This window comes from Crassostrea angulata, chromosome 4 (genome assembly GCF_025612915.1).
Source record: "Crassostrea angulata isolate pt1a10 chromosome 4, ASM2561291v2, whole genome shotgun sequence".
Lineage (NCBI taxonomy): Eukaryota > Metazoa > Mollusca > Bivalvia > Ostreida > Ostreidae > Magallana > Magallana angulata.
The window spans coordinates 46,137,224-46,209,312 of NC_069114.1; the positions used below are offsets into that span (position 1 = coordinate 46,137,224).

The 72,089-nt window shown below is 32.4% G+C and overlaps 6 protein-coding genes across 6 annotated transcripts in view; all 6 read right to left on the minus strand.

The window, feature by feature from the left end:
• Positions 1 to 3,727: 3,727 nt before the first annotated feature.
• Positions 3,728 to 6,888, minus strand: LOC128179332 (protein O-mannose kinase-like). Its single transcript, XM_052846730.1, has 2 exons — positions 6,580 to 6,888; positions 3,728 to 4,510 (listed from the first exon to the last, which is right to left on the minus strand). The coding sequence occupies exons 1-2, from the start codon at positions 6,886 to 6,888 to the stop codon at positions 3,728 to 3,730; spliced, it is 1,092 nt and encodes a 363-aa protein (XP_052702690.1).
• Positions 6,889 to 14,419: 7,531 nt separating this feature from the next.
• Positions 14,420 to 19,159, minus strand: LOC128182065 (protein O-mannose kinase-like). Its single transcript, XM_052850687.1, has 2 exons — positions 18,851 to 19,159; positions 14,420 to 15,533 (listed from the first exon to the last, which is right to left on the minus strand). The coding sequence occupies exons 1-2, from the start codon at positions 19,157 to 19,159 to the stop codon at positions 14,751 to 14,753; spliced, it is 1,092 nt and encodes a 363-aa protein (XP_052706647.1). The 3' UTR covers positions 14,420 to 14,750.
• Positions 19,160 to 25,650: 6,491 nt separating this feature from the next.
• On the minus strand, positions 25,651 to 30,241 carry LOC128182407 (protein O-mannose kinase-like). The gene is made up of 2 exons (XM_052851022.1): positions 29,933 to 30,241; positions 25,651 to 26,947 (listed from the first exon to the last, which is right to left on the minus strand). The coding sequence occupies exons 1-2, from the start codon at positions 30,239 to 30,241 to the stop codon at positions 26,165 to 26,167; spliced, it is 1,092 nt and encodes a 363-aa protein (XP_052706982.1). The 3' UTR covers positions 25,651 to 26,164.
• A 6,789-nt stretch (positions 30,242 to 37,030) lies between these two features.
• On the minus strand, positions 37,031 to 40,097 carry LOC128182451 (protein O-mannose kinase-like). The gene is made up of 2 exons (XM_052851078.1): positions 39,789 to 40,097; positions 37,031 to 37,864 (listed from the first exon to the last, which is right to left on the minus strand). Exons 1-2 carry the CDS (start codon positions 40,095 to 40,097, stop codon positions 37,082 to 37,084), a joined length of 1,092 nt encoding a protein of 363 aa, XP_052707038.1. The 3' UTR covers positions 37,031 to 37,081.
• A 7,388-nt stretch (positions 40,098 to 47,485) lies between these two features.
• Positions 47,486 to 51,072, minus strand: LOC128182425 (protein O-mannose kinase-like). The gene is made up of 2 exons (XM_052851043.1): positions 50,773 to 51,072; positions 47,486 to 48,704 (listed from the first exon to the last, which is right to left on the minus strand). The coding sequence occupies exons 1-2, from the start codon at positions 51,070 to 51,072 to the stop codon at positions 47,922 to 47,924; spliced, it is 1,083 nt and encodes a 360-aa protein (XP_052707003.1). The 3' UTR covers positions 47,486 to 47,921.
• Positions 51,073 to 71,639: 20,567 nt separating this feature from the next.
• Positions 71,640 to 72,089, minus strand: part of LOC128182372 (protein O-mannose kinase-like) — a 3,819-nt gene continuing 3,369 nt past the window's right edge. Inside the window, exon 2 of the mRNA XM_052850974.1 lies at positions 71,640 to 72,089. This exon is cut by the window's right edge and continues 991 nt beyond it. The gene's annotated coding sequence lies outside the window, so the exon portion shown is untranslated.

Here is a 72,089-nt window from a genome sequence, read left to right on the forward strand (position 1 = left end):
ATTTTATTTCATTTAAATTTTCCAGTGCTTTTGCCTATGCAATAAAACTTCGTCAAGTTTTGATTTTGATTTTTCAATCATTTCATCAATGTCTTAAATAGGCAATGCAGTTGCTTTGCATTGCATTGTTAACACTGTGTAGCGGCACACAGTGGGTTTGCACGATCACAATATAGTGTCAAAATATCAGTAATTCTAATAATTGTACAACCAATATATAATTTTGAAATGATGCAAATATAAGCAACTCTCGTGTGGTTTGAAAACTCACTCAGCGAATGGTTCATAAATCATCGACGGAATCACCCAAAGATAGGGTTTTTTATATTTTTGGAAGTTTAAACGTTAGTTCGTGAACCCCGTGCATTTATGACGTCATTAAAACTACAGTTTCGACCGATCACGTAATAGAAATAATTTTTGCACAGAAAGCAGAACTATGTAACATAGCATAACATAACTTAGTGTTAATATTCGAAAAAAATGTTGTTACTTTTTGAACCAAACATAAAAAATGTTGTGATAAATTTTATTGCATTTTTTGGTATATTTTCATATTTTCCATAAAAAATGTCTTTTATGTCCGTTTATTGGCAAAAAATTGGCTAGAAACGTGTAATGAAAGATGGGTATACGTATGGAGTATATTTTGAAACACACACACAAAGACCCCAAGTACATAAAACATGACTTTTTGAATTTTTTAATTACATTGAGTGTCAAACCTATAATTTAAAGCTTTACACGCTATAATTTACGTCAATTTTGAATGACAGTGAAAACACATTTGTTTGTCTACTTATAAAAGTTATCCTTAATCTGTATATTACAATGATGAATTCCATCTCGTTACAAAGATACAGATTTTTAATTGTTTATTTTCCTTCCTGGAAAATATACCTTTTCATGAATATTGATGAAGGAAGAGCAAACCGACCTCATTGCGCATGTCCGCGGAGAACTAGGTGGTCGTTATTGTTTGCCTAATTAAATATCCACTTGATTTTTAATATGCTTAACAGTTGTTAATTTGAAATACATACATGTACAATGAGTAAAATACGTTTTTCATTCACGATACCCTTACTTCTGTATTAACACTTATAGGATCTATAAATAGCACATAGGTGAAAAACACAGGTCTACGTCATTTTTTTAAAGGAAGTATTCATATCTACTTACAGGCTTGTATTTTTTCTTTTGTTTGTACTCGTATATCGGACAAATTTATCCTTTACTGAAAATATCCTTTCCTTTGTGAAACTATCACAATTGTGAAGATGTTGACCCTTCACCAGTTTTGGTATGATAGACTAAATTTAGCTGTCGATATCACGTGATAGATTGATATTCACGAGGAGGCATTACTTTTCTGGCAGGAAAATAAATATTTTTTATTGTTTAATATTTGATATATTTGTTACGTGATCGAATTGAGCATTATAATTAATAGCATAAAGGTAACTTTTATTAGTAATCAAACACATACATTTTCCCCTTTATTCACAATTGACGCAAATTATAGCGTGTATAGCTTTAAATCAAAAAAAATATTTAAATCAAACATTTGCTGAGAAGGGACTTATCTTGATAGATCTTGATTCAGCTTTGTCTGTAGAAAATGAAAACAACCAGAATGTTAATGGGAAAAGGAAGATGTGAAAAATTGACAAATCGTTACTATCAGTGCGTGATCTATTTAGGTAAGAGATACTTTCTTATAAGTTAATTTGCAAAGAATGTTTGGCGACAGCAAAATGATTGATTCGAATAAAAAAAACCAATTTTTAGAGTTGCTACAGAGAGAGAGAGAGAGAGAGAGAGAGAGAGAGAGAGAGAGAGAGAGAGAGAGAGAGAGAGAGAGAGAGAGAGAGAGAGAGAGAGTGTGTTATTTGCATCCAAATCCATTATTCAATTTTTGGGGGAAAATATCCCAAAAAGCAAGTAAACCAGTAAGAACTTATATCCGACTTTGAATTTCAATTGCTATGGAAAACAATTCAATCAATAAATTATATTAACTTTAATTGTTCGTCATATTTTATACTACATACATGGTTAATCTCTTTAATGAATTCAATTTATCAAAAATATTAAACAGAAATTAGTATCGATACATTCTGATTATATCTACATTGTGACTGCTTTCGAGATGGGATGGATGTATGGTTGATTGATAAAAAAAATATTAACATTTTCGTGTCTTTGCTTGTAATAACACTACGTATCGACTTCGTACTATATAATCCATAACTTCAAATGACGCCAAATTGAGGCGCCAGCGGGGTTCGTTTATTCATATTTAATTATTTAATCGTACGATGGCTTTAACTATACACATGTAAATATAAGTAATAAGAAATCATTCTTTAAATATTATGAGGTGATATTTTCGGTCGGGGCGTGATCAAATCTATTATAAAGCCCTTCGGGCTTTATTGGATTTGATCATGCCCCGACCAAAATTATCACCTCATAGTACTAAAAAAAATGATTCCTTATTCCTCAAAAAAAATGAAAACGATTGCCAGATACAAAAAAAAATACTGTTTGATAAAAATTGAGGAGGAAGGGAAAGCTTGTCTTTATCACAATGCATTGAATAACAGGTACAATATATTTAAATGATTTCGAGTTCTGCGCCAAATTTTACAAAAATATATAAAAATATGATGCTTTTATTATTAATGTTCATTCAAAAATATTTACATTTTCCAGTGTCTTCGTAAGTGATAACACTACGAGCCAAATTTGTACCATATTCCTGAATTTAATTCGGGCAGTACAATTAACATTGATATTTACAATTACAAAATAAAGGTCTAAAAAGTCTAGAGCGGGCAGTTAAACCCATGCATGATCTAGTGTTCAGTAGTTCATTGTAGAAAGATATGCAATCAAATTAAAATTAGATGTTAGATCCGCTCGCTTACTCGCTGTGTTTTAATTAGATTGAAAGATACGTTCCCTGTAATAATTTCAATTTAGTTATAAATATTACTGGGTCTTTTGATTAATTGTTTATAGCACATGAACTTTAATATTAATTTTATCTTACTGGCCTTTGGGATACCTATCACAAGTTTATTTTCTACTTACTAAATGTATTATCAAAATATCAGTGTGACAGGGTGTTTTTAACAAAATAATAGATTACTAAGTACATACATACGTAATAACATAAACAGGCTTATCTTTCTAAGATTGCCAGTAATGCGACTGAATAAGTAATTTTCATATCGATAAATCAACTGAATCACCCTCCCTTTCCACACACCCCCAAACAACAAAATGAGTATCTTGACTGCTCATCTTGCACAGTCAACTTAAAAGCTAATTGATTTGCAAGCAAAGCGTATTTAGTTTATATTTTGACGATTTTGCATTTATTTTTGAATTATTTATTATGGCAGTTGCAACACTACAAAGGCTGTTATAAATCAGGAGGGATCCAGATTTAGATTATTGATTTAGATCGACTTCATATATTTGAATACGGGTTACATTGAGCAAAACACTCCCACATTAGAACTAGGAAAGATAAGTCAACTAAAATGTATATCAAATATACATAACAGTATTACTAATGACGAAACATCAGAACTTGAAACATTTATATCTAGTATGATCTTGAAGAATTATGAAGACTGTCTTATTGTTTTGAAGAATATATGTACAAAATGCAAATAACCGTTTATCATGTAACATTCATAGTTTATATACAATTTTACACTCTTTCCTTGAAGCCAGAAAAGTTACTTTCAATCATATCTTTATAAATTGTCTGGTATGTCTTATACACTTGTTCAGCGGTTGGTCGTTTCCTTGGGTTGCGGTTCTTGCACTGTTTGTGGATGTCCTTAAGAGAACGTTTAAGTTGACGTGTAGAAACATCATCACCTAGAAAGTACAAACACACGTCTGGAATCTTCCAGATCTCGATTTTTTCGTCGTATAGCGGCAATTTGGAAGCATCATATCTCTCTTTGTAAGGCCACAATTCTTCGGGGGCAGGAAATCTTCCTGTAACTTCACCCCAGACAGTGCATTTAATTAACCTCTTATTCGTCCCGTTCACCAAAATGGTTTCCATGGAGTCGACGTCACTAAGAACTAATCGGAAATCCTCAGTAAAAAGAAATTGTCCTGCTAATTTTTGGATATGGTTTGCGTCACACTGGACGTATATTTTTCCATCGTGTCCAGAATGCAGGGTTCTTAGTATATCTACATAGCTCACACATAACTGCATCCTGGTTTGTAAAGTGTTATAGAGGGGATATTCCTTAAATCGAATCTCCAAATCCCTTGCATCAAGCAGTCTGTGAACCTCTGTGACAATGGTATCATTGCAATGGCCCACAAGCTGTAGTAGGACAGAGGGCCTATAGAAGTTTTTCATCAGATTTATTCCCTGGAGATAACCAGGGCCTGCAATTTTTCCCGCCCTATCAAATTTCCTTAATTTCTTTACTACAACCGGAAACTTCTGCCAATAAGAATGCCACACCTTAAAACAGGATGAAAGATATTGTTTGAACAATTCATTATAAAAAAAACTTTTAAAAAAAAATATATATATAATTTTTTTAATCAAAAGATAAACTTGTAGGTAGGAAAAATATTTATTTATTTGTCTTTGCTACCAACATGGCTACTTAAGGTGGACTGACGCCAATCATGCGTGACCTCTTTGAGTGATTGTGTAATTGGTGATAATTTGACCTAAATCAAAAACCCTCAGTTAAAGTTACGATAAGTTCGCGGGGTTGTGGAATACGGATAGCATAGGATCCGGAAAGGGCCATGTAGTTCATTATCGCATCATTGCACCATCGACGTAGTGCGATAAATCAATAATGATATAACGATTGTGTGATGACGATGAAGAGTTTGTGCATTTGCGCGATAAAGATGATGCGATGGCGCGACAATGCAAGGGCGATATAGTGCGATAGCGATAAAGTGATGTTCTATCGTGTCTTCGCTACTTCACTATATGCTTTGTTAAGGTGTGTTATACAAAGCAATTGTTATCTTTATACATTAAACTATGGTTTAGCTCTTCTAAATCTGTCTGGCAAGAAGGACTAATATGTAATACCTTATTGGTCAAGAGAGTAAAGTCGATTTCTTATATAAAAGCGTTCATTTATTCACTGTCTGACGCCATTTCTTTTTCAATGACGCATGTGCAAAACAGTCGATAGTGCGATTATCGCATCATCGCTATCGTTCTATCGCGTAATCGCGCTATCGGTTCTTTTTGCCATCGCACCATCGTCATTACATTGTCGCGCCATCGCATCATAATTTCATCGTCATCGCTTCATTGTTATCGTTATGTGATATGGCCCTATTCGGATTCCATACGGGATCATTTCGTGAATCAATTTGCATAATGTTTCTTCTTTAAGAGACTGAGTCCAAATAAAAACAAAAGGAATGACAGAAAAACTTGATAATATACTCCGAAACTCTGCTTTGTTAAGGTGTGTTATACAAAGCAATGTGATGAGACCAAAGCATGTTTTTATTGATGAAAATTTATTTTCGGTCTGACCTTTTGAAAAATATATGATGATCTTATATAATGAATTTTACATTTCCACACGTCCATTGTTATAAGAACAATAAATAAAACTCGTCATCATCAGTAAAATTTTCTTTAAAATCCTCAGAAGCTTTACAAAAGATGTAGCTCTAAAGCTCCTAAGATTTTTCTTTCATTTCAATCTTGTGAGGAGAGTGGAATATTTGCTGGTGATTTTGGCGGCTTTCATTGAGTGTTTGTTTCTTTGTCTGATATCCTATTAAATGAATATAATCTTTTCGCATTTATCGAAAGAATAAAAACCATCCAAAAGTAAGACATCTACATTTCAATTCATTCAAAAAGAAATCATGTTTTAAAAAGTTTATTGTTCTTGTCTATTTGTTATGGGTTTGATTATTCTTAATTGGATTGGATTATAGATGGTATAATTTGCGACAACAGAAATACAGTAGACTATGGTTCGGCAAAAAATGACTTAGTTTCGTAAAACCGATTTATAACCTAAGAGTTAGGGTTAAGTTAACAAATTTTCCAAATGATTGTAATGGTATCAAATACTTAAGTATAATCCCTATAAAAATAATTATTTTAACAGTTATATAATTTATTACAATTTGCAATGATGGTTTAAGGTCAAAGGTGTAATTTTAAAAAATTGCACTATCAGTTCACACTTTTTGCAACCACCATTTAACGTGATTTGGAATTCATATGTAATACACAGGTTTTATAATGGACCTCTGAAAATGAACCTCATAGCTTCACGATAGTTCAAACAAATTTTGAATTGAGACATTTATTTCTCAGAAAACATTTTATTTTATTTTTCTTTCGGGAAAACGAAGTTACGACTGCTGGTTAAATCCAATATAAGTACAAATATTATATATACCGGGTAATACAATACGTACCAACATGGTGTCAATCTATCGGAATAGTGTGTTCTTTTATTTACATACTACTAAACAAAATGAAATTATAAAACTAAATTATTAATTGTATGTATACAGTTTAATTCTTGCCTCTTTCACATATCCTGAGTTTCCTATGTTCCCTTCTAATTTGAGTTGTTTAATATCCGCACAAGTGAGTAAGGGGTGACATTTTTCCATTCCATAAAGTCCAAAGAAGCCATGATTACACACCGGTTTACATATTTCGCGGTTTTCCACGACACTCCAGATGCAAGTGAAGTTTTGTTCAGGAGAAATAGTGTGCTTTTTCTGTGTCCCAAATATATTTTCTGGTAAGAGATGATCTTTTAATATACATAACAAGGAGAGATACATAAATATGCAAACGAGTAGACTTCGCCTCCATTTTGATTTCATGTTATTTCTCTTTTTTGGCCACTGGGTTAACACATCCCTAACTTTTAATGACACGCACCATGACAAGAAAAATATATCGTACAACTAAAAATGAAATTATATAGATTACAATCTTTGTTTTGATTTTTTGCATTAAATGCATATTTGTTCCTAATGGTACATTCAGATTTTTTTAACGAGACAGATTGCATCTATTGCTCTGTCAATTTTAAATACATGCATTATCGATCCGTTCACTCAAATATTTAATGTCTGTTCGGAGAGAAATTATTCTTCTGAAAAAGCAAAGTTTCAGTCATGAGTTGCAGTTACTTAAACAATTAAATGCTTTCTTTGGTGATTCATGCGGGATATGCAGTTAGCGATATTGCAGAAAAAATACTTTGCCTGCATTATCGCGTTTTGTAATTTTTTTCTGCAATGATTGCTACCTTTATTACCCACAAGAACCAACAAAGAAAGCATTTAATTGTTCATATTATTACATCTTTTTTTTAAAAAAAAATGATTGTTAAAAGTAAATAAAATTAACTAAATTACTGTTAAGGTACATCAGTAGAGCTAAAAGAAACAGCCAAATAATCTCCTATGGAAATCTGAGTATGACATCATCATATTTTTTTAAGCTTTCTCAGGTAGTGCAGATTTAAAGTTGTGAAAATCATGACCCCGGGGACAGGGTAAGGACACAGTTTACATAGAGGGAGAGGGTGGGGCCATAATCGGGGTCGAATTTACATTAGAATACTTAGAGAAAAATCTTTTAAATTCTTCCTCTGAAAAACCAATTCGCCAGAGAAGCTGTAGCTCGTGTGGAAGAATCCTTAGATAGTGTAGATTCAAGTTTGTACAAATCATGATCCCTGGGGGTTGGCTCTAACGCAAGAACCAAAGGTTTAACTTTCCTTCAGAGCGTGTATCTCCTGTCTATTTAATTTATTTATAAACAGAACATATGCTTTTATTAAAATTGGAACCACGTTAAGGGTACCCTGTTCTGTCAATTCCAGAACATTTTCTGGTGATTTCTATCCATCGAATCAAAGAATGCCTCGTATCACTATTCGCATGTCCAGTCTTTTTATTCATTCGAGACAAAAGGCATTACGTAGATATCCGAAATGAATGGTAACGTTTCCTACTTTTTTTTTAAACAGTTAGAAAAAGTCTATATCGTTTCAAAATATTGTGTTGTTTGGGTTTTATTCAAATTTTGAAGCATGTAATTTTTATATAAATAGACGTAAATTCATGACTCGGCGATATATATCATGGTATGAACATCAATATCTTGTTAAGTGTTCAACGAAATTCACTCAGAATTATTTTTCTTTAGGGTGGAATAACACATCGTCACAAAATGGCTGACCTCTGATCGAACCGATTTTTCGTTATATTAAAAGGATTTTATCGACGACTACAAGTAACTTACTTCATAGACGAGTGGATAAAGCGTTGGACTTGTGATCCGTACATCACGAAGGGGCTTTTGTTGCTACTTACTGCATTGAATTTTTTAGATATTCATTTTTTAACCCCAAACTGCAAATTTTTCGCTTGTTTGACATATGTACAGTTTATTTATCATGATATATTTCATAATCAAATAATTTTCTGTTGATTTGAATGACTTTTTCCAGGTGTGTTATTCAACCTTAAATTAAAATTTAGCTAAGGAAAATTTTGATTTATCATTTTATACAATACAGCGCCAATGTAAAACGCGGTGCATAGTGTGACATTACTTTTGGATCAACCATTGTACATGGTTTTACTAAAATGCAAGCATCTTGATATATTATTGATTTACAATTGCTTAGAACCTGGACAATTTTTGTGGCCCACCAGGGGCTCAAAGTTTGACGTATGCTTTTATAGACATTTGCCTAAGATCTTCTTGAAAACTGTAATACACATTATGTGATATGATTTTGAAATCATCCTGTTCAAAATTGGCTCAATGTTCAACATAATAATATCTGAAGAAAAATTTGAAAGTCTTTTTATATCTTTATTCTACTACTTTGTCCAGATATTTGTATATATGACTCCATAAATCTGACATCATTACATGGCTCAAAGTCACAATTACTATTTAGTCGCTAAATGGTGACCAAAATTTATTTCTGATGACCATTTCAAAAATTTTGGTCTCCATCACGAAATATTCCACTCGATAATAATAAATGCATTTGTTAATGACAAGAGTTATTATAAAGTTTAGGAATGAACTCGTGTATACCTTCTGTATTTTTATCATTATTATGAAGAAAGACCTGATCATGTTTTGCTCGGTGATCAGAAATTGTCTCGCATTATGACAAGCCCTTAATCTTCTTGTGCATTATGAGAATTTCATGTTCGTGAGAAGTACATCAAGTTGTAGCAAAACCCCACATGTTTACCAAAGATGCAAGTGGATAATACAAAAACCTCATAAAGTAAAAAAAAAATGGTCTCCTCTATGTAGGTTAACTACAAAATTCCTAATGCCATATAAATATTGGGGGTCTGTATTTATTCAAATAAATGACTTTTCTTACTCTTCTCTTTTATCTTTTTTAGTGCTGTCAACATTATCTCCTTTCTTCGTTTATCCAAATTGCAATAAATTAAGTTTTCCTCTTTCCGCCATGCTGTCACTGTTCAATCTAAATCCTAATGACTACTACCTGAGTAAATTTTTTCAAACGTTACGTTGACCGAGATTTTGGTAAAAAATTTGGCAAATGGCCGTTTTAGTCGCAACTTGGAGCACTGCATTATTGCTATTGTTGCTCAGGTGAGCGATGTGACCCATGGGCCTCCTGTTTTAGATAATGGGGGCATGTAGATTTCAGTTATGTCAGTTTCTATGGAGCTATGAATTTCCAATAACTGTCCGTAAGAAATGGAAGGAATCATACTCAATTGATGTAAATATAGTATTTCAACAAATGTTTTGAACATCCGTGTATATGTGTTTAAAGAACATGAGCGAAGAGTAGGCGGGGTAATTGCTGTTAGAAGGACACTTAGCTAGGTAACTGAAAAAATAAATATAAAAAAACTATCAACTATGTATATTTATCAATATAATTATTCATTTGTTGTTTTGTAAAACGTTTAAAACATGCCGATGTTGAAATGAATCCTCAAATTAGCGCAGCTAACTTAAAGGGGCATGGTCACGATTTTGGTCAAAAATTATTTGTCCGATTTTAATGTTTACAATGCTTCAGTAAGACATTTTTAACAGGCAACTAAAATTTGAGTACCATCCGTTTATTTATAAGCGAGTTACAGAGCTTAGAACTCTTTGCTATGTAAACAAACGTTTTGTTAACATTTTGAATGTTGAAGTGAAAATTCAAGTTTAGACCTAGAATGATTGTGTTAAACGTTAGGAACTGTTTAATTATGCTTAAAATGAAAAATAAGATAGACAAATCAGCTGGAAAAAGATTTTGGACTGGTTTATTGAACCTACGTTAACAAAAACAGGGCATGAGCCTTGTTTACGTGACAACGAATTGTGAGTCTTGGATCTGGCTCAAAACTCTACGCCTGACTCTCATTTCACATGATTATTAGAAATAGATTCCTAAAGCATTGTAAATAATAAAAACAGTAAAATTGAATTTGACCAAAATCATGTCCATGCCCCTTTAAATGCTCCATGTGTTTTCAATGTTATCATATTAAGTAATTAAAAACAGCTATTAAATTGAATCAACAAAAGTTTGAAGCAAATCCGATTATCCACGTTATTGAGAGAGAGAGAGAGAGAGAGAGAGAGAGAGAGAGAGAGAGAGAGAGAGAGAGAGAGAGAGAGAGAGAGAGAGAGAGAGAGAGAGAGAGTATGCAAACCTGATCGCACGGGTTTCCGTGTAAAGAAGATCTTTTACGTTCATGGCTTCATGTCATAATGCGATGTAATATGCTGCGTCTCTCAATTCAGGAAGAACCTGGGTAGCCTAAGGGTAAAATCTTACATCTAACTATTGGCAAATATGATTTGCCGTATCAAGCAAAATTATATGTCTGAATATCGGTTAATCGGTTACTTAATTAATATTTGAGTAACTATAAATTATTAACATTTTACATTGCTATTTATATTTTATTTCATTTAAATTTTCCAGTGCTTTTGCCTATGCAATAAAACTTCGTCAAGTTTTGATTTTGATTTTTCAAATATTTCATCAATGTCTTAAATAGGCAATGCAGTTGCTTTGCATTGCATTGTTAACACTGTGTAGCGGCACACAGTGGGTTTGCACGATCACAATATAGTGCCAAAATATCAGTAATTCTAATAATTGTACAACCAATATATAATTTTGAAATGATGCAAATATAAGCAACACTCGTGTGGTTTGAAAACTCACTTGGCACAGCTCGAATGGTTCGTAAATCATCGACGGAATCACCCAAAGATAGGGTTTTTTTTTTTTTTTTTAAAATATTTTTGGAAGTTTAAACGTTAGTTCGTGAACCCCGTGCATTTATGACGTCATTAAAACTACAGTTTCGACCGATCACGTAATAGAAATAATTTTTGCACAGAAAGCATAACTATGTAACATAGCATAACATAACTTAGTGTTAATATTCCAAAAAAATGTTGTTACTTTTTGAACCAAACATAAAAAATGTTGTGATAAATTTTATTGCCTTTTTTGGTATATTTTCATATTTTCCATAAAAAATGTCTTTTTTGTCCGTTTATTGGCAAAAAAATTGGCTAGAAACGTGTAATGAAAGATGGGTATACGTATGGAGTATATTTTGAAACACACACACACAAAGACCCCAAGTACATAAAACATGACTTTTTGAATTTTTTAATTACATTTAGTGTCAAACCTATAATTTAAAGCTTTACACGCTATAATTTACGTCAATTTTGAATGACAGTGAAAACACATCTGTTCGTCTACTTATAAAAGTTATCCTTAATCTGTAAATTACAATGATGAATTCCATCTCGTTACAAAGATACAGATTTTTAATTGTTTATTTTCCTGCCTGGAAAATATACCTTTTCATGAATATTGATGAAGGAAGAGCAAACCGACCTCATTGCGCATGTCGGCGGAGAACTAGGTGGTCGTTATTGTTTGCCTAATTAAATATCCACTTGATTTTTAATATGCTTAACAGTTGTTAATTTGAAATACATACATGTATAATGAGTAAAATACGTTTTTCATTCACGATACCCTTACTTCTGCATTAACACTTATAGGATCTATAAATAGCACATAGGTGAAAAACACAGGTCTACGTCATTTTTTTAAAGGAAGTATTCATATCTACTTACAGGCTTGTATTTTTTCTTTTGTTTGTACTCGTATATCGGACAAATTTATCCTTTACTGAAAATATCCTTTCCTTTGTGAAACTATCACAATTGTGAAGATGTTGACCCTTCACCAGTTTTGGTATGATAGACTAAATTTAGCTGTCGATATCACGTGATAGATTGATATTCACGAGGAGGCATTACTTTCCTGGCAGGAAAATAAATATTTCTTATTGTTTAATATTTGATATATTTGTTACGTGATCGAATTGAGCATTATAATTAATAGCATAAAGGTAACTTTTATTAGTAATCAAACACATACATTTTCCCCTTTATTCAAAATTGACGCAAATTATAGCGTGTACAGCTTTAAATCAAAAAAAATATTTAAATCAAACATTTGCTGAGAAGGGACTTATCTTGATAGATCTTGATTCAGCTTTGTCTGTAGAAAATGAAAACAACCAGAATGTTAATGGGAAAAGGAAGATGTGAAAAATTGACAAATCGTTACTATCAGTGCGTGATTTATTTAGGTAAGAGATACTTTCTGATAAGTTAATTTGCAAAGAATGTTTGGCGACAGCAAAATGATTGATTCGAATAAAAAAAACCGAATTTTTAGAGTTGCTACAGAGAGAGAGACAGAGAGAGACAGAGAGAGAGAGAGAGAGAGAGAGAGAGAGAGAGAGAGAGAGAGAGAGAGAGAGAGAGAGAGAGAGAGATTATTTGCATCCAAATCCATTATTCAATTTTTGGGGGAAAATATCCCCAAAAGCAAGTAAACCAGTAAGAACTTATATCCGACTTTGAATTTCAATTGCTATGGAAAACAATTCAATCGTTAAATTATATTAACTTTAATTGTTCGTCATATTTTATACAACATACATGGTTAATCTCTTTAGTGAATTCAATTTATCAAAAATATTAAACAGAAATTAGTATCGATACATTCTGATTATATCTACATTGCGACTGCTTTCGAGATGGGATGGATGTATGGTTGATTGATAAAAAAATATTAACATTTTCGTGTCTTTGCTTGTAATAACACTACGTATCGACTTCGTATCGACTTCGTACTATATAATCCATAACTTCAAATGACGCCAAATTGAGGCGCCAGCGGGGTTCGTTTATTCATATTTAATTATTTAATCGTACGATGGCTTTAACTATACACATGTAAATATAAGTAATAAGAAATCATTCTTTAAATATTATGAGGTGATATTTTCGGTCGGGGCGTGATCAAATCTATCATAAAGCCTTTCGGGCTTTATTGGATTTGATCATGCCCCGACCAAAATTATCACCTCATAGTACTGAAAAAAAATGATTCCTTATTCCTCAAAAAAAATGAAAACGATTGCCAGATACAAAAAAAAAAATACTGATTGATAAAAATTGAGGAGGAAGGGAAAGCTTGCCTTTATCACAGTGCATTGAATAACATGTACAATATATTTAAATGATTTCGAGTTCTGCGCCAAATTTTACAAAAATATATAAATGATGCTTTTATTATTAATGTTCATTCAAAAATATTTACATTTTCCAGTGTCTTCGTAAGTGATAACACTACGAGCCAAATTTGTACCTTATTCCTGAATTTAATTCGGGCAGTACAATTAACATTGATATTTACAATTACAAAATAAAGGTCTAAAAAGTCTAGAGCGGGCAGTTAAACCAAAGCATGATCTAGTGTTCAGTAGTTTATTGTAGAAAGATATGCAATCAAATTAAAATTAGATGTTAGATCCGCTCGCTTACTCGCTGTGTTTTAATTAGATTGAAAGATACGTTCCCTGTAATAATTTCAATTTAGTTATAAATATTACTGGGTCTTTTGATTAATTGTTTATAGCACATGAACTTTAATATTAATTTTATCTTACTGGCCTTTGGGATACCTATCACAAGTTTATTTTCTACTTACTAAATGTATTATCAAAATATCAGTGTGACAGGGTGTTTTTAACAAAATAATAGATTACTAAGTACATACATACGTAATTATATAAACAGGCTTATCTTTCTAAGATTGCCAGTAATGCGACTGAATAAGTAATTTTCATATCGATAAATCAACTGAATCACCCTCCCTTCCACACACCCCCAAACAACAAAATGAGTATCTTGACTGCTCATCTTGCACAGTCAACTTAAAAGCTAAATGATTTGCAAGCAAAGCATATTTAGTTTATATTTTGACGATTTTGCATTTATTTTTGAATTATTTATTATGGCAGTTGCAACACTACAAAGGCTGTTATAAATCAGGAGGGATCCAGATTTAGATTATTGATTTAGATCGACTTCATATATTTGAATACGGGTTACATTGAGCAATACACTCCCACATTAGAACTAGGAAAGATAAGTCAACTAAAATGTATATCAAATATACATAACAGTATTACTAATGACGAAACATCAGAACTTGAAACATTTATATCTAGTATGATCTTGAAGAATTATGAAGACTGTCTTATTGTTTTGAAGAATATATGTACAAAATGCAAATAACCGTTTATCATGTAACATTCATAGTTTATATACAATTTTACACTCTTTCCTTGAAGCCAGAAAAGTTACTTTCAATCATATCTTTATAAATTGTCAGGTATGTCTTATACACTTGTTCAGCGGTTGGTCGTTTCCTTGGGTTGCGGTTCTTGCACTGTTTGTGGATGTCCTTAAGAGAACGTTTAAGTTGACGTGTAGAAACATCATCACCTAGAAAGTACAAACACACGTCTGGAATCTTCCAGATCTCGATTTTTTCGTCGTATAGCGGCAATTTGGAAGCATCGTATCCCCCTTTGTAAGGCCACAATTCTTCGGGGGCAGGAAATCTTCCTGTAACTTCACCCCAGACAGTGCATTTAATTAACCTCTTATTCGTCCCGTTCACCAAAATGGTTTCCATGGAGTCGACGTCACTAAGAACTAATCGGAAATCCTCAGTAAAAAGAAATTGTCCTGCTAATTTTTGGATATGGTTTGCGTCACACTGGACGTATATTTTTCCATCGTGTCCAGAATGCAGGGTTCTTAGTATATCTACATAGCTCACACATAACTGCATCCTGGTTTGTAAAGTGTTATAGAGGGGATATTCCTTAAATCGAATCTCCAAATCCCTTGCATCAAGCAGTCTGTGAACCTCTGTGACAATGGTATCATTGCAATGGCCCACAAGCTGTAGTAGGACAGAGGGCCTATAGAAGTTTTTCATCAGATTTATTCCCTGGAGATAACCAGGGCCTGCAATTTTTCCCGCCCTATCAAATTTCCTTAATTTCTTTACTACAACCGGAAACTTCTGCCAATAAGAATGCCACACCTTAAAACAGGATGAAAGATATTGTTTGAACAATTCATTATAAAAAAAACTTTTTAAAAAAAATATATATATAATTTTTTTAATCAAAAGATAAACTTGTAGGTAGGAAAAATATTTATTTATTTGTCTTTGCTACCAACATGGCTACTTAAGGTGGACTGACGCCAATCATGCGTGACCTCTTTGAGTGATTGTGTAATTGGTGATAATTTGACCTAAATCAAAAACCCTCAGTCAGAGTTACGATAAGTTCGCGGGGTTGTGGAATACGGATAGCATAGGATCCGGAAAGGGCCATGTAGTTCATTATCGCATCATTGCACCATCGATGTAGTGCCATAAATCAATAATGATATAACGATTGTGTGATGACGATGAAGAGTTGGTGCATTTGCGCGATAAAGATGATGCGATGGCGCGACAATGCAAGGGCGATATAGTGCGATAGCGATAAAGTGATGTTCTATCGTGTCTTCGCTACTTCACTATCGCGTCAATGCTTCATCGCACCATCGTTCTATCGACTGTTTTGCGCATGTGCCATTAAAGAAATCGTTTCAGGAATGGATTTCATACAAGAAATTGACCTTACTTGGTTGATAAACTTAACTCTCTAATAATAATTAGGTGTTACAAATTAGACATGTCCTTCTTACTAGACATAAACATATTTAAAAGGGCTAAATTATAGTTTTATAAACGAAGATTATTGGTTTTTAAACGTTGTCGTGCGATTGCATCATCGTCCTCCCGCTATCGTACCATCGCACTATCTACGCAAACGTTGATGGTGTGCTGGTGCGATTGTGAACTACATGGCCCTGTCAGGGTTCCATAGCTTGATGACGAAACGATGCTAAAATATTTCTTGAATGGATACGATAATAACTAAATTGTGAAAATGTTATTATAGATAAGATTTGATTGTCTAATGGAGAAAAACTTATTTTATTATTTTCAGTATTAATCAATGCGATAGTGAACTACATGGCCCTGTCAGGGTTCCATAGCTTAATGACAAAAAGATGCTTAAATATTTCTTGAATAGATACGATATTAAAATGTTATTATAGATAAGATTTGATTGTCCAATGAAGAAAAACTCATTTCATGTATAATCAGTAATAATCATACTTAGGAAACAGGCGGAAGGTTAGAAAAAGACTTTTGACAGGTTTTACTTGTATTCACAATAAATAGCGTCCGTTAAGGGTTCGTACAGTGAATAAGTAAATCTATTACGGACAAAGTGATGCACATATGTACGTGCTTTGGGACATTTATACATGATCCCTGCTAATATATCATAAGCAAAAACAGTATGTTATTATCTTGTACGTAATATCCATCTAAATTGAACTTAAGTATAATTTTATAGCAACATCTTAATTAACAATTACCTGTATTATGTACATAAATCATTTAAAAAGAAACAATACTTAATATAATTACAGTGAATAAAGAATACATACTTCTAACTTCATCGCCATATAAATAAGTACTGGTTTATATCATATCAGACACATTATTTATCAAAAAAGTAGTTCATCGTCCTACGAGAATAAGCTAGCTTTTCCTTTACTCAATTTTCCTTTACTCAATATATGAAGCATTATATATTTTCTTAAAAGTGAATCATGCCCTTCCACGTATAAAAATCACAACTCGATCATGCGGTTTTCTTTCATTATATTGTTATCTTTATACATTAAACTATGGTTTAGCTCTTCTAAATCTGTCTGGCAAGAAGGACTAATATGTAATACCTTATTGATCAAGAGAGTAAAGTCGATTTCTTATATAAAAGCGTTCATTTATTCACTGTCTGACGCCATTTTTTTTTGCAATGACGCATGTGCAAAACAGTCGATAGTGCGATGTTGCGATAAAGCAATGACGATGGAGCGATAGAGAAAAATGATACGACAGAGCATCGCAACATCTCTGTCGCATTATCGCATCATCGCTATCGTTCTATCGCGTCATCGCGCTATCGGTTCTTTTTGCCATCGCACCATCGTCATTACATTGTCGCGCCATCGCATCATAATTTCATCGTCATCGCTTCATTGTTATCGTTATGTGATATGGCCCTATTCGGATTCCATACGGGATCATATCGTGAATCAATTTGCATAATGTTTCTTCTTTAAGAGACTGAGTCCAAATAAAAACAAAAGGAATGACAGAAAAACTTGATAATATACTCCGAAACTCTGCTCTGTTAAGGTGTGTTATACAAAGCAATGTGATTAGACCAAAGCATGTTTTTATTGATGAAAATTTATTTTCGGTCTGACCTTTTGAAAAATATATGATGATCTTATATAATGAATTTTACATTTCCACACGTCCATTGTTATAAGAACAATAAATAAAACCCGTCATCATCAGTAAAATTTTCTTTAAAATCCTCAGAAGCTTTACAAAAGATGTAGCTCTAAAGCTCCTAAGATTTTTCTTTCATTTTAATCTTGTGAGGAGAGTGGAATATTTGCTGGTGATTTTGGCGGCTTTCATTGAGTGTTTGTTTCTTTGTCTGATATCCTCTTAAATGAATATAATCTTTTCGCATTTATCGAAAGAATAAAAACCATCCAAAAGTAAGACATCTACATTTCAATTCATTCAAAAAGAAATCATGTTTTAAAAAGTTTATTGTTCTTGTCTGTTTGTTATGGGTTTGATTATTCTTAATTGGATTGGATTATAGATGGTATAATTTGCGACAACAGAAATACAGTAGACTATGGTTCGGCAAAAAATGACTTAGTTTCGTAAAACCGATTTATAACCTAAGAGTTAGGGTTAAGTTAACAAATTTTCCAAATGATTGTAATGGTATCAAATACTTAAGTATAATCCCTATAAAAATAATTATTTTAACAGTTATATAATTTATTACAATTTGCAATGATGGTTTAAGGTCAAGGGTGTAATTTAAAAAAAATTGCACTATCAGTTCACACTTTTTGCAACCACCATTTAACGTGATTTGGAATTCATATGTAACACACAGGTTTTATAATGGACCTCTGAAAATGAACCTCATAGCTTCACGATAGTTCAAACAAATTTTGAATTGAGACATTTATTTCTCAGAAAACATTTTATTTTATTTTTCTTTCGGGAAAACGAAGTTACGACTGCTGGTTAAATTCAATGTAAGTACAAATATTATATATACCGGGTAATACAATACGTACCAACATGGTGTCAATCTATCGGAATAGTGTGTTCTTTTATTTACATACTACTAAACAAAATGAAATTATAATACTAAATTATTAATTGTATGTATACAGTTTAATTCTTGCCTCTTTCACATATCCTGAGTTTCCTATGTTCCCTTCTAATTTGAGTTGTTTAATATCCGCACAAGTGAGTAAGGGGTGACATTTTTCCATTCCATAAAGTCCAAAGAAGCCATGATTACACACCGGTTTACATATTTCGCGGTTTTCCACGACACTCCAGATGCAAGTGAAGTTTTGTTCAGGAGAAATAGTGTGCTTTTTCTGTGTCCCAAATATATTTTCTGGTAAGAGATGATCTCTTAATATACATAACAAGGAGAGATACATAAATATGCAAACGAGTAGACTTCGCCTCCATTTTGATTTCATGTTATTTCTCTTTTTTGGCCACTGGGTTAACACATCCCTAACTTTTAATGACACGCACCATGACGAGAAAAATATATCGTACAACTAAAAATGAAATTATATAGATTACAATCTTTGTTTTGATTTTTTGCATTAAATGCATATTTGTTCTTAATGGTACATTCAGATTTTTTTAACGAGACAGATTGCATCTATTGCTCTGTCAATTTTAAATACATGCATTATCGATCCGTTCACTCAAATATTTAATGTCTGTTCGGAGAGAAATTATTCTTCTGAAAAAGCAAAGTTTCAGTCATGAGTTGCAGTTACTTAAACAATTAAATGCTTTCTTTGGTGATTCATGCGGGATATGCAGTTAGCGATATTGCAGAAAAAATACTTTGCCTGCATTATCGCGTTTTGTAATTTTTTTCTGCAATGATTGCTACCTTTATTACCCACAAGAACCAACAAAGAAAGAATTTAATTGTTCATATTATTACATCTTTTTTTTTTTAAAAAAAAAATGATTGTTAAAAGTAAATAAAATTAACTAAATTACTGTTAAGGTACATCAGTAGAGCTAAAAGAAACAGCCAAATAATCTCCTATGGAAATCTGAGTATGACATCATCATATTTTTTTAAGCTTTCTCAGGTAGTGCAGATTTAAAGTTGTGAAAATCATGACCCCGGGGACAGGGTAAGGACACAGTTTACATAGAGGGAGAGGGTGGGGCCATAATCGGGGTCGAATTTACATTAGAATGCTTAGAGAAAAATCTTTTAAAATCTTCCTCTGAAAAACCAATTCGCCAGAGAAGCTGTAGCTCGTGTGGAAGAATCCTTAGATAGTGTAGATTCAAGTTTGTACAAATCATGATCCCCGGGGGTTGGCTCTAACGCAAGAACCAAAGGTTTAACTTTCCTTCAGAGCGTGTATCTCCTGTCTATTTAATTTATTTATGAACAGAACATATGCTTTTATTAAAATTGGAATCACGTTAAGGGTACCCTGTTCTGTCAATTCCAGAACATTTTCTGGTGATTTCTATCCATCGAATCAAAGAATGCCTCGTATCACTATTCGCATGTCCAGTCTTTTTATTCATTCGAGACAAAAGGCATTACGTAGATATCCGAAATGAATGGTAACGTTTCCTACTTTTTTTAAAACAGTTAGAAAAAGTCTATATCGTTTCAAAATATTGTGTTGTTTGGGTTTTATTCAAATTTTGACGCATGTAATTTTTACATAAATAGACGTAAATTCATGACTCGGCGATATATATCATGGTATGAACATCAATATCTTGTTAAGTGTTCAACGAAATTCACTCAGAATTATTTTTCTTTAGGCTGGAATAACACATCGTCACAAAATGGCTGACCTCTGATCGAAACGATTTTTCGTTATATTAAAATGATTTTATCGACGACTACAAGTAACTTACTTCATAGACGAGTGGATAAAGCGTTGGGCTTGTGATCCGTACATCCCGAGTTCAAATTCCTCAGGGGCTGTTGTTGCTACTTACTGCATTGAATTTTTTAGATATTCATTTTTTAACCCCAAACTGCAAATTTTTCGCTTGTTTGACATATGTACAGTTTATTTATTATGATATATTTCATAATCAAATAATTTTCTGTTGATTTGAGTGACTTTTTCCAGGTGTGTTCAACCTTAAATTAAAATTTAGCTAAGGAAAATTTTGATGTATCATTTTATACAATACAGCGCCAATGTAAAACGCGGTGCATAGTGTGACATTACTTTTGGATCAACCATTGTACATGGTTTTACTAAAATGCAAGCATCTTGATATATCATTGATTTACAATTGCTTAGAACCTGGACAATTTTTGTGGCCCACCAGAGGCTCAAAGTTTGACGTATGCTTTCATAGACATTTGCTTAAGATCTTCTTGAAAACTGTAATACACATTATGTGATATGATTTTGAAATCATCCTGTTCAAAATTGGCTCAATGTTCAACATAATAATATCTGAAGAAAAATTTGAAAGTCTTTTTATATCTTTATTCTACTACTTTGTCCAGATATTTGTATATATGACTCCATAAATCTGACATCATTACATGGCTCAAAGTCACACTTACTATTTAGTCGCTAAATGGTGACCAAAATTTATTTCTGATGACCATTTCAAAAATTTTGGTCTCCATCACGAGGAATGAACTCGTGTATACCTTCTGTATTTATATCATTATTATGAAGAAAGACCTGATCATGTTTTGCTTGGTGATTAGAAATTGTCTCGCACTATGACAAACCCTTAATCTTCTTGTGCATTATGACAATTTCATGTTCGTGAGAAGTACATCAAGTTGTAGCAAAACCCCACATGTTTACCAAAGATGCAAGTGGATAATACAAAAACCTCATAAAGTAAAAAAAAATGGTCTCCTCTATGTAGGTTAACTACAAAATTCCTAATGCCATATAAATACTGGGGGTCTGTATTTATTCAAATAAATGACTTTTCTTACTCTTCTCTTTTATCTTTTTTAGTGCTGTCAACAGTATCTCCTTTCTTCGTCTATCCAAATTGCAATAAATTAAGTTTTCCTCTTTCCGCCATGCTGTCACTGTTCAATCTAAATCCTAATGACTACTACCTGGGTAAATTTTTTCAAACGTTACGTTGACCGAGATTTTGGTAAAAAATTTGGCAAATGGCCGTTTTAGTCGCAACTTGGAGCACTGCATTATTGCTATTGTTGCTCAGGTGAGCGATGTGACCCATGGGCCTCCTGTTTTAGGTAATCAGGGCATGTAGATTTCAGTTCTGTCAGTTTCTATGGAGCTATGAATTTCCAATAACTGTCCGTAAGAAATTTAAGGAATCATACTCAATTGATGTAAATATAGTATTTTAACAAACGTTTTGAACATCCGTGTATATGTGTTTAAAGAACATGAGCGAAAAGTAGGCGGGGTAATTGCTGTTAGAAGGACACTTAGCTAGGTAACTGAAAAAATAAATATAAAAAAAACTATCAACTATGTATATTTATCAATATAATTATTCATTTGTTGTCTTGTAAAACGTTTAAAACATGCCGATGTTGAAATGAATCCTCAAATTAGCGCAGCTAACTTAAAGGGGCATGGTCACGATTTTGGTCAAAAATTATTTGTCCGATTTTAATGTTTACAATGCTTCAGTAAGACATTTTTAACAGGCAACTAAAATTTGAGTACCATCCGTTTATTTATAAGCGAGTTACAGAGCTTAGAACTCTTTGCTATGTTAACAAACGTTTTGATATATATTTTTTGTAATAAATATATTGCATAGTGCTTTTGCCTATGCAATAAAACTTCGTCAAGTTTTGATTTTGATTTTTCAATCAATTCATCAATGTCTTAAATAGGCAATGCAGTTGCTTTGCATTGCATTGTTAACACTGTGTAGCGGCACACAGTGGGTTTGCACGATCACAATATAGTGTCAAAATATCAGTAATTCTAATAATTGTACAACCAATATATAATTTTGAAATGATGCAAATATAAGCAACACACGTGTGGTTTGAAAACTCACTCGGCACAGCTCGAATGGTCCGTAAATCATCGACGGAATCACCCAAAGATAGGGGTTTTTTTTTTATATTTTTGGAAGTTTAAACGTTAGTTCGTGAACCCCGTGCATTTATGACGTCATTAAAACTACAGTTTCGACCGATCACGTAATAGAAATAATTTTTGCACAGAAAGCATAACTATGTAACATAGCATAACATAACTTAGTGTTAATATTCCAAAAAAATGTTGTTACTTTTTGAACCAAACATAAAAAATGTTGTGATAAATTTTATTGCCTTTTTTGGTATATTTTCATATTTTCCATAAAAAATGTCTTTTTTGTCCGTTTATTGGCAAAAAAATTGGCTAGAAACGTGTAATGAAAGATGGGTATACGTATGGAGTATATTTTGAAACACACACACAAAGACCCCAAGTACATAAAACATGACTTTTTGAATTTTTTAATTACATTAAGTGTCAAACCTATAATTTAAAGCTTTACACGCTATAATTTACGTCAATTTTGAATGACAGTGAAAACACATCTGTTCGTCTACTTATAAAAGTTATCCTTAATCTGTAAATTACAATGATGAATTCCATCTCGTTACAAAGATACAGATTTTTAATTGTTTATTTTCCTGCCTGGAAAATATACCTTTTCATGAATATTGATGAAGGAAGAGCAAACCGACCTCATTGCGCATGTCGGCGGAGAACTAGGTGGTCGTTATTGTTTGCCTAATTAAATATCCACTTGATTTTTAATATGCTTAACAGTTGTTAATTTGAAATACATACATGTATAATGAGTAAAATACGTTTTTCATTCACGATACCCTTACTTCTGCATTAACACTTATAGGATCTATAAATAGCACATAGGTGAAAAACACAGGTCTACGTCATTTTTTTAAAGGAAGTATTCATATCTACTTACAGGCTTGTATTTTTTCTTTTGTTTGTACTCGTATATCGGACAAATTTATCCTTTACTGAAAATATCCTTTCCTTTGTGAAACTATCACAATTGTGAAGATGTTGACCCTTCACCAGTTTTGGTATGATAGACTAAATTTAGCTGTCGATATCACGTGATAGATTGATATTCACGAGGAGGCATTACTTTCCTGGCAGGAAAATAAATATTTTTTATTGTTTAATATTTGATATATTTGTTACGTGATCGAATTGAGCATTATAATTAATAGCATAAAGGTAACTTTTATTAGTAATCAAACACATACATTTTCCCCTTTATTCAAAATTGACGCAAATTATAGCGTGTATAGCTTTAAATCAAAAAAAAATATTTAAATCAAACATTTGCTGAGAAGGGACTTATCTTGATAGATCTTGATTCAGCTTTGTCTGTAGAAAATGAAAACAACCAGAATGTTAATGGGAAAAGGAAGATGTGAAAAATTGACAAATCGTTACTATCAGTGCGTGATTTATTTAGGTAAGAGATACTTTCTTATAAGTTAATTTGCAAAGAATGTTTGGCGACAGCAAAATGATTGATTCGAATAAAAAAAAAACCAATTTTTAGAGTTGCTACAGAGAGAGAGAGAGAGAGAGAGAGAGAGAGAGAGAGAGAGAGAGAGAGAGAGAGAGAGAGCGAGTGAGTTTATTTGCATCCAAATCCATTATTCAATTTTTGGGGGAAAATATCCCCAAAAGCAAGTAAACCAGTAAGAACTTATATCCGACTTTGAATTTCAATTGCTATGGAAAACAATTCAATCGTTAAATTATATTAACTTTAATTGTTCGTCATATTTTATACAACATACATGGTTAATCTCTTTAATGAATTCAATTTATCAAAAATATTAAACAGAAATTAGTATCGATACATTCTGATTATATCTACATTGCGACTGCTTTCGAGATGGGATGGATGTATGGTTGATTGATAAAAAAAATATTAACATTTTCGTGTCTTTGCTTGTAATAACACTACGTATCGACTTCGTACTATATAATCCATAACTTCAAATGACGCCAAATTGAGGCGCCAGCGGGGTTCGTTTATTCATATTTAATTATTTAATCGTACGATGGCTTTAACTATACACATGTAAATATAAGTAATAAGAAATCATTCTTTAAATATTATGAGGTGATATTTTCGGTCGGGGCGTGATCAAATCCATCATAAAGCCCTTCGGGCTTTATTGGATTTGATCATGCCCCGACCAAAATTATCACCTCATAGTACTCAAAAAATGATTCCTTATTCCTCAAAAAAAATGAAAACGATTGCCAGATACAAAAAAAAAATACTGATTGATAAAAATTGAGGAGGAAGGGAAAGCTTGCCTTTATCACAGTGCATTGAATAACATGTACAATATATTGAAAGGATTTCGAGTTCTGCGCCAAATTTTACAAAAATATATAAAAATATGATGCTTTTATTATTAATGTTCATTCAAAAATATTTACATTTTCCAGTGTCTTCGTAAGTGATAACACTACGAGCCAAATTTGTACCTTATTCCTGAATTTAATTCGGGCAGTACAATTAACATTGATATTTACAATTACAAAATAAAGGTCTAAAAAGTCTAGAGCGGGCAGTTAAACCAAAGCATGATCTAGTGTTCAGTAGTTTATTGTAGAAAGATATGCAATCAAATTAAAATTAGATGTTAGATCCGCTCGCTTACTCGCTGTGTTTTAATTAGATTGAAAGATACGTTCCCTGTAATAATTTCAATTTAGTTATAAATATTACTGGGTCTTTTGATTAATTGTTTATAGCACATGAACTTTAATATTAATCTTATCTTACTGGCCTTTGGGATACCTATCACAAGTTTATTTTCTACTTACTAAATGTATTATCAAAATATCAGTGTGACAGGGTGTTTTTAACAAAATTATAGATTACTAAGTACATACATACGTAATTACATAAAACGGCTTATCTTTCTAAGATTGCCAGTAATGCGACTGAATAAGTAATTTTCATATCGATAAATCAACTGAATCACCCTCCCTTCCACACACCCCCAAACAACAAAATGAGTATCTTGACTGCTCATCTTGCACAGTCAACTTAAAAGCTAATTGATTTGCAAGCAAAGCGTATTTAGTTTATATTTTGACGATTTTGCATTTATTTTTGAATTATTTATTATGGCAGTTGCAACACTACAAAGGCTGTTATAAATCAGGAGGGATCCAGATTTAGATTATTGATTTAGATCGACTTCATATATTTGAATACGGGTTACATTGAGCAATACACTCCCACATTAGAACTAGGAAAGATAAGTCAACTAAAATGTATATCAAATATACATAACAGTATTACTAATGACGAAACATCAGAACTTGAAACATTTATATCTAGTATGATCTTGAAGAATTATGAAGACTGTCTTATTGTTTTGAAGAATATATGTACAAAATGCAAATAACCGTTTATCATGTAACATTAATAGTTTATATACAATTTTACACTCTTTCCTTGAAGCCAGAAAAGTTACTTTTAATCATATCTTTATAAATTGTCAGGTATGTCTTATACACTTGTTCAGCGGTTGGTCGTTTCCTTGGGTTGCGGTTCTTGCACTGTTTGTGGATGTCCTTAAGAGAACGTTTAAGTTGACGTGTAGAAACATCATCACCTAGAAAGTACAAACACACGTCTGGAATCTTCCAGATCTCGATTTTTTCGTCGTATAGCGGCAATTTGGAAGCATCGTATCCCCCTTTGTAAGGCCACAATTCTTCGGGGGCAGGAAATCTTCCTGTAACTTCACCCCAGACAGTGCATTTAATTAACCTCTTATTCGTCCCGTTCACCAAAATGGTTTCCATGGAGTCGACGTCACTAAGAACTAATCGGAAATCCTCAGTAAAAAGAAATTGTCCTGCTAATTTTTGGATATGGTTTGCGTCACACTGGACGTATATTTTTCCATCGTGTCCAGAATGCAGGGTTCTTAGTATATCTACATAGCTCACACATAACTGCATCCTGGTTTGTAAAGTGTTATAGAGGGGATATTCCTTAAATCGAATCTCCAAATACCTTGTATCAAGCAGTCTGTGAACCTCTGTGACAATGGTATCATTGCAATGGCCCACAAGCTGTAGTAGGACAGAGGGCCTATAGAAGTTTTTCATCAGATTTATTCCCTGGAGATAACCAGGGCCCGCAATTTTTCCCGCCCTATCAAATTTCCTTAATTTCTTTACTACAACCGGAAACTTCTGCCAATAAGAATGCCACACCTTAAAACAGGATGAAAGATATTGTTTGAACAATTCATTTTAAAAAAAAACTTTTTAAAAAAAATATATATATAATTTTTTTAATCAAAATATAAACTTGTAGGTAGGAAAAATATTTATTTATTTGTCTTTGCTACCAACATGGCTACTTAAGGTGGACTGACGCCAATCATGCGTGACCACTTTGAGTGATTGTGTAATTGGTGATAATTTGACCTTGACCTAAATCAAAAACCCTCAGTTAAAGTTACGATAAGTTCGCGGGGTTGTGGAATACGGATAGCATAGGATCCGGAAAAGGGCCATGTAGTTCATTATCGCATCATTGCACAATCAACGTAGTGCGATAAATCAATAATGATATAACGATTGTGTGATGACGATGAAGAGTTTGTGCATTTGCGCGATAAAGATGATGCGATGGCGCGACAATGCAAGGGCGATATAGTGCAATAGCGATAAAGTGATGTTCTATCGTGTCTTCGCTACTTCACTATCGCGTCAATGCTTCATCGCACCATCGTTCTATCGACTGTTTTGCGCATGTGCCATTAAAGAAATCGTTTCAGGAATGGATTTCATACAAGAAATTGACCTAACTTGGTTGATAAACTTAACTCTCTAATAATAATTAGGTGTTACAAATTAGACATGTCCTTCTTACTAGACATAAACATATTTAAAAGGGCTAAATTATAGTTTTATAAACGAAGATTATTGGTTTTTAAACGTTGTCGTGCGATTGCATCATCGACCTCCCGCTATCGTACCATCGCACTATCTACGCAAACGTTGATGGTGTGCTGGTGCGATTGTGAACTACATGGCCCTGTCAGGGTTCCATAGCTTGATGACGAAACGATGCTAAAATATTTCTTGAATGAATACGATAATAACTAAATTGTAAAAATTTTATTAATATAAGATTTGATTGTCTAATGGAGAAAAACTTATTTTATTATTTTCAGTAATAATCAATGCGATAGTGAACTACATGGCCCTGTCAGGGTTCCATAGCTTAATGACAAAAAGATGCTTAAATATTTCTTGAATAGATACGATATTAAAATGTTATTATAGATAAGATTTGATTGTCCAATGAAGAGAAACTCATTTCATGTATAATCAGTAATAATCATACTTAGGAAACAGGCGGAAGGTTAGAAAAAGACTTTTGACAGGTTTTACTTGTATTCACAATAAATAGCGTCCGTTAAGGGTTCGTACAGTGAATAAGTAAATATATTACGGACAAAGTGATGCACATATGTACGTGCTTTGGGACATTTATACATGATCCCTGCTAATATATCATAAGCAAAAACAGTATGTTATTATCTTGTACGTAATATCCATCTAAATTGAACTTAAGTATAATTTTATAGCAACATCTTAATTAACAATTACCTGTATTATGTACATAAATCATTTAAAAAGAAACAATACTTAATATAATTACAGTGAATAAAGAATACATACTTCTAACTTCATCGCCATATAAATAAGTACTGGTTTATATCATATCAGACACATTATTTATCAAAAAAGTAGTTCATCGTCCTACGAGAATAAGCTAGCTTTTCCTTTACTCAATTTTCCTTTACTCAATATATGAAGCATTATATATTTTCTTAAAAGTGAATCATGCCCTTCCACGTATAAAAATCACAACTCGATCATGCGGTTTTCTTTCATTGTATTGTTATCTTTATACATTAAACTATGGTTTAGCTCTTCTAAATCTGTCTGGCAAGAAGGACTAATATGTAATACCTTATTGATCAAGAGAGTAAAGTCGATTTCTTATATAAAAGCGTTCATTTATTCACTGTCTGACGCCATTTCTTTTTCAATGACGCATGTGCAAAACAGTCGATAGTGCGATTATTGCATCATCGCTATCGTTCTATCGCGTAATCGCGCTATCGGTTCTTTTTGCCATCGCACCATCGTCATTACATTGTCGCGCCATCGCATCATAATTTCATCGTCATCGCTTCATTGTTATCGTTATGTGATATGGCCCTATTCGGATTCCATACGGGATCATATCGTGAATCAATTTGCATAATGTTTCTTCTTTAAGAGACTGAGTCCAAATAAAGCTCTAAAGCTCCCAAGATTTTTCTTTCATTTTAATCTTTTGAGGAGATTGGAATATTTGCTGGTGATTTTGGCGGCTTTCATTGAGTGTTTGTTTCTTTGTCTGATATCCTATTAAATGAATATAATCTTTTCGCATTTATCGAAAGAATAAAAACCATCCAAAAGTAAGACATCTACATTTCAATTCATTAAAAAAGAAATCATGTTTTAAAAAGTTTATTGTTCTTGTCTGTTTGTTATGGGTTTGATTATTCTTAATTGGATTGGATTATAGATGGTATAATTTGCGACAACAGAAATACAGTAGACTATGGTTCGGCAAAAAATGACTTAGTTTCGTAAAACCGATTTATAACCTAAGAGTTAGGGTTAAGTTAACAAATTTTCCAAATGATTGTAATGGTTTCAAATACTTAAGTATAATCCCTATAAAAATAATTATTTTAACAGTTATATAATTTATTACAATTTGCAATGATGGTTTAAGGTCAAGGGTGTAATTTAAAAAAAAGATGCACTATCAGTTCACACTTTTTGCAACCACCATTTAACGTGATTTGGAATTCATATGTAATACACAGGTTTTATAATGGACCTCTGAAAATGAACCTCATAGCTTCACGATAGTTCAAACAAATTTTGAATTGAGACATTTATTTCTCACAGAACATTTTATTTTCTTTTTCTTTCGGGAAAACGAAGTTACGACTGCTGGTTAAATCCAATGTAAGTACAAATATTATATATACCGGGTAATACAATACGTACCAACATGGTGTCAATCTATCGGAATAGTGTGTTCTTTTATTTACATACTACTAAACAAAATGAAATTATAATACTAAATTATTAATTGTATGTATACAGTTTAATTCTTGCCTCTTTCACATATCCTGAGTTTCCTATGTTCCCTTCTAATTTGAGTTGTTTAATATCCGCACAAGTGAGTAAGGGGTGACATTTTTCCATTCCATAAAGTCCAAAGAAGCCATGATTACACACCGGTTTACATATTTCGCGGTTTTCCACGACACTCCAGATGCAAGTGAAGTTTTGTTCAGGAGAAATAGTGTGCTTTTTCTGTGTCCCAAATATATATTCTGGTAAGAGATGATCTCTTAATATACATAACAAGGAGAGATACATAAATATGCAAACGAGTAGACTTCGCCTCCATTTTGATTTCATGTTATTTCTCTTTTTTGGCCACTGGGTTAACACATCCCTAACTTTTAATGACACGCACCATGACGAGAAAAATATATCGTACAACTAAAAATGAAATTATATAGATTACAATCTTTGTTTTGATTTTTTGCATTAAATGCATATTTGTTCCCAATGGTACATTCAGATTTTTTTAACGAGACAGATTGCATCTATTGCTCTGTCAATTTTAAATACATGCATTATCGATCCGTTCACTCAAATATTTAATGTCTGTTCGGAGAGAAATTATTCTTCTGAAAAAGCAAAGTTTCAGTCATGAGTTGCAGTTACTTAAACAATTAAATGCTTTCTTTGGTGATTCATGCGGGATATGCAGTTAACGATATTGCAGAAAAAATACTTTGCCTGCATTATCGCGTTATCGGGTTTTGTAATTTTTTTCTGCAATGATTGCTACCTTTATTACCCACAAGAACCAACAAAGAAAGCATTTAATTGTTCATATTATTACATCTTTTTTTAAAAAAAAAATGATTGTTAAAAGTAAATAAAATTAACTAAATTACTGTTAATGTACATCAGTAGAGCTAAAAGAAACAGCCAAATAATCTCCTATGGAAATCTGAGTATGACATCATCATATTTTTTTAAGCTTTCTCAGGTAGTTGTGAAAATCATGACCCCGGGGACAAGGTAAGGACACAGTTTACATAGAGGGAGAGGGTGGGGCCATAATCGGGGTCGAATTTACATTAGAATACTTAGAGAAAAATCTTTTAAAATCTTCCTCTGAAAAACCAATTCGCCAGAAAAGCTGTAGCTCGTGTGGAAGAATCCTTAGATAGTGTAGATTCAAGTTTGTACAAATCATGATCCCCGGGGGTTGGCTCTAACGCAAGAACCAAAGGTTTAACTTTCCTTCAGAGCGTGTATCTCCTGTCTATTTAATTTATTTATAAACAGAACATATGCTTTTATCAAAATTGGAATCACGTTAAGGGTACCCTGTTCTGTCAATTCCAGAACATTTTCTGGTGATTTCTATCCATCGAATCAAAGAATGCTTCGTATCACTATTCGCATGTCCAGTCTTTTTATTCATTCGAGACAAAAGGCATTACGTAGATATCCGAAATGAATGGTAACGTTTCCTACTTTTTTTAAAACAGTTAGAAAAAGTCTATATCGTTTCAAAATATTGTGTTGTTTGGGTTTTATTAAAATTTTGAAGCATGTAATTTTTACATAAATAGACGTAAATTCATGACTCGGCGATATATATCATGGTATGAACATCAATATCTTGTTAAGTGTTCAACGAAATTCACTCAGAATTATTTTTCTTTAAGGTGGAATAACACATTTTTAATATAATACAACGATTTTTCGTTATTTTAAAAGGATTTGATCGACGACTACAAGTAACTTACTTCAGAGATGAGTGGATAAAGCGTTGGACTTGTGATCCGTACATCCCGAAGGGGCTTTTGTTGCTACTTACTGCATTGAATTTTTTAGATATTCATTTTTTAACCCCAAACTGCAAATTTTTCGCTTGTTTGACATATGTACAGTTTATTTATCATGATATATTTCATAATCAAATAATTTTCTGTTGATTTGAGTGACTTTTTCCAGGTGTGTTATTCAACCTTAAATTAAAATTTAGCTAAGGAAAATTTTGATGTATCATTTTATACAATACAGCGCCAATGTAAAACGCGGTGCATAGTGTGACATTACTTTTGGATCAACCATTGTACATGGTTTTACTAAAATGCAAGCATCTTGATATATTATTGATTTACAATTGCTTAGAACCTGGACAATTTTTGTGGCCCACCAGGGGCTCATAGTTTGACGTATGCTTTTATAGACATTTGCCTAAGATCTTCTTGAAAACTGTAATACACATTATGTGATATGATTTTGAAATCATCCTGTTCAAAATTGGCTCAATGTTCAACATAATAATATCTGAAGAAAAATTTGAAAGTCTTTTTATATCTTTATTCTACTACTTTGTCCAGATATTTGTATATATGACTCCATAAATCTGACATCATTACATGGCTCAAAGTCACACTTACTATTTAGTCGCTAAATGGTGACCACAATTTATTTCTGATGACCATTTCAAAAATTTTGGTCTCCATCACGAGGAATGAACTCGTGTATACCTTCTGTATTTATATCATTATTATGAAGAAAGACCTGATCATGTTTTGCTTGGTGATCAGAAATTGTCTCGCACTATGACAAACCCTTAATCTTCTTGTGCATTATGACAATTTCATGTTCGTGAGAAGTACATCAAGTTGTAGCAAAACCCCACATGTTTACCAAAGATGCAAGTGGATAATACAAAAACCTCATAAAGTAAAAAAAAATGGTCTCCTCTATGTAGGTTAACTACAAAATTCCTAATGCCATATAAATACTGGGGGTCTGTATTTATTCAAATAAATGACTTTTCTTACTCTTCTCTTTTATCTTTTTTAGTGCTGTCAACAGTATCTCCTTTCTTCGTCTATCCAAATTGCAATAAATTAAGTTTTCCTCTTTCCGCCATGCTGTCACTGTTCAATCTAAATCCTAATGACTACTACCTGGGTAAATTTTTTCAAACGTTACGTTGACCGAGATTTTGGTAAAAAATTTGGCAAATGGCCGTTTTAGTCGCAACTTGGAGCACTGCATTATTGCTATTGTTGCTCAGGTGAGCGATGTGACCCATGGGACTCCTGTTTTAGGTAATCAGGGCATGTAGATTTCAGTTCTGTCAGTTTCTATGGAGCTATGAATTTCCAATAACTGTCCGTAAGAAATTTAAGGAATCATACTCAATTGATGTAAATATAGTATTTTAACAAACGTTTTGAACATCCGTGTATATGTGTTTAAAGAACATGAGCGAAGAGTAGGCGGGGTAATTGCTGTTAGAAGGACACTTAGCTAGGTAACTGAAAAAATAGATATAAAAAAAACTATCAACTATGTATATTTATCAATATAATTATTCATTTGTTGTCTTGTAAAACGTTTAAAACATGCCGATGTTGAAATGAATCCTCAAATTAGCGCAGCTAACTTAAAGGGGCATGGTCACGATTTTGGTCAAAAATTATTTGTCCGATTTTAATGTTTACAATGCTTCAGTAAGACATTTTTAACAGGCAACTAAAATTTGAGTACCATCCGTTTATTTATAAGCGAGTTACAGAGCTTAGAACTCTTTGCTATGTTAACAAACGTTTTGATATATATTTTTTGTAATAAATATATTGCATAGTGCTTTTGCCTATGCAATAAAACTTCGTCAAGTTTTGATTTTGATTTTTCAATCATTTCATCAATGTCTTAAATAGGCAATGCAGTTGCTTTGCATTGCATTGTTAACACTGTGTAGCGGCACACAGTGGGTTTGCACGATCACAATATAGTGTCAAAATATCAGTAATTCTAATAATTGTACAACCAATATATAATTTTGAAATGATGCAAATATAAGCAACACTCGTGTGGTTTGAAAACTCACTCGGCACAGCTCGAATGGTCCGTAAATCATCGACGGAATCACCCAAAGATAGTTTTTTTTTTTATATTTTTGGAAGTTTAAACGTTAGTTCGTGAACCCCGTGCATTTATGACGTCATTAAAACTACAGTTTCGACCGATCACGTAATAGAAATAATTTTTGCACAGAAAGCATAACTATGTAACATAGCATAACATAACTTAGTGTTAATATTCCAAAAAATGTTGTTACTTTTTGAACCAAACATAAAAAATGTTGTGATAAATTTTATTGCCTTTTTTGGTATATTTTCATATTTTCCATAAAAAATGTCTTTTTTGTCCGTTTATTGGCAAAAAAATTGGCTAGAAACGTGAAATGAAAGATGGGTATACGTATGGAGTATATTTTGAAACACACACACAAAGACCCCAAGTACATAAAACATGACTTTTTGAATTTTTTAATTACATTAAGTGTCAAACCTATAATTTAAAGCTTTACACGCTATAATTTACGTCAATTTTGAATGACAGTGAAAACACATCTGTTCGTCTACTTATAAAAGTTATCCTTAATCTGTAAATTACAATGATGAATTCATCTCGTTACAAAGATACAGATTTTAAATTGTTTATTTTCCTGCCTGGAAAATATACCTTTTCATGAATATTGATGAAGGAAGAGCAAACCGACCTCATTGCGCATGTCCGCGGAGAACTAGGTGGTCGTTATTGTTTGCCTAATTAAATATCCACTTGATTTTTAATATGCTTAACAGTTGTTAATTTGAAATACATACATGTATAATGAGTAAAATACGTTTTTCATTCACGATACCCTTACTTCTGCATTAACACGTATAGGATCTATAAATAGCACATAGGTGAAAAACACAGGTCTACGTCATTTTTTTAAAGGAAGTATCTACTTACAGGCTTGTATTTTTTCTTTGTTTGTACTCGTATATCGGACAAATTTATCCTTTACTGAAAATATCCTTTCCTTTGTGAAACTATCACAATTGTGAAGATGTTGACCCTTCACCAGTTTTGGTATGATAGACTAAATTTAGCTGTCGATATCACCTGATAGATTGATATTCACGAGGAGGCATTACTTTCCTGGCAGGAAAATAAATATTTTTTATTGTTTAATATTTGATATATTTGTTACATGATCGAATTGAGCATTATAATTAATAGCATAAAGGTAACTTTTATTAGTAATCAAACACATACATTTTCCCCTTTATTCAAAATTGACGCAAATTATAGCGTGTATAGCTTTAAATCAAAAAAAAAATATTTAAATCAAACATTTGCTGAGAAGGGACTTATCTTGATAGATCTTGATTCAGCTTTGTCTGTAGAAAATGAAAACAACCAGAATGTTAATGGGAAAAGGAAGATGTGAAAAATTGACAAATCGTTACTATCAGTGCGTGATTTATTTAGGTAAGAGATACTTTCTTATAAGTTAATTTGCAAAGAATGTTTGGCGACAGCAAAATGATTGATTCGAATAAAAAAAAAAAATTTAGAGTTGCTACAGAGAGAGAGAGAGAGAGAGAGAGAGAGAGAGAGAGAGAGAGAGAGAGAGAGAGAGAGAGAGAGAGAGAGAGCGAGTGAGTTTATTTGCATCCAAATCCATTATTCAATTTTTGGGGGAAAATATCCCCAAAAGCAAGTAAACCAGTAAGAACTTATATCCGACTTTGAATTTCAATTGCTATGGAAAACAATTCAATCGTTAAATTATATTAACTTTAATTGTTCGTCATATTTTATACAACATACATGGTTAATCTCTTTAATGAATTCAATTTATCAAAAATATTAAACAGAAATTAGTATCGATACATTCTGATTATATCTACATTGCGACTGCTTTCGAGATGGGATGGATGTATGGTTGATTGATAAAAAAATATTAACATTTTCGTGTCTTTGCTTGTAATAACACTACGTATCGACTTCGTACTATATAATCCATAACTTCAAATGACGCCAAATTGAGGCGCCAGCGGGGTTCGTTTATTCATATTTAATTATTTAATCGAATATGCCCCGACCAAAATTATCACCTCATAGTACTAAAAAAAAATGATTCCTTATTCCTCAAAAAAAATGAAAACGATTGCCAGGTACAAAAAAAAATACTGTTTGATAAAAATTGAGGAGGAAGGGAAAGCTTGCCTTTATCACAGTGCATTGAATAACATGTACAATATATTGAAAGGATTTCGAGTTCTGCGCCAAATTTTACAAAAATATATAAAAATATGATGCTTTTATTATTAATGTTCATTCAAAAATATTTACATTTTCCAGTGTCTTCGTAAGTGATAACACTACGAGCCAAATTTGTACCTTATTCCTGAATTTAATTCGGGCAGTACAATTAACATTGATATTTACAATTACAAAATAAAGGTCTAAAAAGTCTAGAGCGGGCAGTTAAACCCATGCATGATCTAGTGTTCAGTAGTTTATTGTAGAAAGATATGCAATCAAATTAAAATTAGATGTTAGATCCGCTCGCTTACTCGCTGTGTTTTAATTAGATTGAAAGATACGTTCCCTGTAATAATTTCAATTTAGTTATAAATATTACTGGGTCTTTTGATTAATTGTTTATAGCACATGTACTTAAATATTAATTTTATCTTACTGGCCTTTGGGATACCTATCACAAGTTTATTTTCTACTTACTAAATGTATTATCAAAATATCAGTGTGACAGGGTGTTTTTAACAAAATAATAGATTACTAAGTACATACATACGTAATTACATAAACAGGCTTATCTTTCTAAGATTGCCAGTAATGCGACTGAATAAGTAATTTTCATATCGATAAATCAACTGAATCACCCTCCCTTCCACACACCCCCAAACAACAAAATGGGTATCTTGACTGCTCATCTTGCACAGTCAACTTAAAAGCTAATTGATTTGCAAGCAAAGCGTATTTAGTTTATATTTTGACGATTTTGCATTTATTTTTGAATTATTTATTATGGCAGTTGCAACACTACAAAGGCTGTTATAAATCAGGAGGGATCCAGATTTAGATTATTGATTTAGATCGACTTCATATATTTGAATACGGGTTACATTGAGCAATACACTCCCACATTAGAACTAGGAAAGATAAGTCAACTAAAATGTATATCAAATATACATAACAGTATTACTAATGACGAAACATCAGAACTTGAAACATTTATATCTAGTGTGATCTTGAAGAATTATGAAGACTGTCTTATTGTTTTGAAGAATATATGTACAAAATGCAAATAACCGTTTATCATGTAACATTCATAGTTTATATACAATTTTACACTCTTTCCTTGAAGCCAGAAAAGTTACTTTCAATCATATCTTTATAAATTGTCAGGTATGTCTTATACACTTGTTCAGCGGTTGGTCGTTTCCTTGGGTTGCGGTTCTTGCACTGTTTGTGGATGTCCTTAAGAGAACGTTTAAGTTGACGTGTAGAAACATCATCACCTAGAAAGTACAAACACACGTCTGGAATCTTCCAGATCTCGATTTTTTCGTCGTATAGCGGCAATTTGGAAGCATCGTATCCCCCTTTGTAAGGCCACAATTCTTCGGGGGCAGGAAATCTTCCTGTAACTTCACCCCAGACAGTGCATTTAATTAACCTCTTATTCGTCCCGTTCACCAAAATGGTTTCCATGGAGTCGACGTCACTAAGAACTAATCGGAAATCCTCAGTAAAAAGAAATTGTCCTGCTAATTTTTGGATATGGTTTGCGTCACACTGGACGTATATTTTTCCATCGTGTCCAGAATGCAGGGTTCTTAGTATATCTACATAGCTCACACATAACTGCATCCTGGTTTGTAAAGTGTTATAGAGGGGATATTCCTTAAATCGAATCTCCAAATCCCTTGCATCAAGCAGTCTGTGAACCTCTGTGACAATGGTATCATTGCAATGGCCCACAAGCTGTAGTAGGACAGAGGGCCTATAGAAGTTTTTCATCAGATTTATTCCCTGGAGATAACCAGGGCCTGCAATTTTTCCCGCCCTATCAAATTTCCTTAATTTCTTTACTACAACCGGAAACTTCTGCCAATAAGAATGCCACACCTTAAAACAGGATGAAAGATATTGTTTGAACAATTCATTATAAAAAAAACTTTTTAAAAAAAATATATATATAATTTTTTTAATCAAAAGATAAACTTGTAGGTAGGAAAAATATTTATTTATTTGTCTTTGCTACCAACATGGCTACTTAAGGTGGACTGACGCCAATCATGCGTGACCTCTTTGAGTGATTATGTAATTGGTGATAATCTTACCTAAATCAAAAACCCTCAGTTAAAGTTACGATAAGTTCGCGGGGTTGTGGAATACGGATAGCATAGGATCCGGAAAGGGCCATGTAGTTCATTATCGCATCATTGCACCATCGACGTAGTGCGATAAATCAATAATGATATAACGATTGTGTGATGACGATGAAGGGTTGGTGCATTTGCGCGATAAAGATGATGCGATGGCGCGACAATGCAAGGGCGATATAGTGCGATAGCGATAAAGTGATGTTCTATCGTGTCTTCGCTACTTCACTATCTGCTTTGTTAAGGTGTGTTATACAAACCAATTATTATCTTTATACATTAAACTATGGTTTAGCTCTTCTAAATCTGTCTGGCAAGAAGGACTAATATGTAATACCTTATTGGTCAAGAGAGTAAAGTCGATTTCTTATATAAAAGCGTTCATTTATTCACTGTCTGACGCCATTTCTTTTTCAATGACGCATGTGCAAAACAGTCGATAGTGCGATGTTGCAATAAAGGAATGACGATGGAGCGATAGAGAAAAATGATACGACAGAGCATCGCAACAGTCCAAATAAAAACAAAAGGAATGACAGAAAAACTTGATAATATACTCCGAAACTCTGCTTTGTTAAGGTGTGTTATACAAAGCAATGTGATTAGACCAAAGCATGTTTTTATTGATGAAGATTTATTTTCGGTCTGACCTTTTGAAAAATATATGATGATCTTATATAATGAATTTTACATTTCCACACGTCCATTGTTATAAGAACAATAAATAAAACTCGTCATCATCAGTAAAATTTTCTTTAAAATCCTCAGAAGCTTTACAAAAGATGTAGCTCTAAAGCTCCTAAGATTTTTCTTTCATTTTAATCTTGTGAGGAGAGTGGAATATTTGCTGGTGATTTTGGCGGCTTTCATTGAGTGTTTGTTTCTTTGTCTGATATCCTCTTAAATGAATATAATCTTTTCGCATTTATCGAAAGAATAAAAACCATCCAAAAGTAAGACATCTACATTTCAATTCATTCAAAAAGAAATCATGTTTTAAAAAGTTTATTGTTCTTGTCTGTTTGTTATGGGTTTGATTATTCTTAATTGGATTGGATTATAGATGGTATAATTTGCAACAACAGAAATACAGTAGACTATGGTTCGGCAAAAAATGACTTAGTTTCGTAAAACCGATTTATAACCTAAGAGTTAGGGTTAAGTTAACAAATTTTCCAAATGATTGTAATGGTATCAAATACTTAAGTATAATCCCTATAAAAATAATTATTTTAACAGTTATATAATTTATTACAATTTGCAATGATGGTTTAAGGTCAAGGGTGTAATTTAAAACAAATTGCACTATCAGTTCACACTTTTCGCAACCACCATTTAACGTGATTTGGAATTCATATGTAACACACAGGTTTTATAATGGACCTCTGAAAATGAACCGCATAGCTTCACGATAGTTCAAACAAATTTTGAATTGAGACATTTATTTCTCAGAAAACATTTCATTTTATTTTTCTTTCGGGAAAACGAAGTTACGACTGCTGGTTAAATCCAATGTAAGTACAAATATTATATATACCGGGTAATACAATACGTACCAACATGGTGTCAATCTATCGGAATAGTGTGTTCTTTTATTTACATACTACTAAACAAAATGAAATTATAATACTAAATTATTAATTGTATGTATACAGTTTAATTCTTGCCTCTTTCACATATCCTGAGTTTCCTATGTTCCCTTCTAATTTGAGTTGTTTAATATCCGCACAAGTGAGTAAGGGGTGACATTTTGCCATTCCATAAAGTCCAAAGAAGCCATGATTACACACCGGTTTACATATTTCGCGGTTTTCCACGACACTCCAGATGCAAGTGAAGTTTTGTTCAGGAGAAATAGTGTGCTTTTTCTGTGTCCCAAATATATTTTCTGGTAAGAGATGATCTCTTAATATACATAACAAGGAGAGATACATAAATATGCAAACGAGTAGACTTCGCCTCCATTTTGATTTCATGTTATTTCTCTTTTTTGGCCACTGGGTTAACACATCCCTAACTTTTAATGACACGCACCATGACGAGAAAAATATATCGTACAACTAAAAATGAAATTATATAGATTACAATCTTTGTTTTGATTTTTTGCATTAAATGCATATTTGTTCCTAATGGTACATTCAGATTTTTTTAACGAGACAGATTGCATCTATTGCTCTGTCAATTTTAAATACATGCATTATCGATCCGTTCACGCAAATATTTAATGTCTGTTCGGAGAGAAATTATTCTTCTGAAAAAGCAAAGTTTCAGTCATGAGTTGCAGTTACTTAAATTAAATGCTTTCTTTGGTGATTCATGCGGGATATGCAGTTAGCGATATTGCAGAAAAAATACTTTGCCTGCATTATCGCGTTTTGTAATTTTTTTCTGCAATGATTGCTACCTTTATTACCCACAAGAACCAACAAAGAAAGCATTTAATTGTTCATATTATTACATCTTTTTTTTTTTTTTTTAAAATGATTGTTAAAAGTAAATAAAATTAACTAAATTACTGTTAAGGTACATCAGTAGAGCTAAAAGAAACAGCCAAATAATCTCCTATGGAAATCTGAGTATGACATCATCATATTTTTTTAAGCTTTCTCAGGTAGTGCAGATTTAAAGTTGTGAAAATCATGACCCCGGGGACAGGGTAAGGACACAGTTTACATAGAGGGAGAGAGTGGGGCCATAATCGGGGTCGAATTTACATTAGAATACTTAGAGAAAAATCTTTTAAAATCTTCCTCTGAAAAACCAATTCGCCAGAGAAGCTGTAGCTCGTGTGGAAGAATCCTTAGATAGTGTAGATTCAAGTTTGTACAAATCTCGATCCCCGGGGGTTGGCTCTAACGCAAGAACCAAAGGTTTAACTTTCCTTCAGAGCGTGTATCTCCTGTCTATTTAATTTATTTATAAACAGAACATATGCTTTTATTAAAATTGGAACCACGTTAAGGGTACCCTGTTCTGTCAATTCCAGAACATTTTCTGGTGTTTTCTATCCATCGAATCAAAGAATGCCTCGTATCACTATTCGCATGTCTAGTCTTTTTATTCATTCGAGACAAAAGGCATTACGTAGATATCCGAAATGAATGGTAACGTTTCCTACTTTTTTTTTAAACAGTTAGAAAAAGTCTATATCGTTTCAAAATATTGTGTTGTTTGGGTTTTATTCAAATTTTGAAGCATGTAATTTTTACATAAATAGACGTAAATTCATGACTCGGCGATATATATCATGGTATGAACGTCAATATCTTGTTAAGTGTTCAACGAAATTCACTCAGAATTATTTTTCTTTAGAGTGGAATAACACATCGTCACAAAATGGCTGACCTCTGATCGAAACGATTTTTCGTTATATTAAAATGATTTTATCGACGACTACAAGTAACTTACTTCATAGACGAGTGGATAAAGCGTTGGACTTGTGATCCGTACATTCCGAAGGGGCTTTTGTTGCTACTTACTGCATTGAATTTTTTAGATATTCATTTTTTAACCCCAAACTGCAAATTTTTCGCTTGTTTGACATATGTACAGTTTATTTATCATGATATATTTCATAATCAAATAATTTTCTGTTGATTTGAGTGACTTTTTCCAGGTGTGTTATTCAACCTTAAATTAAAATTTAGCTAAGGAAAATTTTGATGTATCATTTTATACAATACAGCGCCAATGTAAAACGCGGTGCATAGTGTGACATTACTTTTGGATCAACCATTGTACATGGTTTTACTAAAATGCAAGCATCTTGATATATTATTGATTTACAATTGCTTAGAACCTGGACAATTTTTGTGGCCCACCAGGGGCTCAAAGTTTGACGTATGCTTTTATAGACATTTGCCTAAGATCTTCTTGAAAACTGTAATACACATTATGTGATATGATTTTGAAATCATCCTGTTCAAAATTGGCTCAATGTTCAACATAATAATATCTGAAGAAAAATTTGAAAGTCTTTTTATATCTTTATTCTACTACTTTGTCCAGATATTTGTATATATGACTCCATAAATCTGACATCATTACATGGCTCAAAGTCACACTTACTATTTAGTCGCTAAATGGTGACCAAAATTTATTGCTGATGACCATTTCAAAAATTTTGGTCTCCATCACGAAATATTCCACTCGATAATAATAAATGCATTTGTTAATGACAAGAGTTATTATAAAGTTTAGGAATGAACTCGTGTATACCTTCTGTATTTTTATCATGATTATGAAGAAAGACCTGATCATGTTTTGCTTGGTGATCAGAAATTGTCTCGCATTATGACAAGCCCTTAATCTTCTTGTGCATTATGACAATTTCATGTTCGTGAGAAGTACATCAAGTTGTAGCAAAACCCCACATGTTACCAAAGATGCAAGTGGATAATACAAAAACCTCATAAAGTAAAAAAAAATGGTCTCCTCTATGTAGGTTAACTACAAAATTCCTAATGCCATATAAATACTGGGGGTCTGTATTTATTCAAATAAATGACTTTTCTTACTCTTCTCTTTTATCTTTTTTAGTGCTGTCAACATTATCTCCTTTCTTCGTTTATCCAAATTGCAATAAATTAAGTTTTCCTCTTTCCGCCATGCTGTCACTGTTCAATCTAAATCCTAATGACTACTACCTGAGTAAATTTTTTCAAACGTTACGTTGACCGAGATTTTGGTAAAAAATTTGGCAAATGGCCGTTTTAGTCGCAACTTGGAGCACTGCATTATTGCTATTGTTGCTCAGGTGAGCGATGTGACCCATGGGCCTCCTGTTTTAGGTAATCGGGGTATGTAGATTTCAGTTATGTCAGTTTCTATGGAGCTATGAATTTCCAATAACTGTCCGTAAGAAATGGAAGGAATCATACTCAATTGATGTAAATATAGTATTTCAACAAATGTTTTGAACATCCGTGTATATGTGTTTAAAGAACATGAGCGAAGAGTAGGCGGGGTAATTGCTGTTAGAAGGACACTTAGCTAGGTAACTGAAAAAATAAATATAAAAAAACTATCAACTATGTATATTTATCAATATAATTATTCATTTGTTGTTTTGTAAAACGTTTAAAACATGCCGATGTTGAAATGAATCCTCAAATTAGCGCAGCTAACTTAAAGGGGCATGGTCACGATTTTGGTCAAAAATTATTTGTCCGATTTTAATGTTTACAATGCTTCAGTAAGACATTTTTAACAGGCAACTAAAATTTGAGTACCATCCGTTTATTTATAAGCGAGTTACAGAGCTTAGAACTCTTTGCTATGTAAACAAACGTTTTGTTAACATTTTGAATGTTGAAGTGAAAATTCAAGTTTAGACCTAGAATGATTGTGTTAAACGTTAGGAACTGTTTAATTATGCTTAAAATGAAAAATAAGATAGACAAATCAGCTGTAAAAAGATTTTGGACTGGTTTATTGAACCTACGTTAACAAAAACAGGGCATGAGCCTTGTTTACGTGACAACGAATTGTGAGTCTTGGATCTGGCTCAAAACTCTACGCCTGACTCTCATTTCACATGATTATTAGAAATAGATTCCTAAAGCATTGTAAATAATAAAAACAGTAAAATTGAATTTGACCAAAATCATGTCCATGCCCCTTTAAATGCTCCATGTGTTTTCAATGTTATTATATTAAGTAATTAAAAACAGCTATTAAATTGAATCAACAAAAGTTTGAAGCAAATCCGATTATCCACGTTATTGAGAGAGAGAGAGAGAAAGAGAGAGAGAGAGAGAGAGAGAGAGAGAGAGAGAGAGAGAGAGAGAGAGAGAGAGAGAGAGTATGCATACCTGATCGCACGGGTTTCCGTGTAAAGAAGATCTTTTTACGTTCATGGCTTCATGCCATAATGCGATGTAATATGCTGCGTCTCTCAATTCAGGAAGAACCTGGGTAGCCTAAGGGTAAAATCTTACATCTAACTATTGGCAAATATGATGTGCCGTATCAAGCAAAATTATATGTCTGAATATCGGTTAATCGGTTACTTAATTAATATTTGAGTAACTATAAATTATTAACATTTTACATTGCTATTTATATTTTATTTCATTTAAATTTTCCAGTGCTTTTGCCTATGCAATAAAACTTCGTCAAGTTTTGATTTTGATTTTTCAAATATTTCATCAATGTCTTAAATAGGCAATGCAGTTGCTTTGCATTGCATTGTTAACACTGTGTAGCGGCACACAGTGGGTTTGCACGATCACAATATAGTGCCAAAATATCAGTAATTCTAATAATTGTACAACCAATATATAATTTTGAAATGATGCAAATATAAGCAACACTCGTGTGGTTTGAAAACTCACTTGGCACAGCTCGAATGGTTCGTAAATCATCGACGGAATCACCCAAAGATAGGGTTTTTTTTTTTTTTTTTTTAAATATTTTTGGAAGTTTAAACGTTAGTTCGTGAACCCCGTGCATTTATGACGTCATTAAAACTACAGTTTCGACCGATCACGTAATAGAAATAATTTTTGCACAGAAAGCATAACTATGTAACATAGCATAACATAACTTAGTGTTAATATTCCAAAAAAATGTTGTTACTTTTTGAACCAAACATAAAAAATGTTGTGATAAATTTTATTGCCTTTTTTGGTATATTTTCATATTTTCCATAAAAATTGTCTTTTTTGTCCGTTTATTGGCAAAAAAATTGGCTAGAAACGTGTAATGAAAGATGGGTATACGTATGGAGTATATTTTGAAACACACACACAAAGACCCCAAGTACATAAAACATGACTTTTTGAATTTTTTAATTACATTTAGTGTCAAACCTATAATTTAAAGCTTTACACGCTATAATTTACGTCAATTTTGAATGACAGTGAAAACACATCTGTTCGTCTACTTATAAAAGTTATCCTTAATCTGTAAATTACAATGATGAATTCCATCTCGTTACAAAGATACAGATTTTTAATTGTTTATTTTCCTGCCTGGAAAATATACCTTTTCATGAATATTGTTGAAGGAAGAGCAAACCGACCTCATTGCGCATGTCGGCTGAGAACTAGGTGGTCGTTATTGTTTGCCTAATTAAATATCCACTTGATTTTTAATATGCTTAACAGTTGTTAATTTGAAATACATACATGTATAATGAGTAAAATACGTTTTTCATTCACGATACCCTTACTTCTGCATTAACACTTATAGGATCTATAAATAGCACATAGGTGAAAAACACAGGTCTACGTCATTTTTTTAAAGGAAGTATTCATATCTACTTACAAGCTTGTATTTTTTCTTTTGTTTGTACTCGTATATCGGACAAATTTATCCTTTACTGAAAATATCCTTTCCTTTGTGAAACTATCACAATTGTGAAGATGTTGACCCTTCACCAGTTTTGGTATGATAGACTAAATTTAGCTGTCGATATCACCTGATAGATTGATATTCACGAGGAGGCATTACTTTCCTGGCAGGAAAATAAATATTTTTTATTGTTTAATATTTGATATATTTGTTACGTGATCGAATTGAGCATTATAATTAATAGCATAAAGGTAACTTTTATTAGTAATCAAACACATACATTTTCCCCTTTATTCAAAATTGACGCAAATTATAGCGTGTATAGCTTTAAATCAAAAAAAAAAAATATTTAAATCAAACATTTGCTGAGAAGGGACTTATCTTGATAGATCTTGATTCAGCTTTGTCTGTAGAAAATGAAAACAACCAGAATGTTAATGGGAAAAGGAAGATGTGAAAAATTGACAAATCGTTACTATCAGTGCGTGATTTATTTATGTAAGAGATACTTTCTTATAAGTTAATTTGCAAAGAATGTTTGGCGACAGCAAAATGATTGATTCGAATAAAAAAAACCGAATTTTTAGAGTTGCTACAGAGAGAGAGACAGAGAGAGAGAGAGAGAGAGAGAGAGAGAGAGAGAGAGAGAGAGAGAGAGAGAGAGAGATTATTTGCATCCAAATCCATTATTCAATTTTTGGGGGAAAATATCCCCAAAAGCAAGTAAACCAGTAAGAACTTATATCCGACTTTGAATTTCAATTGCTATGGAAAACAATTCAATCGTTAAATTATATTAACTTTAATTGTTCGTCATATTTTATACAACATACATGGTAAATCTCTTTAAGGAATTCAATTTATCAAAAATATTAAACAGAAATTAGTATCGATATATTCTGATTATATCTACATTGCGACTGCTTTCGAGATGGGATGGATGTATGGTTGATTGATAAAAAAATATTAACATTTTCGTGTCTTTGCTTGTAATAACACTTCGTATCGACTTCGTACTATATAATCCATAACTTCAAATGACGCCAAATTGAGGCGCCAGCGGGGTTCGTTTATTCATATCTAATTATTTAATCGTACGATGGCTTTAACTATACACATGTAAATATAAGTAATAAGAAATCATTCTTTAAATATTATGAGGTGATATTTTCGGTCGGGGCGTGATCAAATCTATCATAAAGCCCTTCGGGCTTTATTGGATTTGATCATGCCCCGACCAAAATTATCACCTCATAGTACTCAAAAAAAATGATTCCTTATTCCTCAAAAAAAATGAAAACGATTGCCAGATACAAAAAAAAATACTGATTGATAAAAATTGAGGAGGAAGGGAAAGCTTGCCTTTATCACAGTGCATTGAATAACAGGTACAATATATTTAAATGATTTCGAGTTCTGCGCCAAATTTTACAAAAATATATAAAATATGATGCTTTTATTATTAATGTTCATTCAAAAATATTTACATTTTCCAGTGTCTTCGTAAGTGATAACACTACGAGCCAAATTTGTACCTTATTCCTGAATTTAATTCGGGCAGTACAATTAACATTGATATTTACAATTACAAAATAAAGGTCTAAAAAGTCTAGAGCGGGCAGTTAAACCCATGCATGATCTAGTGTTCAGTAGTTTATTGTAGAAAGATATGCAATCAAATTAAAATTAGATGTTAGATCCGCTCGCTTACTCGCTGTGTTTTAATTAGATTGAAAGATACGTTCCCTGTAATAATTTCAATTTAGTTATAAATATTACTGGGTCTTTTGATTAATTGTTTATAGCACATGAACTTTAATATTAATCTTATCTTACTGGCCTTTGGGATACCTATCACAAGTTTATTTTCTACTTACTAAATGTATTATCAAAATATCAGTGTGACAGGGTGTTTTTAGCAAAATAATAGATTACTAAGTACATACATACGTAATTACATAAACAGGCTTATCTTTCTAAGATTGCCAGTAATGCGACTGAATAAGTAATTTTCATATCGATAAATCAACTGAATCACCCTCCCTTCCACATACCCCCAAACAACAAAATGAGTATCTTGACTGCTCATCTTGCACAGTCAACTTAAAAGCTAATTGATTTGCAAGCAAAGCGTATTTAGTTTATATTTTGACGATTTTGCATTTATTTTTGAATTATTTATTATGGCAGTTGCAACACTACAAAGGCTGTTATAAATCAGGAGGGATCCAGATTTAGATTATTGATTTAGATCGACTTCATATATTTGAATACGGGTTACATTGAGCAATACACTCCCACATTAGAACTAGGAAAGATAAGTCAACTAAAATGTATATCAAATATACATAACAGTATTACTAATGACGAAACATCAGAACTTGAAACATTTATATCTAGTATGATCTTGAAGAATTATGAAGACTGTCTTATTGTTTTGAAGAATATATGTACAAAATGCAAATAACCGTTTATCATGTAACATTCATAGTTTATATACAATTTTACACTCTTTCCTTGAAGCCAGAAAAGTTACTTTCAATCATATCTTTATAAATTGTCAGGTATGTCTTATACACTTGTTCAGCGGTTGGTCGTTTCCTTGGGTTGCGGTTCTTGCACTGTTTGTGGATGTCCTTAAGAGAACGTTTAAGTTGACGTGTAGAAACATCATCACCTAGAAAGTACAAACACACGTCTGGAATCTTCCAGATCTCGATTTTTTCGTCGTATAGCGGCAATTTGGAAGCATCGTATCCCCCTTTGTAAGGCCACAATTCTTCAGGGGCAGGAAATCTTCCTGTAACTTCACCCCAGACAGTGCATTTAATTAACCTCTTATTCGTCCCGTTCACCAAAATGGTTTCCATGGAGTCGACGTCACTAAGAACTAATCGGAAATCCTCAGTAAAAAGAAATTGTCCTGCTAATTTTTGGATATGGTTTGCGTCACACTGGACGTATATTTTTCCATCGTGTCCAGAATGCAGGGTTCTTAGTATATCTACATAGCTCACACATAACTGCATCCTGGTTTGTAAAGTGTTATAGAGGGGATATTCCTTAAATCGAATCTCCAAATCCCTTGCATCAAGCAGTCTGTGAACCTCTGTGACAATGGTATCATTGCAATGGCCCACAAGCTGTAGTAGGACAGAGGGCCTATAGAAGTTTTTCATCAGATTTATTCCCTGGAGATAACCAGGGCCTGCAATTTTTCCCGCCCTATCAAATTTCCTTAATTTCTTTACTACAACCGGAAACTTCTGCCAATAAGAATGCCACACCTTAAAACAGGATGAAAGATATTGTTTGAACAATTCATTATAAAAAAAACTTTTTAAAAAAATATATATATAATTGTTTTAATCAAAAGATAAACTTGTAGGTAGGAAAAATATTTATTTATTTGTCTTTGCTACCAACATGGCTACTTAAGGTGGACTGACGCCAATCATGCGTGACCTCTTTGAGTGATTGTGTAATTGGTGATAATTTGACCTAAATCAAAAACCCTCAGTTAAAGTTACGATAAGTTCGCGGGGTTGTGGAATACGGATAGCATAGGATCCGGAAAGGGCCATGTAGTTCATTATCGCATCATTGCACCATCGACGTAGTGCGATAAATCAATAATGATATAACGATTGTGTGATGACGATGAAGAGTTTGTGCATTTGCGCGATAAAGATGATGCGATGGCGCGACAATGCAAGGACGATATAGTGCGATAGCGATAAAGTGATGTTCTATCGTGTCTTCGCTACTTCACTATCTGCTTTGTTAAGGTGTGTTATACAAAGCAATTGTTATCTTTATACATTAAACTATGGTTTAGCTCTTCTAAATCTGTCTGGCAAGAAGGACTAATATGTAATACCTTATTGGTCAAGAGAGTAAAGTCGATTTCTTATATGAAAGCGTTCATTTATTCACTGTCTGACGCCATTTCTTTTTCAATAACGCATGTGCAAAACAGTCGATAGTGCGATTATCGCATCATCGCTATCGTTCTATCGCGTAATCGCGCTATCGGTTCTTTTTGCCATCGCACCATCGTCATTACATTGTCGCGCCATCGCATCATAATTTCATCGTCATCGCTTCATTGTTATCGTTATGTGATATGGCCCTATTCGGATTCCATACGGGATCATTTCGTGAATCAATTTGCATAATGTTTCTTCTTTAAGAGACTGAGTCCAAATAAAAACAAAAGGAATGACAGAAAAACTTGATAATATACTCCGAAACTCTGCTTTGTTAAGGTGTGTTATACAAAGCAATGTGATTAGACCAAAGCATGTTTTTATTGATGAAGATTTATTTTCGGTCTGACCTTTTGAAAAATATATGATGATCTTATATAATGAATTTTACATTTCCACACGTCCATTGTTATAAGAACAATAAATAAAACTCGTCATCATCAGTAAAATTTTCTTTAAAATCCTCAGAAGCTTTACAAAAGATGTAGCTCTAAAGCTCCTAAGATTTTTCTTTCATTTTAATCTTGTGAGGAGAGTGGAATATTTGCTGGTGATTTTGGCGGCTTTCATTGAGTGTTTGTTTCTTTGTCTGATATCCTCTTAAATGAATATAATCTTTTCGCATTTATCGAAAGAATAAAAACCATCCAAAAGTAAGACATCTACATTTCAATTCATTCAAAAAGAAATCATGTTTTAAAAAGTTTATTGTTCTTGTCTATTTGTTATGGGTTTGATTATTCTTAACTGGATTGGATTATAGATGGTATAATTTGCGACAACAGAAATACAGTAGACTATGGTTCGGCAAAAAATGACTTAGTTTCGTAAAACCGATTTATAACCTAAGAGTTAGGGTTAAGTTAACAAATTTTCCAAATGATTGTAATGGTATCAAATACTTAAGTATAATCCCTATAAAAATAATTATTTTAACAGTTATATAATTTATTACAATTTGCAGTGATGGTTTAAGGTCAAGGGTGTAATTTTAAAAAATTGCACTATCAGTTCACACTTTTTGCAACCACCATTTAACGTGATTTGGAATTCATATGTAATACACAGGTTTTATAATGGACCTCTGAAAATGAACCTCATAGCTTCACGATAGTTCAAACAAATTTTGAATTGAGACATTTATTTCTCAGAAAACATTTTATTTTATTTTTCTTTCGGGAAAACGAAGTTACGACTGCTGGTTAAATCCAATGTAAGTACAAATATTATATATACCGGGTAATACAATACGTACCAACATGGTGTCAATCTATCGGAATAGTGTGTTCTTTTATTTACATACTACTAAACAAAATGAAATTATAATACTAAATTATTAATTGTATGTATACAGTTTAATTCTTGCCTCTTTCACATATCCTGAGTTTCCTATGTTCCCTTCTAATTTGAGTTGTTTAATATCCGCACAAGTGAGTAAGGGGTGACATTTTTCCATTCCAAAGAAGCCATGATTACACACCGGTTTACATATTTCGCGGTTTTCCACGACACTCCAGATGCAAGTGAAGTTTTGTTCAGGAGAAATAGTGTGCTTTTTCTGTGTCCCAAATATATTTTCTGGTAAGAGATGATCTCTTAATATACATAACAAGGAGAGATACATAAATATGCAAACGAGTAGACTTCGCCTCCATTTTGATTTCATGTTATTTCTCTTTTTTGGCCACTGGGTTAACACATCCCTAACTTTCAATGACACGCACCATGACATGAAAAATATATCGTACAACTAAAAATGAAATTATATAGATTACAATCTTTGTTTTGATTTTTTGCATTAAATGCATATTTGTTCCTAATGGTACATTCAGATTTTTTTAACGAGACAGATTGCATCTATTGCTCTGTCAATTTTAAATACATGCATTATCGATCCGTTCACTCAAATATTTAATGTCTGTTCGGAGAGAAATTATTCTTCTGAAAAAGCAAAGTTTCAGTCATGAGTTGCAGTTACTTAAACAATTAAATGCTTTCTTTGGTGATTCATGCGGGATATGCAGTTAGCGATATTGCAGAAAAAATACTTTGTCTGCATTATCGCGTTTTGTAATTTTTTTCTGCAATGATTGCTACCTTTATTACCCACAAGAACCAACAAATAAAGCATTTAATTGTTTATATTATTACATCTTTTTTTTTTAAAAAAAAAAATGATTGTTAAAAGTAAATAAAATTAACTAAATTACTGTTAAGGTACATCAGTAGAGCTAAAAGAAACAGCCAAATAATCTCCTATGGAAATCTGAGTATGACATCATCATATTTTTTTAAGCTTTCTCAGGTAGTGCAGATTTAAAGTTGTGAAAATCATGACCCCGGGGACAGGGTAAGGACACAGTTTACATAGAGGGAGAGGGTGGGGCCATAATCGGGGTCGAATTTACATTAGAATACTTAGAGAAAAATCTTTTAAAATCTTCCTCTGAAAAACCAATTCGCCAGAGAAGCTGTAGCTCGTGTGGAAGAATCCTTAGATAGTGTAGATTCAAGTTTGTACAAATCATGATCCCCGGGGGTTGGCTCTAACGCAAGAACCAAAGGTTTAACTTTCCTTCAGAGCGTGTATCTCCTGTCTATTTAATTTATTTATAAACAGAACATATGCTTTTATTAAAATTGGAACCACGTTAAGGGTACCCTGTTCTGTCAATTCCAGAACATTTTCTGGTGATTTCTATCCATCGAATCAAAGAATGCCTCGTATCACTATTCGCATGTCCAGTCTTTTTATTCATTCGAGACAAAAGGCATTACGTAGATATCCGAAATGAATGGTAACGTTTCCTACTTTTTTTTTAAACAGTTAGAAAAAGTCTATATCGTTTCAAAATATTGTGTTGTTTGGGTTTTATTCAAATTTTGAAGCATGTAATTTTTATATAAATAGACGTAAATTCATGACTCGGCGATATATATCATGGTATGAACATCAATATCTTGTTAAGTGTTCAACGAAATTCACTCAGAATTATTTTTCTTTAGGGTGGAATAACACATCGTCACAAAATGGCTGACCTCTGATCGAAACGATTTTTCGTTATATTAAAAGAATTTTATCGACGACTACAAGTAACTTACTTCATAGACGAGTGGATAAAGCGTTGGACTTGTGATCCGTACATCACGAAGGGGCTTTTGTTGCTACTTACTGCATTGAATTTTTTAGATATTCATTTTTTAACCCCAAACTGCAAATTTTTCGCTTGTTTGACATATGTACAGTTTATTTATCATGATATATTTCATAATCAAATAATTTTCTGTTGATTTGAGTGACTTTTTCCAGGTGTGTTATTCAACCTTAAATTAAAATTTAGCTAAGGAAAATTTTGATGTACCAATTTATACAATACAGCGCCAATGTAAAACGCGGTGCATAGTGTGACATTACTTTTGGATCAACCATTGTACATGGTTTTACTAAAATGCAAGCATCTTGATATATTATTGATTTACAATTGCTTAGAACCTGGACAATTTTTGTGGCCCACCAGGGGCTCAAAGTTTGACGCATGCTTTTATAGACATTTGCCTAAGATCTTCTTGAAAACTGTAATACACATTATGTGATATGATTTTGAAATCATCCTGTTCAAAATTGGCTCAATGTTCAACATAATAATATCTGAAGAAAAATTTGAAAGTCTTTTTATATCTTTATTCTACTACTTTGTCCAGATATTTGTATATATGACTCCATAAATCTGACATCATTACATGGCTCAAAGTCACACTTACTATTTAGTCGCTAAATGGTGACCAAAATTTATTTCTGATGACCATTTCAAAAATTTTGGTCTCCATCACGAAATATTCCACTCGATAATAATAAATGCATTTGTTAATGACAAGAGTTATTATAAAGTTTAGGAATGAACTCGTGTATACCTTCTGTATTTTTATCATTATTATGAAGAAAGACCTGATCATGTTTTGCTTGGTGATCAGAAATTGTCTCGCATTATGACAAGCCCTTAATCTTCTTGTGCATTATGACAATTTCATGTTCGTGAGAAGTACATCAAGTTGTAGCAAAACCCCACATGTTTACCAAAGATGCAAGTGGATAATACAAAAACCTCATAAAGTAAAAAAAAATGGTCTCCTCTATGTAGGTTAACTACAAAATTCCTAATGCCATATAAATACTGGGGGTCTGTATTTATTCAAATAAATGACTTTTCTTACTCTTCTCTTGTATCTTTTTTAGTGCTGTCAACATTATCTCCTTTCTTCGTTTATCCAAATTGCAATAAATTAAGTTTTCCTCTTTCCGCCATGCTGTCACTGTTCAATCTAAATCCTAATGACTACTACCTGAGTAAATTTTTTCAAACGTTACGTTGACCTAGATTTTGGTAAAAAATTTGGCAAATGGCCGTTTTAGTCGCAACTTGGAGCACTGCATTATTGCTATTGTTGCTCAGGTGAGCGATGTGACCCATGGGCCTCCTGTTTTAGGTAATCGGGGCATGTAGATTTCAGTTATGTCAGTTTCTATGGAGCTATGAATTTCCAATAACTGTCCGTAAGAAATGGAAGGAATCATACTCAATTGATGTAAATATAGTATTTCAACAAATGTTTTGAACATCCGTGTATATGTGTTTAAAGAACATGAGCGAAGAGTAGGCGGGGTAATTGCTGTTAGAAGGACACTTAGCTAGGTAACTGAAAAAATAAATATAAAAAAACTATCAACTATGTATATTTATCAATATAATTATTCATTTGTTGTTTTGTAAAACGTTTAAAACATGCCGATGTTGAAATGAATCCTCAAATTAGCGCAGCTAACTTAGATAGGTAAAGTTAGCTACTAGTAACTGGCTACTAGTAACTGGCTACGAGAAGTAAGAAAAGCTAGCTACTAGTAACTGGCTACGAGATTAAATAAAAGTTGGCTACTAGTAACTGGTTACTACTAACTGGCTACGAGAAGTAAAAAAAGCTAGCTACTAGTAACTGGCAACGAGATGAAAGAAACTTGGCTTCTTTTACTAAGTTACTTCTTACTGTCCATGTGAGAACACATTCCAAGGATTTCATTTTGTGTTCTTACGATGTACATTGCACTATATTGTCAATTGTCAATATATCTCAAGCAGCTGTATATTTAGACTGAAGATATATGCCCAACTTGCTAATATCAACATTCTGTGAAGTCATCCACATAATATGATCACACAATTACTCAGATATCTCTCTTTATGTAGTCAGCTACTTGTGCATTTTGTTACAAATATCTTTATTTTTTGGCGGGGATGCAATATATCTCAAGTAGCTGTATACTTAGATGGAAGATATATGCCAGACATGCTAATATCATCATTCCTTCAAGTCATCCACATAATATTACGACACAATTACTCAGATATCTCTCTCTATGTAGTCAGCTACTTGTGCATTTCGTTACAGATATCCTTATTTTTGGCTGTTTTGTCAATATATCTCAAGTAGCTGAATATATAGATTGAAGATATATGCCAGACATGCTAATATCAACATTCTGTCAAGTCATCCACATAATACTACGACACAATTACTCAGATATCTCTCTCTATGTAGTCAGCTACTTGTGCATTTCGTTACAAATATCTCTATTTTTTGGCGGTTTTGTCAATATATCTCAAGTAGCTGAATATATAGATTGAAGATATATGCCAGACATGCTAATATCAACATTCTGCCAAGTCATCCACATAATATTACGACACAATTACTCAGATATCTCTCTTTATGTAGTCAGCTACTTGTGCATTTTGTTACAAATATCTTTATTTTTTGGCGATTTTGTTAATATATCTCAAGTAGCTGAATATATAGATTGAAGATATATGCCAGACATGCTAATATCAACATTCTGTCAAGTCATCCACATAATATTACGACACAATTACTCAGATATCTCTCTTTATGTAGTCAGCTACTTGTGCATTTCGTTACAAATATCTTTTTTTTTGGGGGTTTTGTCAATATATCTCAAGTAGCTGAATATAAAGATTGAAGATAAATGCCAGACATGCTAATATCAACTTTCTGGCAAGTCATCCACATGATATTACGACACAATTACTCAGATATCTCTCTCTATGTAGTCAGCTACTTGTGCATTTCGTAACAAATATCTTTATTTTTGGCCGTTTTGTCAATATATCTAAAGTAGCTGAATATATAAATTGAAGATATATGCCAGACATGCTAATATCAACATTCTGCCAAGTCATCCACATAATATTACGACACAATTACTCAGATATCTCTCTTTATGTAGTCAGCTACTTGTGCATTTCGTTACAAATATCTTTATTTTTTGGGGTTTTGTCAATATATCTCAAGTAGCTGAATATAAAGATTGAAGATAAATGCCAGACATGCTAATATCAACTTTCTGGCAAGTCATCCACATGATATTACGACACAATTACTCAGATATCTCTCTCTATGTAGTCAGCTACTTGTGCATTTCGTAACAAATATCTTTATTTTTGGCCATTTTGTCAATATATCTAAAGTAGCTGAATATATAAATTGAAGATATATGCCAGACATGCTAATATCAACATTCTGCCAAGTCATCCACATAATATTACGACACAATTACTCAGATATCTCTCTCTATGTAGTCAGCTACTTGTGCATTTCGTTACAAATATCTTTATTTTTTGGCGGTTTTGTCAATATATCTCAAGTAGCTGAATATATAGATTGAAGATAAATGCCAGACATGCTAATATCAACATTCTGCCAAGTCATCCAAATAATATGATCACACAATTACTCAGATATCTCTCTCTATGTAGTCAGCTACTTGTGCATTTCGTTACAAATATCTCTATTTTTTGGCGGTTTTGTCAATATATCTCAAGTAGCTGAATATATAGATTGAAGATATATGCCAGACATGCTAATATCAACATTCTGTCAAGTCATCTACATAATATGATCACACAATTACTCAGATATCTCTCTTTATGTAGTCAGCTACTTGTGCATTTCGTTACAAATATCTTTATTTTTTGGCGGTTTTGTCAATATATCTCAAGTAGCTGAATATATAGATTGAAGATATATGCAAGATATGCTAATATCAACATTCTGTCAAGTCATCCACATAATATTATGACACAATTACTCAGATATCTCTCTTTATGTAGTCAGCTACTTGTGCATTTTGTTACACATATCCTTATATTTTGGCGGTCTTGTCAATACATCTCAAGTAGCTGTATATATAGATTGAAGATATATGCCAGACATGCTACTATCAACATTCCTTCAAGTCATCCACATAATATTACGACACAATTACTCAAATATCTCTCTCTATGTAGTCAGCTACTTGTGCATTTTGTTACAATATCTTTTAGCGGTATATTTTAATGGAAGATATATGCCAGACATGCTAATATCAACATTCTGCCAAGTCATCCACATAATATTACGACACAATTACTCAGATATCTCTCTTTATGTAGTCAGCTACTTGTGCATTTTGTTACAAATATCTTTATTTTTTGGCTGATTTGTCAATATATCTCAAGTAGCTGAATATATAGATTGAAGATATATGCCAGACATGCTAATATCAACATTCTGTCAAGTCATCCACATAATATGATCACACAATTACTCAGATATCTCTCTTTATGTAGTCAGCTACTTGTGCATTTTGTTACAAATATCTTTATTTTTTGGCGATTTTGTTTATATATCTCAAGTAGCTGAATATATAGATTGAAGATATATGCCAGACATGCTAATATCAACATTCTGTGAAGTCATCCACATAATATTACGACACAATTACTCAGATATCTCTCTTTATGTAGTCAGCTACTTGTGCATTTCGTTACAAATATCTTTATTTTTTGGCGGTTTTGTCAATATATCTCAAGTAGCTGAATATATAGATTAAAAATATATGCCAGACATGCTAATATCAACATTCTGTCAAGTCATCCACATAATATTACGACACAATTACTCAGATATCTCTCTTTATGTAGTCAGCTACTTGTGCATTTCGTTACAAATATCTTTATTTTTTGGGGTTTTGTCAATATATCTCAAGTAGCTGAATATAAAGATTGAAGATAAATGCCAGACATGCTAATATCAACTTTCTGGCAAGTCATCCACATAATATTACGACACAATTACTCAGATATCTCTCTTTATGTAGTCAGCTACTTGTGCATTTCGTTACAAATATCTTTATTTTTTGGGGTTTTGTCAATATATCTCAAGTAGCTGAATATAAAGATTGAAGATAAATGCCAGACATGCTAATATCAACTTTCTGGCAAGTCATCCACATGATATTACGACACAATTACTCAGATATCTCTCTTTATGTAGTCAGCTACTTGTGCATTTCGTAACAAATATCTTTATTTTTGGCCGTTTTGTCAATATATCTAAAGTAGCTGAATATATAAATTGAAGATATATGCCAGACATGCTAATATCAACATTCTGCCAAGTCATCCACATAATATTACGACACAATTACTCAGATATCTCTCTCTATGTAGTCAGCTACTTGTGCATTTCGTTACAAATATCTTTATTTTTTGGCGGTTTTGTCAATATATCTCAAGTAGCTGAATATATACATTGAAGATATATGCCAGACATGCTAATATCAACATTCTGTCAAGTCATCCACATAATATGATCACACAATTACTCAGATATCTCTCTTTATGTAGTCAGCTACTTGTGCATTTCGTTACAAATATCTCTATTTTTTGGCGGTTTTGTCAATATATCTCAAGTAGCTGAATATAAAGATTGAAGATAAATGCCAGACATGCTAATATCAACTTTCTGGCAAGTCATCCACATAATATTACGACACAATTACTCAGATATCTCTCTTTATGTAGTCAGCTACTTGTGCATTTCGTTACAAATATCTTTATTTTTTGGGGTTTTGTCAATATATCTCAAGTAGCTGAATATAAAGATTGAAGATAAATGCCAGACATGCTAATATCAACTTTATGGCAAGTCATCCACATGATATTACGACACAATTACTCAGATATCTCTCTTTATGTAGTCAGCTACTTGTGCATTTCGTAACAAATATCTTTATTTTTGGCCGTTTTGTCAATATATCTAAAGTAGCTGAATATATAAATTGAAGATATATGCCAGACATGCTAATATCAACATTCTGCCAAGTCATCCACATAATATTACGACACAATTACTCAGATATCTCTCTCTATGTAGTCAGCTACTTGTGCATTTCGTTACAAATATCTTTATTTTTTGGCGGTTTTGTCAATATATCTCAAGTAGCTGAATATATAGATTGAAGATATATGCCAGACATGCTAATATCAACATTCTGTCAAGTCATCCACATAATATTACGACACAATTACTCAGATATCTCTCTTTATGTAGTCAGCTACTTGTGCATTTCGTTACAAATATCTTTATTTTTTGGGGTTTTGTCAATATATCTCAAGTAGCTGAATATAAAGATTGAAGATAAATGCCAGACATGCTAATATCAACTTTCTGGCAAGTCATCCACATGATATTACGACACAATTACTCAGATATCTCTCTCTATGTAGTCAGCTACTTGTGCATTTCGTAACAAATATCTTTATTTTTGGCCATTTTGTCAATATATCTAAAGTAGCTGAATATATAAATTGAAGATATATGCCAGACATGCTAATATCAACATTCTGCCAAGTCATCCACATAATATTACGACACAATTACTCAGATATCTCTCTCTATGTAGTCAGCTACTTGTGCATTTCGTTACAAATATCTTTATTTTTTGGCGGTTTTGTCAATATATCTCAAGTAGCTGAATATATAGATTGAAGATAAATGCCAGACATGCTAATATCAACATTCTGCCAAGTCATCCAAATAATATGATCACACAATTACTCAGATATCTCTCTCTATGTAGTCAGCTACTTGTGCATTTCGTTACAAATATCTCTATTTTTTGGCGGTTTTGTCAATATATCTCAAGTAGCTGAATATATAGATTGAAGATATATGCCAGACATGCTAATATCAACATTCTGTCAAGTCATCCACATAATATGATCACACAATTACTCAGATATCTCTCTTTATGTAGTCAGCTACTTGTGCATTTCGTTACAAATATCTTTATTTTTTGGCGGTTTTGTCAATATATCTCAAGTAGCTGAGTATATAGATTGAAGATATATGCAAGACATGCTAATATCAACATTCTGTCAAGTCATCCACATAATATTATGACACAATTACTCAGATATCTCTCTTTATGTAGTCAGCTACTTGTGCATTTTGTTACACATATCCTTATATTTTGGCGGTCTTGTCAATACATCTCAAGTAGCTGTATATATAGATTGAAGATATATGCCAGACATGCTACTATCAACATTCCTTCAAGTCATCCACATAATATTACGACACAATTACTCAAATATCTCTCTCTATGTAGTCAGCTACTTGTGCATTTTGTTACAATATCTTTTAGCGGTATATTTTAATGGAAGATATATGCCAGACATGCTAATATCAACATTCTGCCAAGTCATCCACATAATATTACGACACAATTACTCAGATATCTCTCTTTATGTAGTCAGCTACTTGTGCATTTTGTTACAAATATCTTTATTTTTTGGCTGATTTGTCAATATATCTCAAGTAGCTGAATATATAGATTGAAGATATATGCCAGACATGCTAATATCAACATTCTGTCAAGTCATCCACATAATATTATGACACAATTACTCAGATATCTCTCTTTATGTAGTCAGCTACTTGTGCATTTTGTTACAAATATCTTTATTTTTTGGCGATTTTGTTTATATATCTCAAGTAGCTGAATATATAGATTGAAGATATATGCCAGACATGCTAATATCAACATTCTGTGAAGTCATCAACATAATATGATCACACAATTACTCAGATATCTCTCTCTATGTAGTCAGCTACTTGTGCATTTCGTTACAAATATCTTTATTTTTTGGCGGTTTTGTCAATATATCTCAAGTAGCTGAATATATAAATTGAAGATATATGCCAGACATGGTAATATCAACATTCTGTCAAGTCATCCACATAATATTACGACACTATTACTCAGATATCTCTCTTTATGTCGTCATCTACTTGTGCATTTTGTCTGTTTTGTCTATATATCTCAAATAGCTGAATATATAGATTGAAGATATATGCCGGAATGCTAGTATCAACATTCTGTCAAGTCATCCACATAATATTATGACACAATTACTCAGATATCTCTCTTTATGTAGTCAGCTACTTGTGCATTTTGTTACACATATCCTTATATCTTGGCGGTCTTGTCAATACATCTCAAGTAGCTGTATATATAGATTGAAGATATATGCCAGACATGCTACTATCAACATTCCTTCAAGTCATCCACATAATATTACGACACAATTACTCAGATATCTCTCTCTATGTAGTCAGCTACTTGTGCATTTTGTTACAAATATCTTTATCTTTTTGCTGTTTTGTCAATATATCTTAAGTAGCTGTATATTTTAATGGAAGATATATGCCAGACATGCTATTATCAACATTTCTTCAAGTCATCCATATAATATTACGACACAATATCTCAGATATCTTTCTTGATGTAGTCCGCTACTTGTGCATTTTGTTACAAATATCCTAATTTTTTGGCGGTTTTGTCAATATATTGCAAGTAGCTGTATATTTAAATTGAAGATATATGCCAGACTCGCTAAAGTAACATTCCTTCAAGTCATCCACATAATATTACGACACAGGTACTCAGATATCTCTTTTTATGTAGTCAGCTTCTTGTGCATTTTGTTACAAATATCTTTTTTTCTCCCCATCATTTTTTCGTGTGCACGTAAAAAGATGAAGTGAATGAAAGAAAATAACCAGTGAAATTGAAATTATAAGTTATTTTTGCCCCCCTCCCCCTCCCCTTACAGATAAGATTTTTACAGTCTTTATGATTTTAATTTTTGTTTGTTTGTTCTTTAATATTTAAATTAAAAACTAGATATCTTTAATCTTTAATCTTTATGTGCAGAAACTTGAGTAACATGGAAAGTGTTAAAATGAAGATATTTGTAAAGAAATGCAGTAGTAGCTGACGAGATTATGAGTGATATCTGAGTAGTTGTGCCGTAATATCATGTGGATGACCTAATAGAATGTTGCAATAAGGAAGACTGGTTAATATGAGCAATCTATACATAAAGCTACTTGAAAAATGTTGACAAAATCCTAAAAAAGAAAAAAATATTTTTAACAAAATGTTTTAGAAGCTGATGAGATTTAAAGGGATATCTAAGTAATTGTGTCATAATATCATGTTGGTGACCTTATAGAATGTTTAAATCAACCACACCAGTAGATATTTTCATTCTTTTACACCGCTACTTTAGGTTAATCAAACTAAACTGTTGAAAATGGAAGTTTTAATAACAAAATGCACTTGTAGCCGATGAGATTGAGAAAGATATATAAGTAATTATGTCGTAATATTATGTGGATGTCCTAATATAATATTAAAATGAACATGACTTGTATATATCAGCAATCTATATACAGCTACTTGAGATATATTGACAAAACCGCCAAAAATAAAGATATTTGTAACAAAATGCACAAGTAGCTGACTACATAAAGAGAGATATCTGAGAAATTGTGTCGTAATATCATGTGGATGACTTGGAGGAATGTTGATAATAGCATGTCTGGCATAAATCTTCAATTTAAATATACAGCTACTTGAGATATATAGACAAAACCGCCAAAAAATAATGATATTTGTAACAAAATGCACAAGTAGCTGACTGCATAAAGAAAGATATCTGAGTAATTGTGTCGTAATATTATGTGGATGATTTGAAGGAATGTTGATAATAGCATGTCTGGCATATATCTTCCATTTAAATATACAGCTACTTGCAATATATTGACAAAACCGTCAAAATATAAGGATATTTGTAACAAAATGCGCGAGTAGCTGACCACATAAAGAGCGATATCTGAGTGATTGTGTCGTAATGATAAGTGGATGACTTGAAGGAATGTTGATAATAGCATATCTGGCATATATCTTCAATCTAAATATACAGCTACTTGAGATATATTGACAAAACCGCCAAAAAATGAAGATATTTGTAACAAAATGCACAAGTATCTGACTACATAAAGAGAGATATCTGAGAAATTGTTTCGTAATATTATGTGGATGACTTGAAGGAATGTTGATAATAGCATATCTGGCATATATCTTCCATATAAATATACAGCTTTTTGTGATATATTGACAAAACCGTCAAAATATAAGGATATTTGTCACAAAATGAGCGAGTAGCTGACCACAGAAAGAGAGATATCTGAGTAATTGTGTTGTAATATTATGTGGATGACTTGAAGGAATGTTGATAATAGCATGTCTGGCATCTGTCTTCAGTTTTAATATACAGCTACTTGCAATAAATTGACAAAACCGTCAAAATATAAGGACATTTGTAACAAAATGCACAAGTAGCTGACCACATAAAGAAAGATATCTGAGTAATTGTGTCGTAATATTATGTGGATGATTTGAAGGAATGTTGATAATAGCATGTCTGGCATATATCTTCCATTTAAATATACAGCTACTTGCAATATATTGACAAAACCGTCAAAATATAAGGATATTTGTAACAAAATGCGCGAGTAGCTGACCACATAAAAAGCGATATCTGAGTGATTGTGTCGTAATGATAAGTGGATGACTTGAAGGAATGTTGATAATAGCATATCTGGCATATATCTTCAATCTAAATATACAGCTACTTGAGATATATTGACAAAACCGCCAAAAAATAAAGATATTTGTAACAAAATGCACAAGTAGCTGACTACATAAGGAGAGATATCTGAGTAATTGTGTTGTAATATTATGTGCATGACTTGAAGGAATGTTGATAATAGCATGTCTGGCATCTGTCTTCAGTTTTAATATACAGCTACTTGCAATATATTGACAAAACCGTCAAAATATAAGGACATTTGTAACAAAATTCACAAGTAGCTGACTAAATAAAGAGAGATATCTGAGTAATTGTGTCGTAATATTATGTTGATGACTTAAAGGAATGTTGATAATAGCATGTCTGGCATATATCTTCCATCTAAATATACAGCTACTTGCAATATATTGACAAAACCGTCAAAATATAAGGATATTTGTAACAAAATGCACAAGTAGCTGACTAAATAAAGAGAGATATCTGAGTAATTGTGTCGTAATATTATGTTGATGACTTAAAGGAATGTTGATAATAGCATGTCTGGCATATATCTTCCATCTAAATATACAGCTACTTGTGATAAATTGACAAAACCGTCAAAATATAAGGATATTTGTCACAAAATTCGCAAGTAGCTGACCACATAAGGAGAGATATCTGAGAAATTGTTTCGTAATATTATGTGGATGACTTGAAGGAATGTTGATAATAGTATTTCTGGCATATATCTATTATTTAAATATACAGCTACTTGAGATATATTGACAAAACCACCAAAAATTAACGATATTTGTAACAAAATGCACAAGTAGCTGACTACATAAAGAGCGATATCTGAGTAATTGTGTCGTAATATTATGTGGATGACTTGGCAGGATTTTGATAATAGCATGTCTGGCATATATCTTCAGTCTAAATATACAGCTACTTGAGATATATTGACAAAACCGCCAAAATATAAAGTTATTTGTAACAAAATGCACAAGTAGCTGACTACATAAAGAAAGATATCTGAGAAATTGTGTCGTAATATTATGTGGATGACTTGAAGGAATGTTGATAATAGCATGTCTGGCATATATCTTCCATATAAATATACAGCTACTTGTGATATATTGACAAAACCGTCAAAATATAAGGATATTTGTCACAAAATGAGCGAGTAGCTGACCACAGAAAGAGCGATATCTGAGAAATTGTGTCGTAATATTATGTGGATGACTTGAAGGAATGTTGATAATAGCATGTTTGGCATATATCTTCAATCTAAATATACAGCAACTTGAGATATATTGACAAAACCGCCAAAATATAAGGATATTTGTAGCAAAATGCACAAGTAGCTGACTATATACAGAGGGATATCTGAGCAATAGTGTCGTAATATTATGTGGATGAATTGAAGGAATGTTGATAATAGCATGTCTGGCATATATGTTCAATTTAAATATACAGCTACTTGTGATATATTGACAAAACCACCAATAAATAACGATATTTTTAACAAAATGCACAAGTAGCTGACTACATAAGGAGAGATATCTGAGTAATTGTGTTGTAATATTATGTGGATGACTTTAGGGATATTGATAATAGCATATCTGGCATATATCTTCAATCTAAATATACAGCTACTAGAGATATATTGACAACCCCGCCAAAAAATAAAGATATTTGTAACAAAATGCACAAGTAGCTGACTACATAAAAAGAGATATCTGAGAAATTGTGTCGTAATATTATGTGGATGACTTGAAGGAATGTTGATAATAGCATGTCTGGCATACATCTTCCATTTAAATATACAGCTACTTGAGATATATTGACAAAACCGCCAAAATCGTAACAAAATGCGCGAGTAGCTGACCACATAAAGAGCGATATCTGAGTAATTGTGTCGTAATATTATGTGGATGACTTGGAATGTTGATAATAGCATGTCTGGCATCTGTCTTCAGTTTTAATATACAGCTACTTGCAATATATTGACAAAACCGTCAAAATATAAGGACATTTGTAACAAAATGCACAAGTAGCTGACTAAATAAAGAGAGATATCTGAGTAATTGTGTCGTAATATTATGTTGATGACTTAAAGGAATGTTGATTATAGCATGTCTGGCATATATCTTCTATCTTAATATACAGCTTCTTGCAATATATTGACAAAACCGTCAAAATATAAGGATATTTGTAACAAAATGCACAAGTAGCTGACTAAATAAAGAGAGATATCTGAGTAATTGTGTCGTAATATTATGTTGATGACTTAAAGGAATGTTGATAATAGTATTTCTGGCATATATCTTCCATTTAAATATACAGCTCCTTGCAATTAATTGACAAAACCGTCAAAATATAAGGATATTTGTAACAAAATTCACTAGTAGCCGACTACATACAGAGGGATATCTGAGAAATTGTGTCGTAATATTATGTGAATGACTTGACAGAATGTTGATATTAGCATGTCGGGCATATATCTTCAATTTAAATATACAGCTACTTGAGATATATTGACAAAACCGCTAAAAATAAAGATATTTGTAACAAAATTCACAAGTAGCTGACTACATACAGAGGGATATCTGAGAAATTGTGTCGTAATATTATGTGGATGACTTGAAGGAATGTTGATAATAGCATGTCAGGCATATATCTTCACTTTAAATATACAGCTACTTGCAATATATTGACAAAACCGTCAAAATATAAGGATATTTGTCACAAAATGCACAAGTAGCTGACTACATCAAGAGAGATATCTGAGAAATTGTGTCGTAATAGTATGTGGATGACTTGAAGGAATGTTGATAATAGAATATCTGGCATATTTCTTCAATTTAAATATACAGCTACTTGAGATATATTGACAAAACCGCCAAAATATACGGATATTTGTAACAAAATGCACAAGTAGCTGACTACATAAATAGAGATATCTGAGTAATTGTGTCTTAATATTATGTGAATGACTTGACAGAATGTTGACATTAGCATGTCCGGCATATATCTTCAATTTAAATATACATCTTCTTGAGATATATTGACAACCCCGCCACAAGCTAAAGATATTTGTAACAAAATGCACAAGTAGCTGACCACATAAAGATCGATATCTGAGTAATTATGTCGTAATATTATGTGGATGACTTGAAGGAATGTTGATAATAGCATATCTGGCATATATCTTCAATTTAAATATACAGCTACTTGCAATATATTGACAAAACCGTCAAATAATAACGATATTTGTAACAAAATGCACAAGTACCTGACCACATAAAGAGAGATATCTGAGTAATTGCGTCGTAATATTATGTGAATGACTTGACAGAATGTTGATATTAGCATGTCGGGCATATATCTTCAATTTAAATATACAGCTACTTGAGATATATTGACAAAACCGCTAAAAATAAAGATATTTGTAACAAAATTTACAAGTAGCTGACTATATACAGAGGGATATCTGAGAAATTGTGTCGTAATATTATGTGGATGACTTGAAGGAATGTTGATAATAGCATGTCAGGCATATATCTTCACTTTAAATATACAGCTACTTGCAATATATTGACAAAACCGTCAAAATATAAGGATATTTGTCACAAAATGCACAAGTAGCTGACTACATCAAGAGAGATATCTGAGAAATTGTGTCGTAATAGTATGTGGATGACTTGAAGGAATGTTGATAATAGCATATCTGGCATATTTCTTCAATTTAAATATACAGCTACTTGAGATATATTGACAAAACCGCCAAAATATACGGATATTTGTAACAAAATGCACAAGTAGCTGACTACATAAATAGAGATATCTGAGTAATTGCGTCGTAATATTATGTGAATGACTTGACAGAATGTTGATATTAGCATGTCGGGCATATATCTTCAATTTAAATATACAGCTACTTGAGATATATTGACAAAACCGCTAAAAATAAAGATATTTGTAACAAAATTCACAAGTAGCTGACTACATACAGAGGGATATCTGAGTAATTATGTCGTAATATTATGTGGATGACTTGATGGAATGTTGATGATAGCAAGTCTGGCATATATCTTCAATTTATATATACAGCTACTTGAGATATATTGACAATTGACAGTGATATAGTGCAATATACATCTTAAGAACACAAATAAAAATCCTTGGTATGTGTTCTCTCATGAACAGTAACAAGTAACTAGAAGCCAAGTTTCTTTCATCTCGTAGCCAGTTACTAGTAGCTAGCTTTTCTTACTTCTCGAAGCCAGTTACTAGTAGCCAGTTACGAGTAGCCAACTTTGATTTTATCTCGTAGCCAGTTACTAGTAGCTAGGTTTTCTTACTTCTCGTAGCCAGTTACTAGTAGCCAGTTACTAGTAGCTAACTTTATAGTAGCCAGTTACTAGTAACTAACTTTACCTATCCAGCTAACTTAAAGGGGCATGGTCACGATTTTGGTCAAAAATTATTTGTCCGATTTTAATGTTTACAATGCTTCAGTAAGACATTTTTAACAGGCAACTAAAATTTGAGTACCATCCGTTTATTTATAAGCGAGTTACAGAGCTTAGAACTCTTTGCTATGTAAACAAACGTTTTGTTAACATTTTGAATGTTGAAGTGAAAATTCAAGTTTAGACCTAGAATGATTGTGTTAAACGTTAGGAACTGTTTAATTATGCTTAAAATGAAAAATAAGATAGACAAATCAGCTGGAAAAAGATTTTGGACTGGTTTATTGAACCTACGTTAACAAAAACAGGGCATGAGCCTTGTTTACGTGACAACGAATTGTGAGTGTTGGATCTGGCTCAAAACTCTACGCCTGACTCTCATTTCACATGATTATTAGAAATAGATTCCTAAAGCATTGTGAATAATAAAAACAGTAAAATTGAATTTGACCAAAATCATGTCCATGCCCCTTTAAATGCTCCATGTGTTTTCAATGTTATCATATTAAGTAATTAAAAACAGCTATTAAATTGAATCAACAAAAGTTTGAAGCAAATCCGATTATGCACGTTATTGAGAGAGAGAGAGAGAGAGAGAGAGAGAGAGAGAGAGAGAGAGAGAGAGAGAGAGAGAGAGAGAGAGTATGCAAACCTGATCGCACGGGTTTCCGTGTAAAGAAGATCTTTTACGTTCATGGCTTCATGCCATAATGCGATGTAATATGCTGCGTCTCTCAATTCAGGAAGAACCTGGGTAGCCTAAGGGAAAAATCTTACATCTAACTATTGGCAAATATGATTTGCCGTATCAAGCAAAATTATATGTCTGAATATCGGTTAATTGGTTACTTAATTAATATTTGAGTAACTATAAATTATTAACATTTTACATTGCTATTTATATTTTATTTCATTTAAATTTTCCAGTGCTTTTGCCTATGCAATAAAACTTCGTCACGTTTTGATTTTGATTTTTCAAATATTTCATCAATGTCTTAAATAGGCAATGCAGTTGCTTTGCATTGCATTGTTAACACTGTGTAGCGGCACACAGTGGGTTTGCACGATCACAATATAGTGCCAAAATATCAGTAATTCTAATAATTGTACAACCAATATATAATTTTGAAATGATGCAAATATAAGCAACACTCGTGTGGTTTGAAAACTCACTTGGCACAGCTCGAATGGTTCGTAAATCATCGACGGAATCACCCAAAGATAGGGTTTTTTTTTTTTTTTAAAATATTTTTGGAAGTTTAAACGTTAGTTCGTGAACCCCGTGCATTTATGACGTCATTAAAACTACAGTTTCGACCGATCACGTAATAGAAATAATTTTTGCACAGAAAGCATAACTATGTAACATAGCATAACATAACTTAGTGTTAATATTCCAAAAAAATGTTGTTACTTTTTGAACCAAACATAAAAAATGTTGTGATAAATTTTATTGCCTTTTTTGGTATATTTTCATATTTTCCATAAAAAATGTCTTTTTTGTCCGTTTATTGGCAAAAAAATTGGCTAGAAACGTGTAATGAAAGATGGGTATACGTATGGAGTATATTTTGAAACACACACACAAAGACCCCAAGTACATAAAACATGACTTTTTGAATTTTTTAATTACATTTAGTGTCAAACCTATAATTTAAAGCTTTACACGCTATAATTTACGTCAATTTTGAATGACAGTGAAAACACATCTGTTCGTCTACTTATAAAAGTTATCCTTAATCTGTAAATTACAATGATGAATTCCATCTCGTTACAAAGATACAGATTTTTAATTGTTTATTTTCCTGCCTGGAAAATATACCTTTTCATGAATATTGATGAAGGAAGAGCAAACCGACCTCATTGCGCATGTCGGCGGAGAACTAGGTGGTCGTTATTGTTTGCCTAATTAAATATCCACTTGATTTTTAATATGTTTAACAGTTGTTAATTTGAAATACATACATGTATAATGAGTAAAATACGTTTTTCATTCACGATACCCTTACTTCTGCATTAACACTTATAGGATCTATAAATAGCACATAGGTGAAAAACACAGGTCTACGTCATTTTTTAAAGGAAGTATTCATATCTACTTACAGGCTTGTATTTTTTCTTTTGTTTGTACTCGTATATCGGACAAATTTATCCTTTACTGAAAATATCCTTTCCTTTGTGAAACTATCACAATTGTGAAGATGTTGACCCTTCACCAGTTTTGGTATGATAGACTAAATTTAGCTGTCGATATCACGTGATAGATTGATATTCACGAGGAGGCATTACTTTCCTGGCAGGAAAATAAATATTTTTTATTGTTTAATATTTGATATATTTGTTACGTGATCGAATTGAGCATTATAATTCCTAGCATAAAGGTAACTTTTATTAGTAATCAAACACATACATTTTCCCCTTTATTCAAAATTGACGCAAATTATAGCGTGTATAGCTTTAAATCAAAAAAAATATTTAAATCAAACATTTGCTGAGAAGGGACTTATCTTGATAGATCTTGATCCAGCTTTGTCTGTAGAAAATGAAAACAACCAGAATGTTAATGGGAAAAGGAAGATGTGAAAAATTGACAAATCGTTACTATCAGTGCGTGATTTATTCAGGTAAGAGATACTTTCTTATAAGTTAATTTGCAAAGAATGTTTGGCGACAGCAAAATGATTGATTCGAATAAAAAAAACCGAATTTTTAGAGTTGCTACAGAGAGAGAGAGAGAGAGAGAGAGAGAGAGAGAGAAAGAGATTATTTGCATCCAAATCCATTATTCAATTTTTGGGGGAAAATATCCCCAAAAGCAAGTAAACCAGTAAGAACTTATATCCGACTTTGAATTTCAATTGCTATGGAAAACAATTCAATCGTTAAATTATATTAACTTTAATTGTTCGTCATATTTTACACAACATACATGGTTAATCTCTTTAATGAATTCAATTTATCAAAAATATTAAACAGAAATTAGTATCGATATATTCTGATTATATCTACATTGCGACTGCTTTCGAGATGGGATGGATGTATGGTTGATTGATAAAAAAATATTAACATTTTCGTGTCTTTGCTTGTAATAACACTACGTATCGACTTCGTACTATATAATCCATAACTTCAAATGACGCCAAATTGAGGCGCCAGCGGGGTTCGTTTATTCATATTTAATTATTTAATCGTACGATGGCTTTAACTATACACATGTAAATATAAGTAATAAGAAATCATTCTTTAAATATTATGAGGTGATATTTTCGGTCGGGGCGTGATCAAATCTATCATAAAGCCCTTCGGGCTTTATTGGATTTGATCATGCCCCGACCAAAATTATCACCTCATAGTACTAAAAAAAAATGATTCCTTATTCCTCAAAAAAAATGAAAACGATTGCCAGGTACAAAAAAAAAATACTGATTGATAAAAATTGAGGAGGAAGGGAAAGCTTGCCTTTATCACAGTGCATTGAATAACAGGTACAATATATTGAAATGATTTCGAGTTCTGCGCCAAATTTTACAAAGATATAAAAAAATATGATGCTTTTATTATTAATGTTCATTCAAAAATATTTACATTTTCCAGTGTCTTCGTAAGTGATAACACTACGAGCCAAATTTGTACCTTATTCCTGAATTTAATTCGGGCAGTACAATTAACATTGATATTTACAATTACAAAATAAAGGTCTAAAAAGTCTAGAGCGGGCAGTTAAACCCATGCATGATCTAGTGTTCAGTAGTTTATTGTAGAAAGATATGCAATCAAATTAAAATTAGATGTTAGATCCGCTCGCTTACTCGCTGTGTTTTAATTAGATTGAAAGATACGTTCCCTGTAATAATTTCAATTTAGTTATAAATATTACTGGGTCTTTTGATTAATTGTTTATAGCACATGAACTTAAATATTAATTTTATCTTACTGGCCTTTGGGATACCTATCACAAGTTTATTTTCTACTTACTAAATGTATTATCAAAATATCAGTGTGACAGGGTGTTTTTAACAAAATAATAGATTACTAAGTACATACATACGTAATTACATAAACAGGCTTATCTTTCTAAGATTGCCAGTAATGCGACTGAATAAGTAATTTTCATATCGATAAATCAACTGAATCACCCTCCCTTCCACACACCCCCAAACAACAAAATGAGTATCTTGACTGCTCATCTTGCACAGTCAACTTAAAAGCTAATTGATTTGCAAGCAAAGCGTATTTAGTTTATATTTTGACGATTTTGCATTTATTTTTGAATTATTTATTATGGCAGTTGCAACACTACAAAGGCTGTTATAAATCAGGAGGGATCCAGATTTAGATTATTGATTTAGATCGACTTCATATATTTGAATACGGGTTACATTGAGCAATACACT

What these genes read in the sequence shown, in the direction of transcription:
- LOC128182407 (XM_052851022.1), bottom strand. Translation starts at nt 30,241, where the DNA reads ATGAAATCAAAATGGAGGCGAAGTCTACTCGTTTGCATATTTATGTAT. An exon ending in ACTCAGGATATGTGAAAGAG is followed by an intron (nt 26,948 to 29,932) that starts GCAAGAATTAAA and finishes TCCTGTTTTAAG; the next exon opens with GTGTGGCATTCTTATTGGCA.
- LOC128182451 (XM_052851078.1), bottom strand. Translation starts at nt 40,097, where the DNA reads ATGAAATCAAAATGGAGGCGAAGTCTACTCGTTTGCATATTTATGTAT. An exon ending in ACTCAGGATATGTGAAAGAG is followed by an intron (nt 37,865 to 39,788) that starts GCAAGAATTAAA and finishes TCCTGTTTTAAG; the next exon opens with GTGTGGCATTCTTATTGGCA.
- LOC128179332 (XM_052846730.1), bottom strand. Translation starts at nt 6,888, where the DNA reads ATGAAATCAAAATGGAGGCGAAGTCTACTCGTTTGCATATTTATGTAT. An exon ending in ACTCAGGATATGTGAAAGAG is followed by an intron (nt 4,511 to 6,579) that starts GCAAGAATTAAA and finishes TCCTGTTTTAAG; the next exon opens with GTGTGGCATTCTTATTGGCA.
- LOC128182425 (XM_052851043.1), bottom strand. Translation starts at nt 51,072, where the DNA reads ATGAAATCAAAATGGAGGCGAAGTCTACTCGTTTGCATATTTATGTAT. An exon ending in ACTCAGGATATGTGAAAGAG is followed by an intron (nt 48,705 to 50,772) that starts GCAAGAATTAAA and finishes TCCTGTTTTAAG; the next exon opens with GTGTGGCATTCTTATTGGCA.
- LOC128182065 (XM_052850687.1), bottom strand. Translation starts at nt 19,159, where the DNA reads ATGAAATCAAAATGGAGGCGAAGTCTACTCGTTTGCATATTTATGTAT. An exon ending in ACTCAGGATATGTGAAAGAG is followed by an intron (nt 15,534 to 18,850) that starts GCAAGAATTAAA and finishes TCCTGTTTTAAG; the next exon opens with GTGTGGCATTCTTATTGGCA.